The sequence below is a fragment of the Dendrobates tinctorius genome, unplaced genomic scaffold, assembly GCF_039654945.1.
Source record: "Dendrobates tinctorius isolate UK_male_01 unplaced genomic scaffold, ASM3965494v1 ptg000007l, whole genome shotgun sequence".
NCBI lineage: Eukaryota > Metazoa > Chordata > Amphibia > Anura > Dendrobatidae > Dendrobates > Dendrobates tinctorius.
Genome location: NW_027361675.1, coordinates 28,316,897 through 28,388,985, shown reverse-complemented (window position 1 = coordinate 28,388,985; position 72,089 = coordinate 28,316,897). Strand labels below are relative to the sequence as shown.

The window sequence follows — 72,089 nt, the reverse complement described above, 5'->3', positions numbered from 1 at the left end:
TTTCCGCATGGTGTGCACAGCCACATGCGGAAAGTAAGCGGAACAATGCATTCCTATGGGTGCGGGATCGCCGCGATTCCGCAAATTAATGAGCATGCTGCGGTTTTTACCGCGAAGCGATTCCACCGCGGTAAAAACCGCAGCATTAGTACAGCATTGCGGAATCCCATAGGAATGCATGGGATGCTTATTTTTCGCGTTTTCGCGGCAAAATCGCGCGGTTAAAACCGCCGCGGAAACGCGAAAAAAACGCCACGTGTGAACTCAGCCTAAAAGAATTCAAGAACAAAAAATGTGGTAGTCAGTAATGGTTACTTTTTTAACCCCTTCATGACCAAGCCTATTTTGACCTTAATGACCAGGCCATTTTTTGCAATTCTGACCAGTGTCCCTTTATGAGGTAATAACTCTAGAACGCTTCAACGGATCCTAGCGATTCTGAGACTGTTTTTGCGACATATTGGGCTTCATGTTAGTGGTAAATTTAGGTCGATAATTTTTGTGTTTATTTATGAAAAAAATGGAAAATTGGAGAAAATGTTGAAAATTTCGCAATTTTCACATTTTTAATTTTTATTCTGTTAAACCGGAGAGTTATGTGACACAAAATAGTTAATAAATAACATTTCCCTCATGTCTACTTTACATCAGCACAATTTTGGAAACAAAATTTTTTTGTTAGGAAGTTATAAGGGTTAAAAGTTGACCAGCGATTTCTCATTTTTACATCAAAATTTACAAAACCATTTTTTTTTAGGGACCACCTCACATTTGAAGTCACTTTGAGGGGTCTATATGGCAGAAAATACCCAAAAGTGACACCATTCTAAAAAATGCACCCCTCAAACTACTCAAAACTACATTCAAGAAGATTATTAACCCTTCAGGTGCTTCATAGGAACTAAAGCAACATGGAAGGAAAAAATGGACATTTTAATTTTTCCAACCAAAATTTTCTTTTAGCATCAATTTTTTCATTTTCACATGGGTAACAGGATAAAATGGATCCTAAAATTTGTTGGACAATTTCTCCTGAAGTACACCGATACCTAATACAGTTGTGGCCAAAAGTATTGACAACCCTTCAATTCTGTCAGATAATACTCAGTTTCTTCGTGAAAATGATTGCAAACACAAATTCTTTGGTATTATTATCTTCATTTAATTTGTCTTAAATGAGAAAACACAAAAGAGAATGAAGTAAAAAGCAAAACATTGATCATTTCACACAAAACTCCAAAAATGGGCCAGATAAAAGTATTGGCACCCTCAGCCTAATATTTGGTTGCACAACCTTTAGCCAAAATAACTACGACCAACTGCTTCCGGTAACCATCAATGAGTTTCTTACAATGCTCTGCTGGAATTTTAGACCATTCTTCTTTGGCAAACTGCTCCAGGTCCCTGATATTTGAAGGGTGCCTTCTCCAAACTGCCATTTTTAGATCTCTCCACAGGTGTTCTATGGGATTCAGGTCTGGACTCATTGCTGGCCACCTTAGAAGTCTCCAGTGCTTTCTCTCAAACCATTTTCTAGTGCTTTTTGAAGTGTGTTTTGGGTCATTGTCCTGCTGGAAGACCCATGACCTCTGAGGGAGACAAAGCTTTCTCACACTGGGCCCTACATTATGCTGCAAAATTTGTTGGTAGTCTTCTGACTTCATAATGCCATGCACACGGTCAAGCAGTCCAGTGCCAGAGGCAGTAAAGCAACCCCAAAACATCAAGGAACCTCCACCATGTTTGACTGTAGGGACCATGTTCTTTTCTTTGAATGCCTCTTTTTTCTCCTGTAAACTCTATGTTGATGCCTTTGCCCAAAAAGCTCTACTTTTGTCTTGTCTGACCAGAGAACATTCTTCCAAAACGTTTTAGGCTTTTTCAGGTAAGTTTTGGCAAACTCCAACCTGGCTTTTTTATGTCTCGGGGTAAGAAGTGGGGTCTTCCTGGGTCTCCTACCATGCAGTCCCTTTTCATTCAGATGCCAACGGATAGAACGGGTTGACACTGTTGTACCCTCGGACTGCAGGGCAGCTTGAACTTGTTTGGATGTTAGTCGAGGTTCTTTATCCAACATCCGCACAATCTTGCGTTGAAATCTCTTGTCAATTTTCCTTTTCCGTCCACATCTAGGGAGGTTAGCCACAGTGCCATGGGCTTTAAACTTCTTGATGACACTGCGCACGGTAGACACAGGAACATTCAGGTCTTTGGAGATGGACTTGAGATTGCTCATGCTTCCTCACAATTTGGTTTCTCAAGTCCTCAGACAGTTATTTGGACTTCTTTCTTTTCTCCATGCTCAATGTGGTACACACAAGGACACAGGACAGAGGTTGAGTCAACTTTAATCCATGTCAACTTGCTGCAAGTGTGATTTAGTTATTGCCAACACCTGTTAGGTGCCACAGGTAAGTTACAGGTGCTGTTAATTACACAAATTAGAGAAGCATCACATGATTTTTCGAACAGTGCCAATACTTTTGTCCACCCTCTTTTTTATGTTTGGTGTGGAATTATATCCAATTTGACTTTAGGACAATTCTTTTTGTGTTTTTTCATTTAAGACAAATTAAATAAAGATAATAATACCAAAGAATTTGTGTTTGCAATCATTTTCAGGAAGAAACTGAGTATTATCTGACAGAATTGCAGGGATGTCAATACTTTTGGCCACAATTGTATGTGGTTATAAACCACTTTTTGGGCGCACGGCAGGGCTCAGAAGGGAAGGAGCGCCATTTGACTTTTTGAAGAAAATATGCTGGAATATTTAGCGGTGGCCATGTCATGTTTGGAGAGTCCCTATGTGCCTAAACATTAGAGCGTCCCCACAAGTGACCCCATTTTGGAAACTAGAACCTCCAAGGAACTTGGATGCATAGATGCATAGTGAGCACTTTGAACCCCCAGGTGCTTCACAGAAGTGTATAACGCAGAGTCGTGAAAACAAAAATAATTTTTTTTCCTCAAAAAATGATTTTTTTAGCCCACTATTTTTTATTTTCACAATGGTAACAGGAGAAATTGGACCCCACAAGTTGTTGTCCAGTTTGTCCTGAGTACACTGATACCCCATATGTGGGGGGGAACCACTGTTTGGGCACACGGCGGGGCTCGGGCGTCATGTTGCATTTGCAGTGCCTCTGATGTGCCTAAACAGTGGAAACCCCCCACAAGTGACCCCATTTTGGAAACTAGACCACCCAAGGAACTTATCTAGATGTGTGGTGAGCACTTTGAACCCCCAAGTGCTTCACAGAAGTTTATAACGCAGAGCAGTGAAAATAAAAAATATTTTTTTCCCTCAAAAATGATTTTTTTAGCCCGCAATTTTTTATTTTCACAAGGGTAACAGGAGAAATTCGACCCCAGAAGTTGTTGTACAGTTTGTCCTGAGTACACTGGTACCCCATATGTGGGGGGGAACCACTGTTCAGGAACACGTCGGGGCTCGGAAGGGAAGTAGTGACGTTTTGAAATGTCGACTTTGATGGAATGGTCTGCGGGCGTCATGTACGTTTGCAGAGCCACTGATGTGCCTAAACAGTTCAAACTCCCCACAAGTGACTCCATTCTGGAAACTAGACCACCCAAGGAACTGATCTAGATGTGTGGTGAGCACTTTGAACCCCCAAGTGCTTCACAGAAGTTTATAACGCAGAGCTGTGAAAATAAAAAATCATTTTTTTCCCTCAAAAAATTATTTTTAGCCCACAATTTTTTATTTTCACAAGAGTAACAGGATAAATTGGACCCCAAAAGTTGTTGTCCAGTTTGTCCTGAGAACGCTGGTACCCCATATGTGGGGGGAACCACTGTTCGGGCACACGTTGGGGCTCGGAAGGGAAGTAGTGAAGTTTTGAAATACCGACTTGATGGAATGGTCTGCGGGCATCATGTTACGTTTGCAGAGCCTCTGATGTGCCTAAACAGTGGAAACCCCCCCACAAGTGACCCCATTTTGGAAACTAGACCACCCAAGGAACTTATCTAGATGTGTGGTGAGCACTTTGAACCCCCAAGTGCTTCACAGAAGTTTATAACGCAGAGCAGTGAAAATAAAAAATATTTTTTTCCCTCAAAAATGATTTTTTAGCCCGCAATTTTTAATCTTCCCAAGGATAACAGGAGAAATTAGACCCCCAAAGTTGTTGTGCAATTTTTCCTCAGTACGCTGATACCCCACATGTGGGAGTAAACCACTGTTTGGGCACACGTCGGGGCTCGGAATGGAGGGAGCGCTATTTGACTTTTTGAACGCAAAATTGGCAGGAATAAATCGTGGTGCCATGTTGCGTTCAGACACCCCGTGATGTGCCTAAACAGTCTAAACCACTCAATTCTATCTCCAACTCTAACCCCAACACACCCCTAACCCTAACCCAACCCTAATCATAACCCTAACCACAACCGTAACCCCAACACACCCCAAACCCTAATCCCAACTCTAACCCTAACCACAAGCCTAACTCTAATCCCAACCCCAACCCACCCCTAACCCTAATCTTAACCCTAATTCCAACCCTAACCCTAATTGTAACCCTAACCCTAATTCTAACCCTAATTCCAACCCTAACCCTAACCCTATTTCTAACAATAACCCTAACTCTAACCCTAACCCTATCTTTAACCCTAACCCTAATTCCAACCCTAACCCTAATTCCAACCCTAATGAAAAAATAAAAATATTTTTATTTTATTATGTGTGCCTACCTATGGGGGTGATAAACGGGGGGGTGTATTTACTTTTTTTCATTTTGATCATTGTGAGAGTTTGTCACAGTGATCAAAATGAAAAATGAATGGGCAGCCGGCAAATTCATGGGCGCTGCCATCTTGGAAAATGGCAGGTGCATGCGCATTTTCCAAGATGGCGGTTCCCATGTTCCAGGGCAGCGGCACCCCGGGAGCCACAGCAGGACACTGGAGGTACCGGGGGGATCGGAAGGTGGGGGGAGCGGAGGGAAGGGGAGGGGGAGCAGATGATGACGGCGGCGACCGATCGCTGCCGTCCGTCGGTGGCGGGGGTCGATCGCCCCCACCAGTTGGTGTGGGGGGGGTAAGGTCTCGGGGTCCCGCCATGTCTGATGCTATTGCAGCATCGGCCATGGCTGGATTGTAATATTTCACCAAATTTCTTTGGTGAAATATTACAAATTGCTTTGATTGGCTGTTTCACTTTTAACAGCCAATCAGAGCGATCGTAGGCACGTGGGGGCTAAGCCACACTCCCTGGGGTTAAATGTGAAGTGTCCTTTGTGTGCGGGTCAGGTGACCTTTCAGTCACCCCGTTCACCCGACCCGCAGGGGGACAATCAATTCATGACACCACATAGGCGTCACTGGTTGGATTGGCACCGACTTTCATGACGCCTATGTGGTGTCATTGGTCGGGAAGGGGTTAACCAAGCATAGGGGAAAATTATAGAATCACTCAATTCTGAGGGAAAAAATTATGGAATCATGAAAAACAAAAACAAAAAAACACTCCAACACATCACTAGTATTTTGTTGCACCACCTCTGGCTTTTATAACAGCTTGCAGTCTCTGAGGCATGGACTTAAAGGGAATCTGTCACCCCCTTTTTTGAGTATCAGCTGTCAGCACCGCCATCAGGGGGCTTATCTACAACATACTGTAATGCTGTAGATATGCCCCCAATGTAACCTGAAAGATAAGAAAAATGAGTTAGATTATACTGAGCCTGGCGTTCGGTCCGGTCCGATGGGTGTCGCCGTCCGGTCCAGCGCCTCCCATCTTCTAATGGTGACGTCCTCTTCTTTGCTGCCTGTCGTGGCTCCTGCGCAGGCGCACTGCTCTGCGCCCTCCCGGTGCCTGCACACTGCAGTATTCTGCTCTGCCCTCAACAGGGCAGAGCAGTGCACCTGCGCAGGAGTCACAACAGGCAGCAAAGAAGAGGACGTCACCGTTAGAAGATGGGAGGCGCCGGACCGCAGCACCCATCTGACCAAGACTGGACTGCCCCCCCCCCCGGTGAGTATAATATAACTCGTTTTTCTTATCTTTCAGGTTACTTCGGGGACTTATCTACAGCATTCCAGAATGCTGTAGATAAGCCCCTGATGGCAGTACCGGCAGCTGATACTCGAAAAATGGGGTGACAGATTACCTTTAATGAGTGTCAAACAGTATTCTTTATCAATCTGGCTCCAACATTCTCAGATTGCTGTTGCCAGATCAGCTTTGCAGGTTGGAGCCTTGTCATGGACCATTTTCTTCAAATTCCACCAAAGATTTTCATTTGGATTGAGATCTGGACTATTTGCAGGCCATGACATTGACCTTATGTGTCTTTTTTCAAGGAATGTTTTCACAGTTTTTGCTCTATGGCAGGATGCATTATCTTCTTGAAAAATGATTTCATCATCCCCAAACATCCTTTCAATTCATGGGATAAGAAAAGTGTCCAAAATATCAACATAAACTTGTGCATTTATTGAAGATGTAATGACAGCCATCTCCCCAGTGTCTTTACCTGACATGCAGCCCCATATCATCAATGACTGTGGAAATTTGCATGTTCTCGTCAGGCAGTTCATCTTTATAAATCTCATTGAAACAGCACCAAACAAAAGTTCCAGCATCATCACATTGCCCAATGCAGATTCGCGATTCATCACTGAATATGACTTTCATCCACAGTCCACGATTGCTTTTCCTTATCCCATTGTAACCTTGGTTTTTTCTGTTTAGGTGTAATAATGGCTTTCGTTTAGCTTTTCTGTATGTAAATCCCATTTCCTTTAGGCGGTTTCTTACAGTTCGGTCACAGACGTTGTCTCCCGTTTCCTCCCATTTGTTTTGTTGTGCATTTCCTCTTTTGGAGACATATTGCTTCAAGTTTCTGGTCTTGACGCGTTGATGTCTTCCTTGGTCTACCAGTATGTTTGCCTTTAACAACCTTCCCATGTTGTTTGTATTTGGTCCAGATTTTAGACACAGCTGACTGTGAACAACCAACATCTTTTGCAACATTGTGTGATGATTTACCCTCTTTTAAGAGTTTGATAATCCTCTCCTTTGTTTCAATTGACATCTCTCCTGCTGGAGCCATGATTCATGTCAGCCCACTTGGTGCAACAGCTCTCCAAGGTGTGATCACTCCTTTTTAGATGCAGACTGACGAGCAGATCTAATTTGATTCAGGTGTTAGTTTTGGGAATGAAAATTTACAGGGTGATTCCATATTTTTTCCCTCAGAATTGAGTCACTCCATAATTTTCCCCCTATGCTTGGTTAAAAAAAGTAACCATTACTGACTTGATTTCTTTTAGTGTTTCTTAAAGCCAGAAAATTGCCATTTGAAATGACTTTAGTTTTGTGCCATGTCTGTGATCTGCTTTTTTCTACAAAATTAAACAACTGAATGAACATCCTCCAAGGCCGGTGATTACATAATTTTTGCCAGGGGTTGTTGGCGGCTTAAAAAAATAAATAAAACCAATTCTTCACCTGCTGTTGATTTGTTCATTCTGCCTCTCAAAGACCGCAGTAAGTGTCGGCTCACATATATCCTGCACACTGCGCTGAGCACTTACACTGGTGTTTCCATGTATATCTCTGAAATACGTGATTCAGACGGAAACCTTGGCCTTTATTTAGGCAGATGACGTCACTGTGTACGCCATAGCACCTGTGATCTGACAGTGACCATCTTTTTAGGCGAGCATGAAAGAGCGGCTGACCACAGTTTTGTGCACTTCTAAAAAGGACAATGCTGAAGAAAGGCCAGACTGAGTCCGAGTGTAACTCTGCTGCCTTGTTATACTGAATGGATCCTTTAGGGGTATCATCTGTCACGTCACTCGGAGGTTTAGATGCAAACCTGTTGTGAATTCTCTTTCTGGGCTTTCTCTGGTGATTACTGAAGGTAGTGGAGCTGGTCAGATTGACAGAGGTGTTGCAAGTTCTCTTTATGGGCTCCCTCTGGTGGTTACTGGAGGTAGTGGAGCTGGTCAGATTGCCAGAGGCTTGCCATCTGATGATGACGAGTGGAGATCTGGGGTTTCTGACTGGAGTATTTAAGACAGCTGACTTCCTTCAATCCCTGCTGGTGATTTTCTTCCTGTGCCTTCAGAGGTCTGATGTCTCCTGCTCTGTTCCTGCATGGTTCAGCTAAGTGGTTCATTTGCTAATCTTTTTGCATCTGATCTGGTTTTGTCTATCTCTGCTTTGTGCGGACCAGCTTGCTCCTGCTGGGGCTGTGCTGGATCACCGTCCATGTTACTGCTTGTGTCAGTTTGTTCTGTCCCCTGTTATATTGGTCTCTTTTTGCTTTGCCTTCAGTATCTACCAGAATGCTGATATAGTGGGGGCGAAGTCGTGTGACTTCAGTGTTTTTTGTGCATCAGACACGTTGGATTATTCAGGGTTTTTGCGTGATTGCAGACAGTGTCTTTCCTTTCCTGTCCTGTCTAGTCAGTTTGGGCCCCATCATTTGCTCAGTCTATTTTTTGCCTGTGTTTGTGTTTTCATCTTGTCTCACCGACAATATATGTTTGGGGGCTGTTTATTCCTTTGGGGTCTGCTCCGGGGCAGTTTAGATTTCACCTTTCTTGCTTTAGGCTGAGTTAGCTCTCCGGCTGTGCCGAGGTGTCTAGGGCATCGTAGGTACGCTCCACGGCTACTGCTAGTTGTATGGATAGGATCAGGGGTTTGCAATCTGCTTAGTTACCAACCTCTCTGGTTTTCTGGTGGCTTAGCCAGTTCCTGCCATCCTCCTCGGTGACCCATTCATAACAGAATCACCAGCCTTACTGTAGACTCTAGGGTACTCTAAAGAAGGAAAGAATTAAAAAATAAAAAGTGTCAGAATTTTTTTTTTGTATATTTTTTCCTCTTTTTTTCTCGAGCCGTAGGAGGTTTTTTTTTTTTTTTTGTTTAAATGGCGAGAAAGCAATTGTCAGATCATGTTAAACAGCTCACTCCTGAAGTGCTGTTAGGGCTGGCGGAACGCACCAAATAATAAAGATAGTAATAAGGTGTGTTCACAGCCCGGGGTCCACCGTGCAGGGGTGGTAACCTGCTGCTCAGTAATGGCAGATGCTGTATGGCGGTATACTATAAAAACACACGCGGGTTATCGTCACCCGGTGTGTACAGGGGCGGACTCTGTTGCTTCACAAAGCCACACTACCGCTGAACATAAACGTCGGAGCCTGTTTGTGCTCACAGAGCTCGGCTAAAAGAGCGCACAATGTACGGCCACAGAACACTACCCCAAGGACACGGGGTTAGAGTCCCTCTAGGCCCACTGAGCGTGCGGCGTCGCTGCCACGAGCGCAGCAAAAGATGCTGGCAGTGGAGTGTGGAGCAATGTCTGACTCAAACCCTGAGCTACCTACACCTAAGCCTGGGCGCTAGCAGGCTAGGCTGCACAACACATGCGTGCCAAGGGTAGGGGTTTCATAATGAGTCAGTCACCAGACACATTAATACATGCATACATCTCTCACCCCTTATAGTCTGTAAATACAGTCTATCCTAGCGCATGGGCGAGCGGCCATGCGAACCTTTTATAGCCATGGGCGTCTGGGATCTTCCTGGCTTCTCGGATGGGCCAATCCGAACACGAGCAAGACCTGAGCACGTGACCCTCGATCTCCAATGGGAGATCACTCCACGGGCATGCTCCGTGGCCCGACATGAGGACTTAGTCCCTAGAGAATCTCACTGCTGAGCAGCCTGCATTGTCATAGCTGTGCCAGAGGTGGCAGCAGCAAGCAAACCCACGGAGTTGACCTGGGCAGAGCGCCGAGACCGACGAATCTGCTGAGCAGCCCCCACTGCGGCCGAAGAAGAATGGGAGACCGCTGGGTGCAAGGCTCTGGATTCCTGCTGTGCAGTGTCAGGAACCCGACGCCTAACATTACCCCCCCCTCCTAGGGCCCCCTCCCCTCTGAGCCTCGCTATGCTCAAATGCCGCAATGAGGAGCGGAGCGTGGATGTTCTCCACTGGCTCCCAGGTCCGAGCCTCTGGACCATAACTCTTCCAATCCACCAAATAAAACTTTTTGCCCCGCATCACCTTGCATCCCACGATGGCATTGACCTCAAACTCATCCGAAGACAAGTCTGATGTCCCGGCAGATGACTCGAAGAACCGGGACAAGTGAACAGGCTTATGGAGGGACACATGAAACGTGTCAGAAATAGCCAAGTGTGATGGAAGGGCCAGACGGTAGACCACAGAGCTGATCTGCTCGAGGACTTTGAAGGGGCCAATGTAGCGCGGTGCAAACTTAGCGGACTCTACCCGCAGCCTGATGTTTCAGGCGGAGAGCCACATCAAGTCGCCAGGGGCAAAAGTCGGAGCAGGGCGCCGGTGTGCGTCAGCGGAGGTCCTCGTTCTCTCCTTGGAAGCCCGGATAGCATTCTGGGTGCGATCCCAAATGTTGCGTGCCTCCACCGCCCAGTCTGCCACCCTGGAGTCGGTGGATGACACGGGCATGGGCACAGGGACACACGGATGCTGGCCGTAATTTAGGAGGAATAGGGTCTGACCGGTGGAGTCGGCCACAGCATTGTTCAAAGCGAACTCTGCCCACGGCAGCAAGGATGCTCAGTCGTCCTGCCTGGCCGAGACAAAATGTCGAAGATATGTGATCAGGGTCCGGTTGGCTCTCTCTACCAACCCGTTCGTCTCAGGATGATAGGCCAAGGAGAGATTCAGCTCAATGCAGAGCAGAGAACAAAGCTCTCTCCAAAACCGGGAGGCAAACTGACAATCTTGTCCGGCATGCCATGCAGGCGGAAAACGTGCTTAATGAACACTGCCAGGCCCCGCGCAGAAGGTAACCAGGAGAAAGGTACCAGGTGCACCATCTTAGAGAAATGGTCGGTGACAACCCAAATGACCGTACTGCCACTGGAATTGGGTAGCCCCACCACAAAGTCCATACCGACCATCTCCCAGGGCCTGTCCTCTACCGGCAGAGGATAAAGAAGAACAGCGGGCCGCTGCCGAAAGGACCTATTCTGGGCGCAAGAGACACACGCCTGAATATAGTCCCTGACGTCACGGGCCATATGCGGCCACCAGTACGTCCTCACCAGAAACTCAGAGGTCCGTTTTGTCCCGAAATGTCCACCCACCCTGGACGAATGAGCCCAAGAGAGGACCTCCGGTCTCAGACGGGCAGGGACAAATGTCTTGCCCGGAGGTACTGACTCAAGGGCAACCGGAGCCACAGTCCTCAGGCTCTCGGATGGGACGATCAGCCGAGGCTCCTCCTCCTCTTCCTCCGATGACACCACGGAGCGGGAGAGAGCATCGGCCCGGACGTTCTTCTCCCCGGAGAGAAAATGGAGGGTGAACTGGAACCGGGAAAAGAACAAAGACCATCTGGCCTGGTGAGAATTTAGCCGCTGGGCTGTTTGCAAATACACCAAGTTTTTGTGGTTGGTGAACACCTGGAAAGGGTGGCGAGCCCCCTCCAGGAGGTGTCTCCACTCCGAGAAGGCCATCTTCATCGCTAGCAACTCCCTGTCCCCGATGGCATGATTCCTCTCCGCCGGTGTGAAGGTCTTGGAGAAAAAGAAGCATGGGTGCTTCCGACCTTGCGTGTCCTTCTGAAACAGGACTGCTCCAGCACCAACGGAAGAGGGATTCACTTCCAGAATGAAGGGCTTAGCTACATCGGGGCGATGTAGAATGGGAGTGCTAGCGAAATGGGACTTAATGGAGGAGAAGGCCTTGGAGACCGGTTCCGACCATAACTTGGGATTTGCACCCTTCTTGGTGAGGGCTACCAAGGGTGCTACCAAAGTCAAGAAGTGGGGGATGAATTGGCGATAGTAATTTATGAACCCCATAAAGCGCTGCACTGCTTTGAGAGACTGAGGTTCCTGCCAATCCATCACCGCCTGTAGCTTGGCAGGATCCATGGCCAATCCCCGGGTGGAGATGATATAGCCCAGGAAAGGCAAGGACTCCTGCTCAAACACACACTTCTCCAACTTGGCATAGAGGGAGTTTGCCCGCAAGCGATCGAAAACTTTGCAAACATCTCTCCGATGGGAGTCAATATCTGGAGAGTAGATGAGAATATCATCCAGATAGACTACAACCAAGGTGGTAAGCATATCCCGGAAGATATCATTCACAAAGTCTTGGAAGACGGCCGGGGCATTACAGAGGCCGAAGGGCATCACTAGGTATTCATAGTGTCCATCCCTGGTGTTAAATGCCGTCTTCCATTCGTCCCCATCACGGATGCGAATCAGGCTGTAAGCCCCCCGCAGATCAAGTTTGGAAAACACCCTCGCTCCCCGTAGTCTATCAAACAGCTCTGATATCAGGGTCAGAGGATACTTATTCTTAACGGTGATGGCGTTAAGACCCCTGTTATCAATGCAAGGACGTAGTTCCCCACTCTTCTTCTGGACGAAGAAGAATCCCGCCCCCGCTGGTGACACTGACTTCCTAATGAATCCTCTTGCCAGATTCTCCCTGATGTATTGAGACATGGCCTCTGTCTCCGGGAGAGATAGGGGATAGACTCGACCCTGGGGAGGCTCAGCACCAGGCAAGAGGTCAATAGGACAGTCATAGGAGCGATGCGGTGGAAGGGTCTCCGCCGCCTTTTTGGAGAACACGTCCGCATACTGTCAATAGTGTTTGGGGAGCGAGGAGAGATCTGCAGGAACCTCGGTGGAGGCAACCTGAACGCACTCCCTCAGACATCTACCCTCACATGATTTATCCCACCCAATAATCCTCCCTGAGGACCACTCTATATGGGGGGAGTGGTACCGCAACCAGGGGACACCTAGAAGTACCTGGTCAATACCCTCGGGCATGACGAGGAGGATATCATCTCCAGATGAGATGGAGCCACTGAGAGTAACAAGGGGGCGGTCTGGTGGGTTATCTGTGAGGGTAGAGTGGCGCCGTTCACCACTCTGACGGTGACTGGTGTAGACATCATAATGACGGTGACTGGTGTAGACATCATAACCAAGAGTATAGCGTGCCGTTGAGCGAAGGCTGACGACATAAAATTGCCCTCTGCCCCGGAATCCACGCAAACCTCCACCGCAAGAGTGGAAGAATCAAACTCAAGTGTCCCCTTAAAGGACAGCTTGGAGGAGAACGCCGCTGATTCTAGTGCACCGCCTACTACGGCCACTAGGCGCGAGCGTTCTCCCAGCTGCTGTGGGCACCGGTTGACAAAGTGATCGGACTGTCGGCAAACATGACAGCTCACAGGAGCTCGAGCGAACCGGGACCTGGATCCCTCACAGGAAGATTCCAGAGGTTTAGCAAAACTAGGTGCCAACCTAAACCTCTGCCTACACTGGGCCCGCTCCAACCTTTGCTCGGCGAAGCGAAGATCAATACGGGTGGAGACAGTGATAAGCTCCTCCAGTGTAGCGGGAATCTCCCTGGTGCCCAGAGCGTCCTTCACATGGCCAGCCAAACCTCTCCAGAATGCCGGAATGAGGACCTTATTTGGCCACTCTAACTCTGAGGCCAATGTCCGGAACTGGATGGCAAAGTGGCTAACCATGAACGAGCCCTGTGACAATGCCAGCAGCCGGAGCGCGGTGTCATGGGTGACTCGTGGTCCCAGGAAGACCTGCTTCAAGAACAGCGAGACACTCTGCACCACATGATCACCACGCTCCCACAGCGGTGTGGCCCACTCCAGAGCCCTGCCCGACAAGAGGGAAATAATAAATCCCACTTTAGCCCACTCAGAGTGGAATCGTGCGGCTAGCAGCTCCAGCTGTATAGAGCACTGGCTTACGAAACCCCTACAAGAAGCACTATCACCCAAGAACTTCTCGGGTAGCGGGAGGCGGGACAAAGTCGGGGCAGGGATGGCTGTGGTCACACGGGAGACAGCCTCTGTGGCTGCCTGAACAGCAACTGCAGTAACATCCGCAGCTGAGGCTGAACACTCGAGAGCCGCCAACCTGCCCTGCAGCTGCCAGATGTACTGCAGAAGTCGCTGTTCATCCGCCATTACTAGCCAGACCCTGGCGCTAGGTTAATGTTAGGGCTGGCGGAACCCACCAAAAATAAAGATGGTAAAAAGGTGCGTTCGCAGCCCGGGGTCCACCGTGCAGGGGTGGTAACCTGCTGCTCAGTAATGGCGGATGCTATATGGCTGTATACTATACAGGCGGACTCTGTTGCTTCACAGAGCCGCACTACCGCTGAACATAAACGCCGGAGCCTGTTTGTGCTCACAGAGCTCGGCTAAAAGAGCGCACTGTGTACGGCCATGGAACGCTACCCCAAGGACATGGGGTTAGAGTCCCTCTAGGCCCACTGAGCGTGCGGCGTCGCTGCCACAAGCGCCGCTAAAGACACTGGTAGTGGAGTGTGGAGCAATGTCTGACTCAAACCCTGAGCTACCTACACCTAAGCCAGGGCGCTAGCAGGCTAGGCTGCACAACACATGCGTACCAAGGGTAGGGGGTTTCATAATGAGTCAGTCACCAGATACATTCATACGTGCATACATCTCTCACACCTTATAGTCTGTAAATACAGTGTATCCTAGCGCATGGGCGAGCGGCCATGCGAACCTTTTATAGCTATGGGCGTCGGGGACCTTCCTGGCTTCTCGGATGGGCCAATCCGAACACGAGCAGGACCTGAGCACATGACCCTCGATCTCCAATGGGAGACCACTCCACGGGCATGCTCAGTGGCCCGACATGAGGACTTAGTCCCTGGAGAATCTCGCTGCTGAGCAGCCTGCATTGTCATAGCTGTGCCAGAGGTGGCAGCAGCAAGCAAACCCATGGAGTTGACCTGGGCAGAGCACCGGGACCGATGAACCTGCTGAGCAGGCCCCACTGCGGCTGAAGAATGGGAGACCGCTGGGTGCAAGGCTCTGGATTCCTGCTGTGCAGTGGCAGGAACCCGATGCCTAACAAGTGCCGGGAATTTGTGCCTATCTCGCTCAATCATCTGCTGTTGAACCAAAAATCCCTACTCCTGATGTGTTTTCTGGGAATCGGTTTGAATTTTAAGAATGATTGTAAACTATTTTTTGCTTTGAAACCTAACTCATTGGGGAGCTCTGTGCAGCAGGTTAAAATTGTCATCTCCTTACTGCACGGCGATCCCCAGAATTAGGCCTTTTCTCTGATACCCGGAGATTCTATTCTGGCTAATGTGGATGCGTTTTTTCAAGCCCTGGGGTTGTTGTATGATGAACCTAATGCTATTGATCAAGCTGAGAAAACCTTATTGGCATTGAACTAGGGTCAGGATTCTGCAGTTATATTGTCAAAAATTTCGAAAGTGGGCGGTCCTTACTAAGTGGAATGACGATACCCTAGCAGCTGTCTTTCGGAAGAGTTTGGCAGAAAACGTAAAAGATGATATGGTGGGATTTCCTGTCCCCTCTGGTCTTGACAACTCTATGTCATTGGCAATTCAAATCGACGTTTACGTGAATGTAAAATTACACGAGAGACGTTGCCGCCTTTCGAACGAACTTCTGAACCCATGCAATGTGATAGGGTTTTGTCTAGGGCGCAACGTCAGGAGTTTAGAAGGCGTAATAAGCTGTGTTTTTTCTGTGGGGACGCCTCTCATACTATTTCTGTCTGCCCTAAACGAGAAAAGAGTTTTGCTCACGCATTTGCGGTGGGCAGTGTACAGCCTAAGTTCTTTATGGCGATTACCTTGATCTGCTCCTTGTCTACATTTTCCGCTAAGGCTTTTGTTGATTCAGGAGCAGCTTTGAATCTGATGGATTTGGACTTTGCCAAACGTTGTGGTTTTCCCATGATACCCCTGCGGACTCCTATCCCTTTGAGGGGTATTGATGCTACTCCTTTGGCAGAGAATAAACCCTAGTTTTGGACCTAGGTGATAATGTGGGTCGCCGCGGACCACAAAGAGAATTGTAAATTTTTGGTGTTGCACAATTTGCATGATACTATTGTTCTGGGTTTTCCTTGGTTGCAAACTCATAATCGTGTTTTGGACTGGAAATCTGTGTCTGTGGTGAGTTGGGGTTGTCAATGTGTTCTATTTTGAACCTATGATTTTTGTATGTCACATGTGTGACGAATTTTAATGGTTTTAACTTTTTATGTGCTTGTCTTGTGAGTCTTAATAAAGATTGTTAATTTTTGATACTAAATTCCTGCTTCAGGTGATCCCCTTTTTTGGCCCATTTCTTTTCTTCCTTCTTCTAAGTGTTGCATAGTTGTATGGGTCGGGTATTGATCCCTTGTCAGTGGTGCCCCCGTGTGTTTTTCTTGATCTGGTTTTGTCTATCTCTGCCTTGTGCAGGTCAGCTTGCTCCTGCTGGGGCTGTGCTGGATCACTGTCCATATGTTACTGCTTGTGTCAGTTTGTTCTGTCCCGTTATATTGGCCTCTTTTTGCTTTGCTTTCAGTATATACCAGAGTGCTGATATAGTGGGGGGCGAAGTCGTGTGACTTCAGTGTTTTTTGTTCATCAGACGTGTTGGATTTTTCTGGGTTTTTGCGTGATTGCAGACAGTGTCTTTCCTTTCCTGTCTAGTCAGTTTGGGCCCCATCATTTGCTCAGTCTATTTTTCTGCCTGTGTTTGTGTCTTCATCATGTCTCACTGACAATATATGTTTTGGGGCTATCTATTCCTTTGGGGTCTGCTCCGGGGCAGTTTAGATTTCACCTTTCTTTCTTTAGGCTGAGTTAGCTCTCCGGCTGTGCCAAGGAATCTAGGGCATCGTAGGTACGCTCCACGGCTACTGCTAGTTGTATGGATAGGATCAGGGGTCTGCAATCTGCTTAGTTACCAACCTCTCTGGTTTTCTGGTGGCTTAGCCGGTTCCTGCCATCCTCCTTGGTGACCCATTCATAACACAAACCCCAAAGTAAGTGCTCAGTGTAGAGCGCCAGATAAATGTAATCCTAATAGTTCCCAATATAAGCTTTAACTCAATCCACAAAAAAAGCAAACTTCCATTCAGGTCTGTCATCTGTTAACAGAAATATAGCAGGCTTCCACATTACTGGTAGCACAAAGGCTCTGAAAAAGCAAATTGGTTCCTCGCCCCTCAAGAGAAATTTAGCAAATTCTGTGCTCCCAAGTCCAAATGCCCCCCTCCCTTCTAAGCCCCAGTGTGCCAAAAACACATTTAACGCCCACATATTTGTCATTGCTGTAGTGATGAGAGCCCACCTAATTTACAGGTGCCTGTCTCCAGAAGCATGAGCTGGGTATAATGTACTGGTCACGTCAACATATTGGTCACTATAATGGCAGTTTGCAATTTTCACTCAGTAACATCTACTGCTGCTTGCTTCTGGAAAACACCCATGGAGTCAAAATCATCATTAATCATCACTACAACTGTAGATAAATTCCCAAAGGGTATAATTTCCAAAATGGGGTCACTTGGGGGGGGGGGTCTGCTTTTCAAGCACTTAGGGGCTCTGTATATGGAGTCCGCAAACTATTCTATGAAAAATTGTGCTCCAGGAGGCAAATAGCGCTCCTTTCCTCTCTCAGTATGGCTAAGCAGTGCAATACAGCCATATACAGTGCCTTGCGAAAGTATTCGGCCCCCTGGAACTTTTCACCCTTTTCCCACATATGCGTCAAACATAAAGATACCAAATGTAAATTTTTGGTGCAATCAACAAGTGGAACACAATTGTGAAGTTGAACGAAATTTATTGGTTGTTTTAACTTTTTGTGGAAATTCAAAAACTGAAAAGTGGGGCGTGCAATATTATTCGGCCCCTTTAACTTAATACTTTGTTGTACTTCCTTTTGCTGCAATTACAGCTGCAAGTCGCTTGGGGAATGTATATTAATTTTGTACATCGAGAGACTGAAATTCTTGCCCATTCTTCCTTGGCAAACAACTCGAGCTCAGTGAGGTTTGATGGAGCTCGTTTGTGAACAGCAGTTTTCAGCTCTTTCCACAGATTCTCGATTGGATTCAGGTCTGGACTTTGACTTGGCCATTCTAACACCTGGATACGTTTATTTGTGAACCATTCCATTGTAGATTTTGCTTTATGTTTGGGATCATTGTCTTGTTGGAAGACAAATCTCCGTCCCAGTCTCAGGTCTTCCAGCAAATTCTACTTTCAAGAAGTCAAATGGCGCTCCTTCCGTTCCAAGCCCTGATGTACACCCAAACAAGGATTTCCCCCCACATATCAGGTACCGGCCTGCTCACAAGAAATTGCACAACAAATTGCATGGCCCATTTTCTCCTGTTACCATTGTGAATATAAAATGTGTGAAAAAAAAGTTAAATGTTAATTTTTTCCTTCCACATTCCATTAATTCCTGTGAAGCACCTGAAAGGTTAATTAACTTCTTGAATGTGGTTTTGAGCCCATTGAGGGGTGCAGTTTTTAGAATGATGTCACTTTTGGGTATTGTCTGTCATACAGGCCCCACAAAGTAACTTCAAATGTGATGTGGTTCCTAAAAAAAAAATGGTTTTGTAAATTTTGTTGTAAAAATGAGAAATCGCTGGTCAACTTTTAACCCTTATAACTTCCTAATATAAAAAAAATTATGCTTCAAAAATTGTGCTGATGTAAAGTAGACATGTGGGAAATGTTATTTATTAACTATTTCTGTGACATGACTGATTTAAAGGGAATCTGTCACCCATTTTTAGTGCTATGTAAAGATATCACCCAATTGTGCGTCCCATAAGGATACTATTAGGACTTTTGATTCCCCCCGACCCCGCACCTTTGATGCATAAATACCGTTTTCATCTTGGTGGAGATGTATGGAAATCGCAGCGGTCCGGTCCGATGGGCAGGGCTTAATCGCCTTCTCCCCTCTCGGCTTTCTGGACGTAATCTTCATCTGTGAATATCACAGATGCGGTAGTTTTCAGCGCTTGTGCATTGAAAAGGCCTCCGGCGCTTGCGCAGAATGCTTAGCCCAACTGTGGGCAAAGCATAGAATCGGTACTGCACATGCCATGCACCGGTATTTTTCAGCGCGGTCTATGCCCCGGATGCGTGTCCTGCACGTGAAGACTTCCGGGGCATAGACTGCGCTGAAAAATACTGGCGCTTGCGCAGTACAGATTATATGCTTTGCCCGGAAACTACGGCATCTGTGATATTCACAGATGAAGATTATGTTCAGCAAGCCGAGGGGGGGGGGGGGGGAGAAGGCGATTAACCCATCGGACCAGACCGCGGCGATTGGGACACAATTGGGAGATATCTTTACATGATATCACTAAAAATGGGTGACAGATTCCCTTTAAGGGCATAAAAATTCAAACGCAAGTCATATCCAAGAAATGTTACCACTAACATGAAGTACAATATGTCACAAAAACAACCTCAGAATCAGTGGGATCCATTGAAGCGTTCCAAAGTGACAGTGGTCAGGAAAGTTAAAACAGGCTTCAGTGGTTATTCTATCTTTTTAGAGGTATGAGCTGTTTTTAAATCTCTGCATAAGCATACCTTTAAAGAGACACAATGGCCTACATTCACCAAGCAGTTCAGGCCACTTAGAGTATATAATTACTGTATAAAGTGTGACAAATATGTACTTGTTTGTGACTGTTCTTGTCACTTATGTTTGTAAAGTTTGGGTGCAAGTTTAAAACTGATAGTTGCCAGTGTGGATTTAATTTTTTTGACGGGCCAAATGTGGCAAATTTATAAAAAGCATGCCACATAATTTTACATTGCTTGGTATATACATTGCAAGTCTGTTGAGTGATGACTACAGTTGCCCATTTTCAGACCGGCCAATAGGATGAAGCATAAATAAGTTGTAGTGGCCATTCCTTTCTGCTTGCTTCAGGTATGGCACCCTCTTCTTAATTGCCTTACTGAAGAATAAGGTCACCTAAGAAGGGAAATTGCTCTTCTACATCATGAGGTGGGTACAATTCCGCAGGAGACTGGCTCAGTGTGCGCTGCTGGTTTGAATTTGCTCCTGGCATGTACTCAACAATTCATTAGTGTGCTCATTTACTTAGGTTAGTAATGCTTCTACTAGAGCCAGAAAGTAGCAAGGCAGAAATGTTTATTATATTAGACAAATACAGAGCATAGTACCAGGGAATATAAATCTTGTGTAATGCACCCTGTTAAAAAAAAAATAAGAGTTCTAAAGTTGAGCAGAGTCTAAAGAAATAAGTGAAAAATACTGGTGATACAAGTTACATTTATTGATATCGGCCACGATTCATAAAGACCAGCAATACTCACGCCGGTCTTGACGAGTGTCAGGGGGTGGTATGAGAGGATCCTGATTCATTAAGAGGGCGCACATTTCAATGAATAAAGTGAGGCTCAAAGTGGTGCGTGCCTCACCACTAAATCATTCTTCAGTCGCTGCTGCAGAAAGATTTTTCGGCGTAGTGAACATAACACTCCAGTCCCAGCTCCACCACTTTTATAATAAACCCAAGAGTCTCAAATTTTAGCACAGCCAGGAGTTGCACCAAAATTTTTCGACTTTTCAAAGCTTTTTATACCAGAATTTTGGCATAAAAATTTTGATAAATTAGGCTATTCATATTTTCTCCATCATTAGGGTTTATAAATGTGTTCTCCCTATTGTACAACTTGTTAAAGAGTAGAGTAATAGTATGTGCAGCATTATACATAGAAAACTATATCTAAAAAATGCATGAAAATTGTGAACAACTTGTTTAAAGAATGGGGCTTAGCTTAAAAGGGCATGGCCAACAAATTTCACTATAATTTATGCTAGAAATTAGGAAAATCTAACAGAAATCCACTCCAACACAGTGTGGAAGTATTTTGTTTATTAGATTTCTCTAAAAGCTTACTTGCTCAGTCCTAATCATGTAATAGATACAGGTGCACAATCCTTTACTGCTTGGATAACTGAACAGTAAGAGTAGCAGAATTGCTGCTTAAAGGGAAGGTGCCACCATAGAATCAGAGAGTTGGAAGGGACCTCCTGGGCCATCTGGTCCAACCCCCTGCTCAAAGCAGGATTCGCTAAATCATCCCAGTCAGATGTCTGTCCAGCCTCTGTTTGAAGACTTCCATTGAAGGAGAACTCACAACTTCTCTTGGCAGCCTGTTCCACTCATTGATCACTCTAACTGTCAAAAAGTTTTTTCTAATATCTAATCTGTGTCTCCTCCCATTCAGTTTCATCCCATTGCTTCTAGTCTTTCCTTGTGCAAATGAGAATAAAGATGATCCTTCTACAGTGTGACAGCCCTTGAGATATTTGTAGACAATTATTAAGTCTCCTCTCAGTCTTCTCTTTTGCAAACTAAACATTCCCAAATCCTGCAACCTTTCCTCATAAGACAGGGTTTGCAGACCGGTCACCATTCTGGTCGCTCTTTTCTGAACTTGCTCCAGTTTGTTGATGTCTTTTTTAAAATGTGGTGCCCAAAACTGGACACAATATTCCAGATGAGGTCTGACCAAAGAGGAGTAGAGGGCAATAATGACTTCACGTGATCTAGACTGTATGCTTCTGTTAATACATCCTAGAATTGCATTTGCCTTTTTTGCTGCTGCATCACACTGTTGACTCATATTCAGTCTGTGATCTATTAGTATACCCAAGTCTTTTTCACATGTGCTGTTGCTTAGCCCTATTCCTCCCATTCTGTATATGCTTTTTTCATTTTTATTGCCCAGATGTAGTACTTTGCATTTTTTCCTGTTAAAAACCATTCTGTTAGTTGCTGCCCACTGCTCCAGTTTATTTATATCTTTTTGAATCCTCTCTCTCTCTTCTCTAGTATTAGCTATCCCACCTAGCTTTGTGTCATCAGCAAATGTAATCAGTGTACCCTCAATTCCTTCATCTAAATCATTGATAAAGATGTTGAATAATACAGGGCCCAGGACAGAGCCCTGTGGTACCCCACTTGAGACATTCTTCCAACTGGATGTGCAGCCATTTACGACCACTCTTTGGGTCCGATCACTAAGCCAGTTATGAATCCACCTAACAGTTGCCTTGTCCATTCCATACTTAGTCATTTTTTCAATAAGGATTGTATGAGATACTTTGTCAAATGCTTTGCTGAAGTCAAGATATACTATATCTACAGCATTTCCTTGATCCACCCAATCAGTGATTCCATCATAGGAAATTAAGTTAGTCTGACATGACTTATTAGTTACAAACCCATGCTGACTCTGTTTAACCCCTTCACGACCCATGACGCCTACGTAGGCGTCATGAAAAGCAGTGCCCAAACGACCTATGACGCCTACGTAGGCGTCATGCTATAAATAGCCCCCCTGCGGGTTGGGTGACCGGGGTCACTGAAAGGTCACCCGACCCGCACACAAAGGACCCTTCAGAGTTAACACCTGGGGGTGTGGCTTAGCCCCCACGTGCCTACGATCGCTCTGATTGGCTGTTAAAAGTGAAACTGCCAATCAGAGCGATTGTAATATTTCACCAATGAAAATTGGTGAAATATTACAATCCAGCCATGGCCGATGCTGAAATAGCATCGGACATGGCTGGACACCGAGACCCGACCCCCCCCCCGCACCGATCGGCTGCCGCCACCGTCTGACGGCACCGATCGGCAGCCGCCGTCATGATCTGCCCCTCCGCCTTCCCTCCGCCCCCCCAGCCCTCCGATCGCCCCTCCGATCACCCACTCTCACACTCCTTTGTGCCTCCGACCTCCCACTATCCGTCCCGGTGTCCTGCCGTCCAGCGTCATGGGCGCCGCCATCTTGCAAGATGGCGGGCGCATGCGCAGTGCGCCGAATCGAATCTGCAACGCTGCAGATCCATTCATTTATTTTGATCACTATGATAAACTTTCATAGTGATCAAAATAAATAAAAAGTAAATCACCGCCCCCCTTATCACCCCCATAGGTAGGGACAAATAATAAAATATATATTTTTTTTTTTCCATTAGGGTTAGGTCCAGGGCTAGGGTTAGGGTTGAACTTAGGGTTAGGGTTGAACTTAGGGTTAGGGTTGGGATTTCGTTAGGGGTGTGTTGGGATTAGGGTTATGATTAGGGTTAGGGGTGTGTTGGGGTTAGGGTTGGAGATAGAATTGAGGGGTTTCCACTGTTTAGGCACATCAGGGGCTCTCCAAACGCGACATGGAGCCACCATTTATTCCAGCCAATTTTGCGTTCAAAAAGTCAAACGGTGCTCCCTCCATTTCGAGCCCCGACGTGTGCCCAAACAGTGGTGTACCCCCACTTATGGGGTATCAGGGTACTCAGGAAAAATTGCACAACATCTTTGGGGGTCTAATTTCTCCTGTTACCCTTGGGAAAATAAAAAAAAGGGGGCTAAAATAATTATTTTTGTGGAAAAAAAAGATTTTTTATTTCCACGGTTCTGCGTGATAAACTTCTGTGAAGCACTTGGGGGTTCAACGTGCTCACCACACATCTAGATAAGTTCCTTGGGGGGTCTAGTTTCCAAAATGGGGTCACTTGTGGGGGGTTTCCACTGTTTAGGTACATCAGGGGCTCTGCAAATGTAACACGACGCCCACAGACCATTCCATCAAGTCGGCATTTCAAAACGTCACTACTTACATTCCGAGCCCCAACGTGTCCCCGAACAGTGGTCCCCCCCATATATGGGGTATCAACGTACTCCGGACAAACTGGACAACAACTTTTGGGGTCCAATTTATCCTGTTACCCTTGTGAAAATAAAAAATAGTGGGCTAAAAATCACTTTTTGAGGAAAACATTTTTTTTTATTTTCACAGCTCTGCGTTATAAACTTCTGTGAAGCACTTGGGGGTTCAAAGTGCTGACCTCACATCTAGATTAGTTCCTTAGGTGATATAGTTTCCAAAATGGGGTCACTTGTGGGGGGTTTCCACTGTTTAGGTACATCAGGGGCTCTGCAAATGTAGCATGACGCCCACAGACCATTCCATCAAGTCGGCATTTCAAAACGTCACTACTTACATTCCGAGCCCCAACGTGTCCCCGAACAGTGGTCCCCCCCCATATATGGGGTATCAACGTACTCCGGACAAACTGGACAACAACTTTTGGGGTCCAATTTATCCTGTTACCCTTGTGAAAATAAAAAATAGTGGGCTAAAAATCACTTTTTGAGGAAAAATTTTTTTTTTATTTTCACAGCTCTGCGTTATAAACTTCTGTGAAGCACTTGGGGGTTCAAAGTGCTCACCACACATCTATATTAGTTTCTTGGGTGATCTAGTTTCCAAAATGGGGTCATTTGTGGGGGGTTTCCACTGTTTAGGTACATCAGGGGCTCTGCAAACATAACATGACGCCCACAGACCATTCCATCAAGTCGGCATTTCAAAACGTCACTACTTCCCTTCTGAGCCCCAACGTGTGCCCAAACAGTGGTCCCCCCCACATATGTGGTACCAGCGTACTCAGGACAAGCTGGACAACAACTTTTGGGATCCAATTTATCCTGTTACCTTTGTGAAAATAAAAAATAGCAGGCTAAAAATTTATTTTTCGAGGGAAAAAAAATATTTTTATTTTAACGGCTCTGCATTATAAACTTCTGCGTAGCACCTGGGGGTTCAAAGTGCTCACTATGCATCTAGATAAGTTCCTTAGGGGGTCTAATTTCCAAAATGGGGTCATTTGTGGGGGAGCTCCAAAGTTTACGCACACAGGGGCTCTGCAAACACAACATGGTGTCCGCTAACGATTGGAGCTAATTTTCCATTCAAAAAGTCAAATGACGCTCCTTCCCTTCTGAGCCATGCCGTGCGCTCAAACAGTGGTTTTCCCCCACATATGGGGTACCAGTGTACTCAGGACAAACTGGACAACAACTTTTGGGGTCCAATTTATCCTGTTACCCTTGGGAAAATAAAAAATAGCGGGCTAAAAAATCATTTTTGAGGAAAAAAAATTATTTTTTTATTTTCACTGCTCTGCGTTATAAACTTCTGTGAAGCACTTGGGGGTTCAAAGTGCTCACCACACATCTAGATAAGTTCCTTCGGGGGGTCTAGTTTCCAAAATGGGGTCACTTGTGGGGGAGCTCCAATGTTTAGGCACACAGGGGCTCTCCAAATGCGACATGGTGTCCGCTAACGATTGGAGCTAATTTTCCAATCAAAAAGTCACAAGGCGCTCCTTCCCTTCCGGGCCTTGCGGTGCGCCCAAACAGTGGTTTATGACCACATATGAGATATTGATGTACTCAGGAGAAATTGCCCAACAAATTTTAGGATCCATTTTATCCTGTTGCCCATGTGAAAATGAAAAAACTGAGGCCAAATAAAATTTTTTTGAAATAAAAAAGTACTTTTTTTTTTACAGATCAATTTGTGAAGCACCTGGGGGTTCAAAGTGCATACTATGCATCTAGATAAGTTCCTTGGAGGGTCTAGTTTCCAAAATGGGCTCACTTGTGGAGGAGCTCCAATGTTTAGGCACACAGGTACTCTTAAAACAAGACATGGCAACCGCTAAACATTCAAGCATATTTTACATTCAAAAAGTAAAATGGCGCTCCTTGCCTTCTGAGCCCTGCCGTGCGCCCAAACAGTGGTTTATGACCACATATGAGGTATCAGTGTACTCAGGAGAAATTGCCCAACAAATTTTAGGATACATTTTATCCTGCTACCCATGTGAAAATGAAAAAACTGATGCTAAAATAAAATTTTGGTTGGAAAAATTAAAATGTCCATTTTTTCATTCCATGTTGCTTTAGTTCCTGTGAAGCACCTGAAGGGTTAATAATCTTCTTGAATGTAGTTTTGAGTAGCTTGAGGGGTGCAGTTTTTAGAATGGTGACACTTTTGGGTATTTTCTGCCATTTAGACCCCTCAAAGTGACTTCAAATGTGAGGTGGTCCCTAAAAAAAATGGTTTTGTAAATTTTGTTGTAAAAAATGAGAAATTGCTGGTCAACTTTTAACCCTTATAACTTCCTAACGAAAAAAAATGTTGTTTCCAAAATTGTGCTGATGTAAAGTAGACATGTGGGAAATGTTATTTATTAACTATTTTGTGTCACATAACTCTCTGGTTTAACAGAATAAAAATTCAAAATTTGAAAATTGCAAAATTTTCAAAATTTTCGCCAAATTTCCATTTTTTTCACAAATAAACGCAAAAATTATCGACCTAAATTTACCACTATCATGAAGCCCAATATTTCACGAAAAAACAATCTCGGAATCGCTAGGATACGTTGAAGCGTTCCTGAGTTATTACCTCATAAAGGGACACTGGTCAGAATTGCAAAAAATGGCCAGGTCATTAAGGTCAAAATAGGCTGGGTCATGAAGGGGTTAATCACTTCATTCTTATCTAGGTACTGACATACATGTTGTTTAATAATTTGTTCAAAGATCTTTCCTGGTATAGAAGTCAGGCTCACCGGCCTATAGTTGCCTGGGTCCACCTTCTTCCCCTTTTTGAAGATAGGAACAACATTTGCTCTTCTCCAGTCTTATGGGACTTCTCCTGTTCTCCAAGAATTTTCAAAGATTATGGAGAGGGGTTCAAAAATTTCTTCTGCTATCTCCTTCAGTACTCTGGGGTGTAATTTATCTGGACCTGGAGACTTGAATTCATTTAGGTTAGCTAAGTGTTTCCTCACTATCTTTCTGTTTATAGATATCCTGGATTCTTCTATTCCCTTAATAGGACAGTGAAGAACAGTTGAGGTTACATTTCCTTTCTGAGAGAAAACAGATGCAAAATAGGAATTTAAAAGTTCGGCCTTCTCAACATTCTGTCTTACCATTTCATCATTTTCATCCTGTAAAACTCCTATAGCATCTTTGACTTTTCTTTTACTTTTGACATATCCCCAAAATCCTTTATGATTGCTTTTGACATCTCTTGCAAGCCTCAATTCATTGTCAGCTTTAGATAATCTGATTTGTGCCCTGCAGGTTCTGCAGACAGCATTATATTCTTCTTTAGATATGCCTCCCTCTTTCCATTTTATAAACATTTCTTTCTTCCTTTTTAGCATGTGCTTAAGTTCTGTGTTCATCCATCCTGGTTTCCTTAAAATGCTTCCTATTCTTCCCTCTTTTCGGAATTGTTAACAATTGTGCTTTGAGAATTTCATTTTTCAAGATTTCCCATCCTTCCTGGACATTTTTCTTGTAGTTTTTTTTTGTGTAAAATTAAGCTTAAAATAGTAATTAAAATGTATTAATGCAATGTTTGCAAACATATCTATATGAAAAAAAAAAAAAAAAATATATATATATATATATTTACCACTAGAGGGAGCATTTTCCGTTTTAGACCTCAAGCAGCTATAGTAAGAATTACCAGCTTTACTGTTAGCTGGAAAATTGGGGCAGTAACTGTTGACATCACCATTTCCCTCCCCTTTTGGGTGTTCTAGTATCCCTGTGGCAGAATGAAGAGTAACATCACAGGGTTTCTCTCTCTCCCATCAGTCTTCATATGTCTCTCTAACCCAGATTACATGATTCTTTCTCCCCCCTCCACAATGTCTGGCCATTCACTGCAGATCTGCAGCTCTTTAACTTATTTTACTGAGGGATGAATCACAGCTCCTGCTGACAGCTCATAATGCTGTTCCTCATTGATGTTTTTGCAGTCTCTGATACTCTGCCTGTGCTTTTCTCCTGCATTTTACTTCTGTCAATCTAGGATCTGTTCTGCTGGAAACAGTACTGCTTATGTTAGCAGATGTGAGGGCTCCATGAAAATGGCAGCAGAACACTCCCACTACTGTGAATTGTGCAGCCTACAGTGACAGTTCCATTACAATAGATAGGAGATAACAGACGGGCTCAATCCTATGACCATGGGTGCCGCATTATGACACTGAAAGCGTCGTGCTGCTACTGTGAAATCAAGATGTCAGCCCCCAGTGCCTTCTTTAAACTCCTATAACACACGAAATATGTTTCAAATGCAATCAAAACTTGGTTATAACAGCATGTTAAGCTACATTACATTGATTTATTAACGATCTACAAACGCAGTACTTTCCCTTTAAAAGTTTTGCACCTATTCATCAATCTGCCCTCGCAAACCCATAACAAATCATGCAGATCTTCATGCAGATACATGGATGCTCAAGCTGCCATCAGTCCTGCACCTGTGTGTCCATCTCATGAATTTTAAGACAGTATATTGCATAATTGTCTGGGTTTTTTTTTTTTTAAAACACAAGAGGTTGTTTAGGTTTTTTTAGCTATTTTTTGTTTTGTGCTTTTCCGTTATTTAAGGAGATCAAACATTGGGTCCAGATATTAACTGAAACGCTACAGTGAAATATAGAACACGCTATATATAGACTTCTGGTTGTGGCAATTATGGTTTCAAAAGCTTACAACTGGAGAAAAGCACACCTTTTACTACTAAAAAGAAATATGAATAGTTTTATATTAAAATCCATAGTACAATTTAATTTCCCCAATGAAGAAAAGTTAATACACACAAATATAGATACAAAAGGTAAAGGATCATAGGGTAGGGGACTGGAGATAGAGTCCTTTGTGACAGTGATGTAAAGGGTAATATTCTGCGACTCATTAGTTTTGTATAAAATTCCAAAAGGTAGTACTCCCCAAATAGGAGTAATGGTCTACAGTGTCACATAGAGGTGTAGAAAATAATGGATCCTACACACATGATCTCTATAACACTATTCCTATGATCCCATCACCTCCTAACCACGAAAGATGGCACCCCAAGGTACGATGTGGCGCCCTCGCTCTGTTGGCTCCCCACTCCCCTTAAAACCCCATTGTATAGCAAGTACAATGCAGTCAGGAGAACGTTACCTGCCAAACAATTATAACAGCTGTAAAGTTTGAAGGATGAGGAATAATACTATGAGAAAATTCTCACGATGCAAGCGGTGACGTCAGTAAGGTGTCCAGGGTTTATTGGCTATGAACTCCGGTGACTTTACGCATGTCAGCGCTAGACACTGCGGGAGTGTTCTCACGCTGTTGTCTCAGTGTGTTCCGGCTGGCTTGCTGAGCAGTCGCATCACGCTTGATGTCAGCTGACACTACAAAGCTTAGGAAAAAAATTTTAGCGTGCACTCAGTCTTAAGTAATCACTATGAGGTGCTAGTGTAACAGACCAAAAGGTCAAAGTACAGATTAATTAAAGTTCACTGCACACTACTGTGGATTATCTTTCAAAATAGTTTACATTTTATTGTGTGAACAATCATAAGGGAGCATAACAGAATTATGCAGTGGATGCTTCGCTGATATCAACCTCAATACCATTACCCCACTTGCCACTGCACCAGGGAAAGTGGGAAGAGCGGAGGCCAAGCGTCAGAATTGGTGTATCTAATGCATGCACCATTTCTGCGGAAAGTGAGGGCTGATGTTCTTTGTGTGGGTGGGGGCCAATATCCATGGCCCCTTTCCAGGCTATTAGAGACCAGCTCTCAGCTGTCTGCTTTCCTTCAGCTGGTTCATAAAAATTAGGGGGAACCCCACGCCATTTCTTTTAATAAATTTTGAAATAATTACTATTACAAAAAAAGTACACACGTAAAGTACTGATATCTCTCAATTACATCTTACTATTCATCTATATCTGTATAAAACGTTGTTTTATTAGTTAGAAATCTAGCTTTAAATGACAGAATTACTGTATGTAAAAGCTGATGTTAAAAGTGTATTGCATACGCATGTCACATGGATGCTACTTGCAAAAAAAAAAAAAAAAAAAATCGCATGACACTCACCCTACTTTTCTGGATCAGTATCCGATCAAATTTGTAAACGCTATTATGACTCCAACCTTAGAGGACTCAGAACCAGTTATCAGAGATGGTTTATCAGAGATGGTTCCCGCTTCTTAGTTTATCAATGGGTGCCTGTGAACCTGTCATCAACATGTGTATGTGGGAATGCAAACATAATGTAAAGACAGTAAATGCAAGCTAAAGTCTGACAGGCAACAACTTTTTTTAGGATTTTCCTTAGAGATCTCAAAAAAAGGACAAAAAAGCTAGAAAACAAAAATATTTATTTTTAAGAAATCAATAATTTACAAAAATGTTTCTTATGAAAGTGTAAAGTCTTCTGGTAACATTTATTGGTCTTCGGCTTATCAGTGTTTAGCATGTAAGGTTACAAATCATTCAAGGTCATACGTATTCACCGCAGTCCGAGATGATTATTTTCTGTTTTGGTTTTCCATCCTTGCTCCCTTGAGCCTTCAATAAAGATAAAAGTTATAAGTGTACATGTCTTAAAAGATGCAGTATATTGACCTAAAGTAGACTGGAGATTTTAGGCTGTGTGCACACGTCCGGAATTCCTGCATATTTTATGCGTTTTTGCCGCAAAAACTAAACGCTGTGAAAACGCTTAAAATACGCAAGCCACTGTATTCAATGGCATTCCAAACATGCTGTGCTAATGCTGCGATTTTGCCACGGAAAAATACGCAGCATGCTCATTCTTTGTGCGGAATCGCGGGAATTCCGCACACAAAGGAATGCATTGTTCCACTTACTTTCCACATGTGGCTATGCCCACCATGCGCAAAGTAAGCGGATTATGTGCGGATGGTACCCAGGGTCTGGAGGAGAGGGGACTGTCCTCCAGACCCTGGGTACCATATCCCTGTTAAAAAAAAGAATTAAAATATAAAAATCGTGTTTTTCTCACCTTCCGGCGTCCCCCGCAGCGTTCTCAGGCCTCAGCGATGCTCCCGGCAAGTCCCGTTCCCAGTGATGCCTTGCGACAATGACCTCTGCTGACGTCGCGGTTTTGCGAGACCGCTACATCATCAAAGGTCATTGTCGCAAGGCATCTCTGGGAACATGACTTGCCGGGAGCATCGCGAGGATCGGGAACCCTGCGTGGGACGCCGGAAGGTGAGAAAAATCACGATTTTTTTAAAATTATTTTTAACTTTATATCTTTTTACTACTAATGCTGCATAGGCAGCCTCAATAGTAAAAAGTTGGTCACACTCGTCAAACACTATGTTTGACGAGTGTGACCCTCCTGTCAGTTTTCCAAGCGATGCTGCAGATCGCTTGGAAAACACCAGTATTCTGCAAGCTAATTACACTTGCAAAATGCTAGTTAAAACGCAGGAAATACGCGGGAATTCCGCATGCGGAATTCTAGTGTATTTCCCACGGCAGGGGAAATTTCCGCGGGAATTCCGCAACGTGTGCACATAGTCTTAAATAAGAATACCGTAGATCAGTTTCTGACTTGGTTTGAAAGTCTTAGTTCATTGGCCAATGCAGGATTGCTTGGATTTTAATGCATCAAAATTTCTCAGAATAGATTGTTTTAATAGGAAAAAATAAAAACGGTTTTCTTTAACTGGGTTTCACAACAAGCAACAGAGGAAAAAAAAAATTAAACGTGCAGTTACTGACCTCCATCTGGCGTACAACATCCAATCCCTCCATAACCTCTCCAAATACAACATGCTTCCCATCAAGCCAGTCAGTCTTGTCACAGGTGATGAAGAACTGTGATCCATTTGTATTTTGACCAGAATTTGCCATAGACAGTAAACCTGTACATAGACAGAACCTTATGACTGAAAACTTGGCAAAGAAATTAGACATTCTACAGTAAAAAATAAATAATATGATGGCCTATAAGCTTTCAGTTCCACCTACGCAAAGTTTTAGCAAACTGAACAGATGCCATATGTCATGATGCCCTTGGGTATGCAACATATCTTAAATGGGTATTTGCAAAATAGAAAGACATTTAAGGCATTTCCATTCATACAGTGGGGAAAAAGTATTTAGTCCGCCACCAAATGAGTCAAAATGAGAAAACAAATCCAGAAAAATCACCTTGTCTGATTTGGCAAGATTTATTTTGCAAATTATGGTGGAAAGTAACTATTTGGTCACCTAAAAACATGCAAGATTTGTGGCTCTCACAGATCTGTAACTTATTCTTTATGAGGCTCCTCTATCCTCCACTCATTACCTGTAGTAATGGCATCTGTTTGAACTCGTTATCCGTATGAAAGAGACCTGTCTACAACCTCAAACAGTCACACTCCAAACTCCACTATGGTGAAGACCAAAAAGCTGTCGAAGGACACCAGAAACAAAATTGTAGCCCTGCACCAGGCTGGGAACACGGAATCTGCAATAGGCAAGCAGCTTGGTGTGATGAAATCAACTGTGGGAGCAATGATAAGAAAACTGAAGACATACAAGCCCACTGATAATCTCCCTTGACCTGGGGCTCCATGCAAGATCTCACTCATCCCGTGGGGTCAAAATGATCACAAGAACGGTGAGCAAAAATCCCAGAACCACACGGGGGGACTTAGTGAATGACCTGCATACAGCTGGGACCATCGTAACAAAGCCTGCCATCAGTAACACACTACGCTGCCAGAAACTCAAATCCTGCAGTGCCAGACGTGTCCCCCTGCTTAAGCCAGTACATGTCCTGGCCCGTCTGAAGTTTGCTAGAAAGCATTTGTATTATCCAGAAGAGTATTGGGAGAATGTCATATGGTCTGATGAAACCAAAGAAGAACTCTTTGGTAGAAAAACTTGTGTCTGGAGGAGACAGAATGCTGAGTTAGTTACATCCAAAGAACGCCATACATACTGTGAAGCATGGGGGTGGCCACATCATGCTTTGGGGCTGTTTCTCTGCAAAAGGACCAGGACAACTGATCAGTGTGCATGAAAGAATGAATGGGGCCATGTATCGTGAAATTTTGAGTGCAAATCTCCTTCCATCAGCAAGGGCATTGAAGATAAACGTGGATGGGTCTTTCAGCATGATAATGATCCAAAGCACACCGCCAGGGCAACGAAGAAGTGGCTTCGTAAGAAGCATATGAAGGTCCTGGAGTGGCCTAGTCAGTCTCCAGATCTCAACCCCTTAGAAAACCTTTGGAGGGATTTGAAAATCCGTGTTGCCCAGTGACAAGCCCAAAATATCACTGCTCTAGAGGAGATCTGCATGGAGGAATGGACCAACGTACCACCAATAGTGTGTGCCAACCTTATGAAGACTTACAGAAAATGTTTGACCTCATTGCCAACAAAGGATACAGTATATAACAAAATATTGAGATGAACTTTTGTTAATGACCAAATACTTATTTTCCACCATAATTTGAAAAATAAATCTTGCTAAATCAGACAAGGTGATTTTCTGAATGCTTTCTCATTTTGACTTTCATAGTTGTGGTCTACCCATGATGTCAGTTACAGGCCTCTCTCTTCTTTTTAAGTGGGAGAACTTGTACAATTGGTGGCTGACTAAAAACTTTTTTTCCCCCCACTGTATGCTGTAAAGGTATGTGCACACGATCAGGAATGGCTCAGTATTTGCTCAGGATTTGACGCAGGGGAAACCTGCACCAAATCTGCATCTCAGGTAACTGGCAGGTCACTTGCGTTTTTGATGCGTTTTTTCATTCCATGCAGTTTTGTCACTTGAAATAAAGCTAATTGAAAGATGGCTTCTGGGAAGGGAAAAAAAGTGATTTTCGGTTTGCAGATATATTGGGGGTATTTGAACACTGTAAGTAAACGCTACAGGTTGGAGGCTGCGTGCATCTGCAGCGTCCAGATGTTACAGCATAGTGGATGGGATTTCAAGAAATCCCATGCCCACTGTGCGTGCACCGGTGCCCGCGGCTCACCCAGAGACGGACACGCGGTGCGTCTTGCCAGACCACAGCATGTCTATTTATGTGTAAATTACCCATACACTTTCATTAGATGCGGTAAAACCACATTATCTTCCTAATCACATGTGTATTAAGTGCGGGAACACCGCTTACTACACTTGTGTACTAATTTAAATAATGGTAAATCTTGTGACAGCCGGAAGTACATGACACAAGAAGTGGAGGAAAGCACAGAGAGAGGTCCCCTCGTTTTTTTAATAAATAAATTTAAAAAAAAAAAAAATATAGCGTGGGGTCCTCCTATATTTGTTAATCAGCCAGCGTAAAGCAGTCTACTGCAGCAGTCATGCAGTAAAGCAGGCTGCAGCAGTCTGCTTACCATGGATGGTTAGCAATAGTGGGATCCCCCCCAAAAAAAAATCATGGGGTCCCCCAATTTTTGTTAACCAGCCAAGGAAAAAGCAGAGCGCTGCGGACTGGTATTCTCAGGCTGGGGAGGCCCATGGATTTTGGCCCTCACCAGCCTAAAAATAGCAACTCGCAGCCGCCCCACAACTGGCACATCCAAAGATACGCCAATTGTGGAACTTTATCCGGCTCTTCCCACTTGCCCTGTAGAAGTGGCAAGTAGGGCTCATATTTGTGGGATTGATGTCACCTTTGTATTGTCAGGTGACATCAAGCCCACTGCGTAGTAATGGAGAAGGGTCTAGGAGATACCTATCCATTACTAATCCTATAGTTACATAGCAAAATAAAGACACAGAATAAAGTCTTTTAATTGAAATAATGACACAGACTCCTTTAATAGATCTTAATTAAAACCATACTTACCGCATCGCCTATTCCACTGACGCCCTTGTCTCCTGAAAGAAAATTAAAACAGCAACAATATCCTTACTTGTGGGGCGTGGCTATGTAGCCGAGGGAGAAGGACGCACACAGAGAGCTCCTGAAAATCCTGCTTCCATCCTGCGTTTGTGGCCTCATAATTGCAACATACCTGTCAGCATTTGTGACATCTGGATGCCGGGGACCCTGCTGGGAGACGTGAAGTAGTTCTGGTGAGCTGAAAGCCGGGGGAACCGGAGCGGGTGGGAGGGCCTGCACGAGGCGGCGGCCATCTTAAGACGCGCACTCTATCAGTAAGAGCTGCGGCGTCCAGCTTCCACTGCCACAGTGCTACCGGACGGTGACGCACATCCTGAGGACACAAGGGACTCGCGATGAGTGCCCTGAAAAATTGGGCCCTGCGTTCCTCCCTTTCATTAATAGATTTACTGTACCGCTGGCGCCACTTTTGTGGGGACTTCTGTACCCCCCACTGCTGCTGTCTCTGCGGGGCCTGTAGTCTCTATCCCCCCCTGGCTGTGACAAACCTTGCTGCTGCAGCACCAGACACTGCCCTTCCTGATCCATGTGACCCCCCCTACATAGGAGCTGCTTCTGAGATATATCTCTTTTTACAAGCTCTGCTGTGCATATAATTGGGGGAAAGTCCCCAGAGCCTGCACATCTGGTTGTCCTGTTGCGCTGCACTGTCACTGATTACGAGTCGATCTAAAGGATCAGCAGCAGCAGAAAAATTAAAAGAATATGCCAGACCCGACCCCTCTGAAAGTGTACGGGTTCCCAAAAATAATCCTTCACAAGCTCAGCGAAAAAGCCATCCCCCTAGGGGCGAAGAGGAGAAAGCGCAGGAAGAACTGACCAAGCCATCTTCTTAACCAGGGCTGTGGAGTCTGTAAGCCAAACCTGCGACTCCGACTCCTCAATTTCCCTTACGCCGACTCCGACTCCACGACTCCGACTCCCACACATATTGCTTATATTTAAGTGAAAAATTTATTGTAGTACAATGTGAACCTCAGACATTTAATCATTTTTATGATCCAATAATCAAGATATTTAGATAGAACAGAATATATATTGGTGTACTACCCGGTTTTCATTCTTTTTGGTACAGATACGATATGGATAGACAGATATGGATAAATGGATAGATAGCAAAAGCAGATTAGAAATCTGCTCTATTGAAAACATTATCTATGAGCTCAAAAACCTTTCAGGTGATGCAGTTTTTTTAAAAAGATGATCAGCTTTTGCAGCTGAAAAACGTATCCTCAAAAAACACAGGAAAAACGCTGTGTGTGAATGTAGCCTTAGATCAGGAATATAACAGCCATTTATAGGACATTTCATAACTTTCCCAAACTCCTATGAAAAAATATTCAGCACATCCTGCATTGAATTACTGTACCCAATTTATTATATATTTTAGGAGTCGGAGTCGGTCCATTTTATACCGACTCCACCAAAATGAGCTCCGACTCCGACTCCACAGCCCTGTTCTTAACTAGGACTTCTCTGACGGAGAAGACAGAGGACGTGTACACTGAGGTGGGGCGACTCCGACAGGACATGCAAGCTATGCGGGGACGCATTACGGAAGTGGAGACGAGAGTCTCCCAGGTAGAATACACCATCGCACCTATGGAGGCCAAGTTGAAAAAGGTGGCAGGCTCTATGAATGCCTGGAAGCAAAAAGCGGACAATCTGGAGAACAGGATGCGTCGAAATAACAACCGTGTCACTGGACTTCCGGAGTGTTCAGAGGGTCAACATCCTGATTAATTTCTGGAAGGCTGGCTTAAGGCCTCTCTGGGGGATGAATTTTCTCCAGTATTCGCCGTCGAAAGAGCACATAGGGTTCCTACAAAACCCCTTCCTCTGGGAGCCCCACCTAGACCCTTCTTGGCACGTCTCCTCAACTGTAAAGACAGACACCATTCTGCATCTCGGACGGCAAAAAAGCCATATCAAATTTGATAATGCGTGATTTCCATTTTCCTGGATTTTTCCATGGAACTTCAGAAGCAGCGGGCACAATTCATCGAAATTAAGAGGCGGCTCAGAGAGAAGAGCATCTTGTATTCCATGATCTACCCAGCCTGGCTCCGGGTTGTACACGGGGGCTCATCTATGTTTTTTACGGATCCAGCTTTTTTTATATATCGGTTGAGATGTATGTAAACTGCCACGGTCCGGTCCAATGGGCGGGGCTTATTCAACTGCTCCCCCCCTCCCTGTCTTGCTCTACACAAGAAGAAATGCGTAGAGCAAGACAGGGAGGGGGGGGGGAGCAGTTGAATAAGCCCCGCCCAGCGGACCGGACAGCAGCAGTTTACATACATCTGAACCGATTGAATTCCCTTTAAAAAAGAGGGGAAGGACCCATTAGACTGTGGATCTTAATCGCCCCATATCATTAGTGAATGTGGACTATAAGATTTTTATGAAAATTTTGGCTACCAGGTTGAATTCGATTATATTAGAACTTATGCATCCTGATCAAACTGGCTTCATGCCTGGTAAAAGCACTTCTATTAATATTAGACGAGTCCAGTCGGTGGTCCTATATAGCTCCCTGGTACCAGATAATAAATGGCCATTGGCATCGTTGGATGCAGCCAAGGCTTTCGACTCCCTTGAGTGACCCTTCCTATGTGCATGTTTACAGTTAATATGGGTTTGGCGACAGGTTTCTAAAATGGGTTAGTACATTATATATGAAACCTAAGGCTCGTGTCATTGTATATAGTTCTATATCGGAGTCCTTCTCACTGCATAGAGGAACCCATCAGGGTTGTCCCATTTCTCCAGCCCTTTTTGCCCTGGCGATCGAGGCATTGGCTATTCGTATAAGATCTTCCCCTAATATTGAAGGTATAGAAATAGCGGGTCGAGTAGACACCAAATGCTTATTCGCTGATGACATGGTGATTTTTATGGGTAGCGCGGACGATACATTGGCACGGGTAATAGCCACTATCAATGAATTCAGTAAACATAAGTCCCCAATGCACTCTGCATAACAAACAACACTTATTATATTTCCCTACAGCACGGTCCATTTTTATTATGCTCACCTACAGCATAGCTGATCTTGAACCACAAGCATCTCTTCTTGCGATCACTGTCCTCATTCCCTGCTTTGTGTGGATGACGCATCTTACGTTCTCTGTTCTTCGGAGGAGGCATAGTATTGTAGTGCACATGAGCTGGCCCTCTATGGCCTTTCCCCGCACATTTCTGTACTTTGCTCTGCCCTCAGCAGGGCAGGGAGATGCACACCTGCAAAGGAGCATGATGGTGGACACTGTGTGGATAATGTAGGACGTGTCATCCACAAGAAGCAGGGAAGGAGGACGGCAATCGCAAGAAGAGAAGGGGAGTGCGATGGGGACCTTTTACAAATGTGGTGATAGCAAACGTTTCCTTTTTTAGTTTTAAAAGCTTCTCCGACACCTTTACTTTCCTTGGGAGATTTTAACCTGTGATTGTCTGATTATACCATAGCTGCAAAACCACAGTATTGAAGTATATAGTGTAAATTGCGGTCTCCAATGACACTGAGCCTGTGACTGAACTTCACATGAGTATAACAATGGCAGTGAAAGGAGCCTTCTGCAGACCCTGGTTGCCATGGTAAGCCATGTCTTTATTTAAATGCTGCAGTCAAACTGACAGCAGCATCTAAATGGTTAAGAACAGCAATCGTAGCTTACCTTCAGTCATGACTGTTAAGACACAGATGCTGGCTATATAATAGCCGACATTTAATGTGTGTGGATGGACCGCTTCATACAGGTTGATCTCAGCGCTGATAGACATGCTTGTCATTTTTGTGCTAAAGGGTTATATTAAACCCCTTAACGACCAATGATTGATCTATCCGTCATTGGACGCCTCCCCCTGTTTGGTTTGAGTTCCAGCGATGATCCCGAACATTTTCTGGCACATGACAGCTCATCTGATCAGCTGACATGTGCCTCTATTAGCCGCGGGAGGAATCGCAATCGTCCTGCAGCTGGTAACCTGTTAAATGCCACTGTCAAACGCTGACAGTGGCATTTAGCATGCATTTCCAGCAATCATGCTGGAAATCCGCCCATCGGTGACCCCCCATCACGCGATCATGGATCACCGATGGGTTGGCATGACAACCAGAGGTCTCCTGGTCACTATTACTGCTGGTTTGCTATGCAAGTGAGGTATTCTGCTACATGCAGGCGATCTGATCATCGCCTGCATGCAGAAGAGCCCATCGGGTTATGGCAGCCTCTAGTCTCCCATGGAAACTATTGAAGCATGCCAAAAGTGGGAAAAAAAAGGTTTTTTTGAAGAAATATTAAAAAAAAAAAAAAAATACATAAAGTTCAAATCACCCCCCTTTCAAAAAAAAAAAAAAAAAAAAAAGAACATACCGTGTATACCAGGGGTCCCCAACCGCCGGTTCGCGGCCCAGCACCGGGCCGCTGCAGTGCCCTTGCCGGTCCGCGGACACAAGGGGAGCCAGGGGCGGTCAGTGGCATAGCGGGGGATGGGGCGGCGCGCAGCAATTCTTAGCGGCGGCCAGGGAGCGATCCAAGCAGCTCCGCTGCCTGCAAGAGGGAATAGCAGGAGCGGAGCTGCAAGGACCCGTCCAGCTTCCTGCCCGCCACCCGCGCTTCCTGTCTCTGACTGACACAGAGAGGAGCGCGGCCGCTGCTGTGTCAGAGCGAGGAAGCGCGGGCGGCGGGCAGGTGAGAGGAGAGAGGTGGTGTCTGTGTGTGTATGTATAATGTGTGTGTGTGCGTGTGTGTTGTGTGTGTGTATATGTGTGTGCGTGTGCGTGCGTGCGTGCGTTGGTCTGTGTTTGTGTAGCCTGGCCCTGGAGGAGATGGGGACATGAGGAGAAGGCCATGAGGGGAGTGATGGAGAGACGGCAGTGATGGGGAGAGGGGAGTGATGGGGTGAAGGCAATGATGGGGAGACAGAAGTGATGGGGTGAAGGCAATGATGAAGAGATGGCAGTGATGGGGAGAAGGCAGTGATGGGGAGAAGGCAGTGATGGGGTGAAGGCAGTGATGGGGTGAAGGCAGTGATGGGGTGAAGGCAATGATGGGGAGAGGGGAGTGATGGGGTGAAGGCAATGATGGGGAGACAGCAGTGATGGGGTGAAGGCAATGATGGGGAGAAGGGAGTGATGGGGTGAAGGCAATGATGGGGAGAAGGGAGTGATGGGGTGAAGGCAATGATGGGGAGAAGGGAGTGATGGGGTGAAGGCAATGATGGGGAGAAGGGAGTGATGGGGTGAAGGCAATGATGGGGAGAAGGGGTGATGGAGCACTTATTCAAAACCTATGGTGAGTTGAGTCACATTATAAATGTTATTTAATTATAAGTATGCACTGCTACACTACAACCGTGTCCATAGCCCCGCCCCCTTATGACCAAAGCCCCACCCCTTCCACACCTCCATCCCCGCCCTGCCGGGCCATGGAAGAATGGTCTTGCTTGAAACCGGTCCCTGGTGCAAAAAAGGTTGGGGACCACTGGTGTATACGACGACCCGAGTATAAGCCGAAGCCCCTAATTTTGCCACAAAAAACTGGGAAAACTTATTGACACGCGTATAAGCTTAGGGTGGAAAATGCAGCAGCTACTGGTAAGTTTCAAAAATAAAAATAGATACCAATAAAAGTAAAATTAATTGAGACATCGGTAGGTTAAATGTTTTTGAATATCCATATTGAATCCGGAGCCCCATATAATGCTTCATACAGTTCATGATTGCCTCACAAGATGTTCCACACAAAATACACCCTATATAATGCTGCACAAAGGTTAATAATGGCCCCATAAGATACTCCATAGAATAATATGCCCCATAAGATGCTTCATAGAATACTATGCCCCATATGCTGCTCTATAAAGGTTATGGCCCCATAAAATGCTCCATAGATTATGCCCCATAAGTTGCTCCATAGATTATGTCCCCATAAGGTGCTCCATAGATTATGCCCCATAAGGTGCTCCATAGATTATTCCCCCATAAGATGCTCAATAGATTATGCCCCATATGCTGCCCCCATAAGATGCTCCATAGATTATGCCCCATATGCTGCCGCTGCAAATAAAAAAAAAAAAAAATGACACTCACCTCTTGTCCTGGGGGCCAGGTGTCGGGTCCTGAGCAGGCGGGGACACCGGTGCGCTATGGGGGCCGGGTGCCGGTGTCGCCACTGGCTCAGGACCCGGCACCTGAGATATTCACCTGTCCCCGTTCCATCGCTGTACGCCGCTGTCTGCTGGGTCCTGTGTCAGTGACGTTCAGGCAGAGAGAGTGCACTAACCACGTCATGGCGCCCTCTGCTGCCTGAACATCACAGAGAGGACCTGGCAGAAAGCGGCGAGCAGTGATGGACTGGAGACAGGTAAATACTGCATATACTTACCCCCTCCTAGCACAGTCTCTGCAGCCCTGCTTCTCCCAGGGTCACCCTTCCTTCAGCGGTCATATTCATGACTTTAATGAGCAGTACCACGTGACCGCTGAAGGGAGGGAGACCATGGGAGAAGCGAGAGGGGGGGGGGGGGGGGAAGGGCTTCAGAGACACACAAGGGGGGGTAAGTATGATCTGACACCCCTGCTCCCCCTCCCCTGCTGACCCCCTGGCGTATATGACTCACGTATAAGCCGAGAGGGGAACATTTAGCTCCAAAAAATGGGCTGAAAATCTCGGCTTAAGCGCAAGTATATACGGTACATATATTTGTTGTCGCAGCGTTCAGAATCGCCAAACAATAAAAGGAAAGGATTAACCTGATTGCTAAACGGCGTAGCGAGAAAAAAAAAAATCAAAACGCCAGAATTATGTTTTTTTTGGTCACCCCAACACTGCATCAAAAGATCGTATATGCATCAACAGGGTATCTTTAAAAATGTCAGCTCGGCGCGCAAAAAATAAGCCCTCGCTCCAACCCATGATCATGAAAAATGGAGACGCTACGGGTATCGGAATTTTTTTTTTTTTTTTTTGTGTGTGTAAACAAAGTTTGGAATTTTGTTTTCACCACTTACATAAAAAACCTAGACATGTTTTGTGTCTACTTATTTTACTAATTTATATAGCGCCACTTATTTCACAGTACTTTACAGACATTATTGGCACTGTCCCCGATGGGGGCTCATAATCTAGATTCCCTCTCAGTATGTCTTTGGAATGTGGGAGGAAACCGGAGAACCCGGAGGAAACCCACGCAAACAAGGGGAGAACATACAAACTCCTTGCAGATGTTGTCCTTGGTGGGATTTGAACCCAGGACCTCAGCGCTGCAAGGCTGCAGTGCTAACCACTGAGCCAATAACCTTTGAACTCGTAGTAACCTGGAGAATCATAATGTCAGGTCAGTTTTAGTATTTAGTGAACCTAGTAAAAAGCAAAACAAAAAACAGCTGTGGGATTGCACTTGGAATTTTTTTCCCGTTTTCCAGTGCATATATTAAAACCAATGGTGTCATTCAAACGTACAACTTGTCCCGCAAAAAACAAGACCTCATATGGTCATATTGATGGAAAAATATAAAAGTTATTGCTCTGGGAAGAAGGGGAGCAAAAAACAAAAACACAAAACCAAAAATACCTCATGAAGGGGTTAAAGCGGTTCAGTCTTGGACTGAAGATTTAGAGCACATCTTTGTTAGTTTAAATGTGTTGTCCAGGATTAGAAAAACATGGCGGCTTTCTTCCCCAAAAAAGATTCATAGCAGTCTACACGCACTCTGTAGTATTAGAGCTCAAATTTGCAGCGTTGCAATACCACACATAGCCTGTAGTCAGGTGTGGTGCAGTGTTTTTTATTTTTGTTACGAAAACTGCTGTTTTTTCTACCCCTGGATGACCCCTTTAATCGGTCATAAGCAGCTTACCTACCTGGAGCTGTGTGCTTCAGAATGAAATTCTCATCATCGAATTTCCGCCCATAGATGGATTTTCCTCCTGTGCCATTATGATTGGTGAAGTCACCCCCCTGACACATGAACTGTGGGATAACTCTATGGAAACTGCTTCCTTTGAAGCCAAAACCCTTCTCATGTGTGCAAAGACAGCGGAAGTTTTCTGTATGGCACAAATAAAAAATAAGGGCAAAGTTTATATTAATAATAAATAAGTACTGATACAAATAGCCATTTTTTGGACTTGCACCATTACTTATCTACTACTATATTTTTGAATTAAATGGGTTTTCTAACGTAATGTTAAAAGGAATCTGTTAGCAGGTTTTTGCTATGTAATCTGAGAGCACCATGATGCAGGGGCAGAGACCGATTCCAGCGGCGTGTCACTTACGGTGTTGTATTTTGCTGTTTCAATAACATTAGTGTTTTATCAGCAGGAGATTATCGCTACTAGACAAGCCACCCTCCTAGTCCATTCATGCCTCCAGCACTGATTGGCAGCTGTCAATATACAATGTAGACAGAACACTGCCAATCAATGGTGTGGGTGGGTTACACGCAGCACAACATCTGAGCTCTGCTCGATCAGCTGCAGAGAAACCGGTGATTCTACCATAACTTCATAACTGCTGCACCCAGTAAAGTAATACATTTGCTGGAACCAGGGTCTTAGTCCCTACATCATGCTGTTGTCAGACTACATGGCCAAACCTGCTGACAGATTCCATTTAATAAATCTTAATCATTGCTTAATGAAAAAAAAAAAAGGTTAGCAAAAGAAGGAATGTATCATCAGATACTGATCTATTTAAATCATAGGTCTGTGTTAAAATATATATTTTTACAAATAATTTGGCTTTTTTGTAGCATCACAATTAGTATTTAAGAAAAATTCAAATTGTTCACACTTGCCATTGAGGCTACCTTAGACTCATACTTCCTCTGTTCTGTACAGAAGACTTCACATGTCTCATTAACAGCAGAGGCAGGATTACAATGACAAGTAACAGTTATTAATGACAGAGCGAAAGAGAGAAAGCAAGAGAGTGCTGGCAGTGCTGTAAACATTCAGCACCACATGGTCGCTGCCGATCAACCAAAAGACGACCGAAGTCATGGTGTTTCAAAAAAGGAACCAGAACAAAACCCCCACTCCCTCCCTCACATTAAATGGCTCCACGCTGGAGACGACCAGCATCTATATGTACCTTGGTCTGGAGCTAAGCCAAACCAAGAGACTCAAGCAAGCAGCAGAGACCCTGAAAAGAAAAAGCTTGCAGGACCATCTATGCCATCAGAAGACAACTGTACCACCTAAAACCACCGGTGATAATTTGACTTAATATATTTGACAGCTTCATCACTCCTATACTGCGGAAGGATTACATCACCCCAAAGACAGGCTGATCCTAAGTCTGTACAGACTGAGTGCCCACAGCCTAGAGGTGGAACAGGGTGGCACCGACAGACATAAAAGCCACAGGAGAATAGACTATGCCAGCGAGGTGGACTTCCTGCTGCACGGCAACAAATACTCAGCAGTGAGGGCCTCCCAATTTCCAGAGACTCAACTCACACCCCGGACTTGCCATCCATAGACGAGGAGAGGAAACTCCCCCCAGTAGGATGCGAAGAGGAATCAAAGGTGGAGATGGACGCCCAATATGTTACCACATGTCTTAAGCTGAGAGGAACTTAAGACCCCTGATTGGACTATTACTGTCCAAACGGTGTCCCCCCAACATCCACAGAACCTCGATCCCCTCCCCAGTCACACTTATTTTTTCTTGCTTTGGCAACACCAATTGTATTTTTGTCCTGCCAATAAAGCGTGGGTGACACACAGCATGGGCGAGAGAAAAAGACTTCAGAGTGAAAGTAAATGGAAGGAAGATACCTATTTCCAACTGAGCCGAGGAATGAGACAGTGCTACAGCCTCAGTCCAATGCTCTTTGACATTTACATCAATGAGCTGGCGGTGCCTCTGGAGTCTTCCTCAGCACCAGGAGTTAAGGTCCCGTTACACATAATGATGTCCCAGCGATCCTACCAACGATCCGACATGGATGGGATCGCTGGGACATCGTTAGACAGCCCCTCCAGCGATCAGGACCAGCGAGCAAGCTGGTTTCTAATGTAAACATCGGGTATCCAGGATCGGCGGCTCTTGGATACCCGCTGTTCACCTTGGAAACCGGCGTACACACTGGTTTCCAAGGTAAACATCCGGTATCTAAGAGCCGCGTGGCTTCCGGATACCCACTGTTTACCTTGGAAACCGACGTGTACGCCGGTTTCCAAGGTAAACAGCGGGTATCCAAGAGCCGCGGCTCCTGGATACCCAATGTTTACATTAGAAACCAGCGTCGCTGATCTCTTGCTGCCACAAGCAGCGATGCGTGCTGGCCAGCGGGAGACCAACGATCAAAAAATGGCCCAGGCCGATCGAGGACGATCAGCGATACCCGGCGGGGAGGGGGCGGTCGCCGATCCCCGTCACACACAGCAATCTCGCTGGCGAGATCGCTGTGGCGTCACAAAATCAGCAGTCTCGCTAGCGAGATCGCTGTGTGTGACGGGGCCTTTACCCTCCATGACACCAAGGTGAAATTTATGTTGTATGCTGAGGACCTTGTGCTGTTATCACCAATTGAGAAAGGCCTCCAAGATAATCTGGAAGCCCTATAGACTTTTGCACTATATTGGCACTACCAATCAACTGTAAGAAAACTAATATCATTGTGTTCCAGAAATAAATAAAAAACAGCTGCCTCCCCACCCAAAATAGACAACTGTACACTTAGGGAAACCAACAATCAAGGAGCTTTAAGCAAGCCATAGAGTTATAATAATAATAATAATAATAATAATAATAATAATAATAATAATAATCTTTATTTACATAGGGAGCGCCTAACACTGTGCAAGTTGTAGATGGACCCAATTTCTTGAGGTAGAGCATTCCAGAGGATCGTCTTGGAGTCGGGAGGTATGGATTAGTGTTAAGGTTAGTCGAAAGTCATTTGTAGAGCGCAGTGATCGGTTAGCCCGAGAGACGGAAATGAGGGAGGACATGTAAGCGGGTGCCACACTGTGGAGCTCTTTGTGGGTGAGAACAAGTACTTTGAATTGGATCCTGTAGTGAATGGGCAGCCAGTGTAATGACTGGCGAAGAGCGGACACGTCTGAATACCGATTAGCTAGATGGACGACCCTGGCTGCTGCAATAAGGATAGACTGGAGAGGGGAAAGTCGAGTAACGGGGAGGCCAATTAATAGAGTTTTGCAGTAGTCCAGGCGGAAGTGGATCAAGGAGACAGAGGGTTTTTGGTGTTTCCATAGTGAGAAAAGGGCGGATTCTAGAGATGTTCTTTAGGTGTAAGGGATGTAAAGGAGAGATTGGTGTAAAACATAACAACCAGACAGCACACCTGCTGCAAGGGTGTAATTATGGTGCCACCCACGAAGAGGGAAATGTCACATTTAGGGAGGTTAGTAGACGGCTGGAGCAGAAGTAGTTTAGTTTTGGAGAAGTTGAGTTTCAGATAAAAGCAGACGTGATGTTGGAGACTGCGGACAGACAGTCACTGGTGTTCTGTAGTACAGCGGGGGTAATGTCAGGGGATGACGTGTATAGTTGTGTGTCATCAGCATAAAGATGGTACTGAAAGCCAAATCTGCTGATTGTCTGTCCTATTGGGGCCGGGTAGAGAGAGAAGAGAAGGGGGCCAAGGACTGAGCCCTGAGGTCCCCCAACAGCGAGAGGAAGAGGAGATGAAGTGGAGCCAGCGAAAAAAACACTGAAGAAGCAGTCAGAAAGATAGGAAGAAAACCAGGAGAGAGCAGTGTCCTTAATGCTTAGTGACTGTAGCCTAGAGAGTAGGAGACCGTGGTCAACAGTGTCGAAAGCTGCAGAAAGGCCGAGAAGAATGAGCTGAGAGTGGTCACCGTTACATTTTGCTGTCAGAAGGTCATTAGTCACTTTGATGAGTGCAGTTTCTGTTGCGTGTAGGGGGCAGAAGCTGTACTGTGAAGGGTCTAGGAGTGAATGAGTGAAGAGTTAACGCGTAAGGTGGAAGTAGATAAGGCGCTCCAAGAGTTTAGACATGAAGGGGAGATTGGAGACTGGTCTGTAGTTATTTGTGCAGGATGGGTTGAGAGCAGGTTTCTTTAATAATGGAGTAATGATAGAGTGTTTAGTGATAGAGTTGCTGACAGACAAGGCGTGCAAAGCCTTCTGTGCCATCAGAAGATGTCTGTACCATATCAAGACACCTGTATCCGGCAGGATAAAAATATTTGATACCATCATTGCTCCAATCCTTCCATACAGTATAGCAGCTAAGTCTGGGGCCCAGTCTCATACTCAAGGTGGTTGTTGTGGGACACTGGGCACTGAAAACCCCTACTCCAAGTCTATCGGAGCACATGAAATAGCACCTGCTGAGCAGATTCCCACTACACCTTGCAATTAAAAACAAGGTGCCATCATTCAAGGCTCATCTACAAAGCAGTAGTCCCAGTTACTATCATAAAGCTTGGCTACACCAGAAATCCCCAGGAGAACAAAGCCTCCCCAAACACAAATCACCCAGACCCAGCCTTACCAACCCATCAACCTGCATGGCCTCACAAAAGGCAAAATTCGGAAGATGGTACACAAAGGCAAAGAGGAATATCTCAGCTTCTGCAGGAACGATAAGAACAAATCACAGAAACTGAATGTATACCAGAACCTACAGAGGTAATACAAACTGGTCCCATATCTAGAGAAACTAGCAAACCGCAAAGAGCAACAGATTCTGAGCTGGTACAGACTGAGCACCCACAGCCCACTGATCTAATCCGGGCAGCCCAACAGAACTACAAGGCCAGAGAGAACAGGTTGCCAGCAGTGCCCCCAGGAAGCCTACAGTGAGGGACACTAACTTGAGGAGACACACTGATCTCCTCCCAGACTTCACCTCCATGGAGGAAGAAGAAACTGCCTATACTACTGTGGGAAAGAGGAAAGTGCAGTGGCCCTATCCCCATCCCCTTTATTTTACCACTTGCTTTGGCAATGCTAACATGTGCCTTGTCCTCCAAATAAAGGCAAATTCAGCGAGAGAAGAAAGAGAGAGCGAGAGAAGGAAAGGAAGAGCGAGAGAAAAAGAATGATAGACCCTTCTTTTACAGAGTACTGTATACTTATACAAATGACATTTCTGGCAAATATTTATTTCTAACCATAGCTACCAATACTATGTTTTTCATCTAATTTACATATCCCATTATCTGTAACCTGATAACCAATAAATAATTCATGGACACTCACCTACTGTCATGGGAACAACATCTGCTCGTAACAAAAAGCGAATACGTCCGGCGGGCTTGTTCCCAATCTTGATATCCATGTAGACCTGGGGGTTAGCTCGTATTTTCTTAGGAGGAGGTTCTCCCTGTATGCATCAAAAGGAATAAAAAGATAAGTTGTCTAAAAGTAAATAAGAACATTTGTTCCGTTATTCTCAGTCTAGCATTAACCCTTAACGGCTGCCGATATGATAAAAATGGTGGCAAGGAGCCTTATTCCCTCATAAGAATAGGTTTATAGCGCTGCCTTGTGGACGAAATTCCAGGGGGGTGGCCGCAATACATGACAGTTAACACCCTGTGGTATCAGCCCCGTACGATTTTGGAGCCGATCGGGGCAGATTAACACCATAAATACCGCTGTCAATAGCGACCGCGGTATCCAAGTGGTTAAAAGACCCTCTTATGGTAGATTGCGACCATGGGGAGCCCAATCACCGATGCCGATCGTTTCCATGGTATTCTGAGGTCATCTGATGACCCCAAGGTACGGCGGCCTGCTAGTCTGTGAGACCTGCTTCTAGCATGATATGTCAGTGACTCACTAAAAACGCAGCCTTTGTGATAAAACAAAGATAAGCAAAAAAAAAAAAATTTATAAAAAGTACTTTTACTGTCTGATAGACATAAAAAAAAAAAAATCTGGTATCGCTGCAAAATCACCAACCCGAAGAATAAAGCCATTTGATCACATATACCATCTTGTGCTGTTGTCTATTTGTGCATTGTGCCTCTCAAAAATCGGAATAAGGCTCGGCTCATTTATTCTGAGCTCTCCGCTGAGCGCTTACGTCGAGGGTTTCCGTGTAAACCCCCAAAACCATGATTCACACAAAACCCTCCACAGAACTACACACTTCTAAGGAAAATGTAGTCGCTAGTCACTTCGGGCTCCATCTGGTTTGTGATCCAGCAGTGTCCCATCATTTTAGGTGTCTTTTTAGTGCACAAGTATGAACGACCACAGATCAGTGCACGTCTAAAAGACCACCGGAGTAGATGCCAAATGGACTCAAGTGTCTCATGTTGGGTGGTTCTGTTGGGGTTTTGTCTGAGTCGCATTTTTGTGGGATTTACACAGAAACCCCAAGGTAAGTGCTCAGCATAGAATACAAGAATGTGATCCAGCCTTATTCTGGAAGTGATCGATAAATATAATGTAACCCAAAATGTCACCAATAAAAACCCTAATTTATACCGAACAAAACCATACCCCATTCTGGTCCATCATCTGTCATTGGAACTATAGGAGCTTCCCTCATTACTGCTAGAACAAAGACTCTGGAAAAGCGAATTGGCTCGCGCCCCCCTCAAATAAAATCCAGTGAATTCTGTTCTCCCAAATACAGATACGCCCTCCTTCTGAGCCCTAGTGTGCCTAAACCACAGTAAGCGGACACAGGTTAGGCATTATTGTAATGGAGAGAAGGCACTTAATTTACTGGTGTGCCTCGCCAGAAGCACAAGCTGGGCACAATGTATGGGGACACAATGCATGGGCACAAAACTGGCAGATTTGCAATTAGTCAGAAAAAAATCCTGGCATGGATGTTACAAAAATAGTCTCTGCAGCCGTAGATGAAGTCATTGAGAGGTACAATTTCTACAATAGGGACACTTTTGGTGTTTTCTGCTGTTCTGGTGCCGCCTTTTTGGAAGAATTATGGGGTTTGGGTTTTTTTTTCAAAAGTTTGGGGCTAAAACAACATTTTAGAGAAAAAAAAAAAACAATTTTCATATTTACATTTTAAAAAGTTTTTTCGTGAAGCACCTACAGGTTTCAACAAGCTCAACAACCCCCTATATGAATTCATTGATGAGTCCAGTTTTCAAAATGTAGTCACTTATGGGGGTTTCTGCTGTTTTGTTACCTCAGGAGCTCTGTAAATGAGACATAGTGTCTATAATCTATTCCATTCCAAACAGCAAATCTCACTTCTTCCCTTCCGAGCCCTGCAGTGTGTCCAAACAGAAATGTTTGACTACATGTGGGGTATTGCCAATCTGAGAAGTGGGTAACAAACTTTGCAGTCCACTTTTTCATGCTACCTCTTGCAAAAGTGAAAAATTCGGGGCTAAAGTAAAATTTTCATGAATAAAAAACAAAAAAAAAAAAAACATTTTCAATATAAAGACATAATGTTATCAAATTATGTGCAGTACCTGTGAATTAAAAATGCTCACTATATCCCTGGATAAATTCCTTGAGGGGTGCGGTTTCCAAAATGGGGTCAATTGTGTGGGTTTTCTGCTGTTTGCATGCGTTAGGGATCCTGCACGTGCCCACAATCTATTTCAACCAAATTTGTGTTCCTAACTTCAAATGGTGCACTTTACCCTTCCGATGCTCCACACATGTAGTGAAGTAGTTATGGTTAAAATTGGCTAAGTCAGTCACTAAGGGATTAAATTTCACCCTAAAAAAAACTGGCTGGAGATAAGCATGCCAGAGCCAATGAAGGTGCTAGCTAGAGTACAATGCAACTAATTCTTTAAGAGGCGCAGGCAACTTCATGAATTAGGCACAACTGATAATTGTCGTACGCTTCCATCAAAAATGTACACTAGTGAGGAACTGGAGTACATTTCAGGAGAGACAGTGTAACCAGTCATGAATCTGACAGGTAGGCATAGTCACAACCGGTCCCACCCACGCTACGCCCACATTGGTGTAGCTGGCAGAGGCTAGTGTGTAAACTCCAAAAGGTCACAATATTTTTGGAAAAAGCATGAAAAGTATTGAAAAATTATTAAGGTGTTTTAAACCAGAATTCTGTTGTAAGCACATGAATATATTAGCCCTTAATATAACCGATCTCTATACTTTCCCATTGAGCAATGATTAGATTACCTCTTGTGCTGCAGGTTTCGGAGCATCTGTCCCTTCAGCCTGTTCAGTCTCATCCAGTGTTTTACCAGAAAATTTTTTGAGCCAGTCGTCATCAGACCAAACTATGATTTATAAAATAATTAAAAAAAAAATTAGATTTAGCAAAAAAGTATAAAACAATTGTACTGTATACATTAATTGAACTCACCTGCCTTTGAAGAGCCTTCCTTTAGCCTCATAGGTTTCGCAAGATTTACACGTATGGTTCGACCAAAAAGTTCAGATTCATTCTAGATATTACATGTCAAGTGTTAATTATGGGTTTGAAGGTGAAGCATTAACAAAATATACTGCAGATTACAATAGTGGCCTTGTCAGCAGCCTTAAGTTAGGATTACACTTAATTTTTATGACCTTTCCCATCTTCTTTCAAAAATCATAGGAATAAGTTGGGTCTCTTGAAAATTTCTAGAGATTCTGAGAGGTAAAAGCAACTTTATTCTTCCAAACTAATATGCAAAAAATTACTTGTTAACGTTTCGATTACTCCATGGAAAAATGTCAAACTACAAAATGTCTTAGTGATGACTAAAGGGAATTTTACTTTGGTCGACAATCAGCCACATGCGAGCTTGTAAAAAAAAAAATAAATCTTTTTTCTAATCAATGGCCAGGGTAAATTTGACCACGATCATCCATTTGCTTGTCTATCCACTGATCACCTTTTATACGGCCTAAATAATTATAGCTATCAGCAGCACATCTCCCTGTGTCATTCTGCGCACATTCGCACAAATCAGCCCATATAACAGGAACCCTGCAGCCTTTCAATAATGATTATAATGCTAGATCACACAAAGTAAATAGCACCATCTAGAGGCTGTAGGGAAATATGCCGCCGTAATCCAGACCGATTTTAGCATTATGGGAAAATTAGTCAAGCCTGATACTTTATAAAATTAATACAGACATATTATTCATCGTATCATGCTACAGCACCGCCGCCTACCTGATAAATGTTAATTTTTTTTTCAAACAATATTCTATACAATATTCTATTTAAAATAAGGAGCAGGTCAGTATGGGATCAGGGACCTGTCATAAGCCATCAGCATGATTACCTAATCAGAGCATCACATAAAGACCCCCCTCCTACAGGCCGCCCTGGACCACCAGAATCTCACTATCTGAAAACTACAAAAAGATTAAACAACCACAAGATGGATTTCATCAACCAGGTAACATTTTAAACAGGATAACAGTGCCAACCTGACACTCTCTGTAGATTACTGTGCACAATCCTGCTGACAGGTTCACTTTAAATTAATACTATAGCTTTCTTTCTAATCTCAATGGCCTGTGGATGTAGACAGATGTGGGGGTGATCTCTTAAGGTGAGATCTCAGTGATTGCCTGTCCCTGACCTGATAAATATGAGCCAAGAGCATGCATAGAGGCATTACATCGGAGAAAGAAGTCAGATATATACTCCTCTCTCAGTCAGAGCTTGCACACAACTGAAATTTATTACTAGAACAAAGATCATGTAACAGACAAGAAAAGGGCGTCGCACAACTCCTGAACAGCAATGGTGTCAGTCTGTGATTGGTCCACTCCATATATAGTCTTTGTGTATCCACTTCATATTCCAAGGGTTCTTTCCAGGGTGTCGCTCCAGGATGCAGAGCCTTCTTACCACACTACATCTGAACTAGCTTATGTAAGGTTAATAATTGACTTCATTAGCCATTCTCTCCTTCACACAGGGTGGCATTAATCCGCTCTTTTGACTTCTCTTCCCAATCTCCATTATGTTCTTGATGAATTGTCTACATTAGCCATGGCAAGTCAAATGCCTTTTCGGGTTAACCATTACAGAACGCTATAGGCCCCTTTACATTTAGCGATGCACCAGCGATCCCGACTAGCGATATGACCCGGTCAGGATCGCTGGTGCATCGCTAAGTGGTCGCTAGTGAGCTTCCACACAGGAAGATCTCACAGCGATGCAGCAGCGATACAGCGGACGATACTTACCTTTCACACACAGCGATCCTGACGTACTCCGTCCGCGTCCACGCGTCGCTCGTCGGCGCCAGCAGGAAGCGCCCGACGAGAAATGGAGCTGCGCGATCAGCGACAGACAGCGGGGAGCCGGTCGGAGGTATCACACATAGCGATATCGCTGCTGCGTCACCAAATCGGTGATGCTTTAGTAATATGGTTAGCGATATCGCTATGAGTAAAACCCCTTTATGTTAGCTCATGGTTGTCTAACAGCTGCAAAACATGCGGGCACAAAGACTCGAACATGTCACTCGAGCACCCGTAATACTCGGTGCACACCCCAGCCCACTAGGCAAAAATCGAGAAATGAGCACTTTCGCTCCTCACTAGTTATCAACATTATGGTATCTCACACAGTTTAAAATGTATTTAGGTATGAATTAGAACTGCTTGACATATGCCATACAGCACATTTCCGCAAGAGACAAAAGAAGTCCATATCATACCATGTTATCAATAGCTGCAGCTGCATCCTAAAAAAAGAAAAAAAGAAAAAAAAAAAAAAAAAAAAATAGATCGATAAGGTTAGAATTACATTCAAAAGTTCATACATTTATCACAGTGCTTTGGAAGAAAAACAAGAAAAAAGAAAGAAGTTCAACTAACCTCTGGAAGCTCAAACTCAACGAAAGCAAATCCTCTGTGCTTTTCTGTAAAGAAAACACAATAGCAAATAGTAAAAATAAAAAAATCCAGCAAATGAGCACTCACAAAACACAACTAAAGAGGCAGGGAGTATATTACAAACGGTCAGCATTCTGCAACCTAGGTATACACACAGAATAGGAAAAAATTCCGGACAACCCCTAACTCCTAATTGACAAACCTGAAACTACATTCTGCTTCAAAAGGGCTCCGTCAGGTTTCCTTTATCTCCACAGGGCATCTGCTATGTCTCTAATTTTCAATCAAGAGAAGCATGATGAACATCAGTCGGTACATGAACACACTTCAGCAGAGCGAATGTGAGCAATCACGTGACGAACTCTGGAATCAGCCAGTAGAGTGAAATCCCAATAGAGCGCATTTTACACACCTTTAGGACTCAGCATGTCAGTGTCAACTTCCAGAAGTACCAACATGGGGACACCCGTCAGTCTAGATGAGCAAAGCAGGGAGAAGCCGCATGGGACCGGACTCTGGAGCTAGTCATCATAGCCGCTGAACAGATATTAAATGTATGTTTTATCAGAAAAGCGGCATCAGAATAAAGCAAACATGACTGCAGTAATAGAGCCAATGTCTGATTCAGGCAGCTTGGAGGTCGTGCAGTAGGATTCAGCGGTCAGGTTCCTTATGTGGCAAAATAACATTGGAAGCTCAGCATCATATATTACATACTGCCATCTTCAGATCACTATGTAATGGCTCGATGTGGAAATAAAAGCCATTCTATCAATGTAATGAAATCATAACAGCCAAGATGTATTATGAGGTTGTGGAGCGGCCGAGTGGCGTATTATGAGGTTGTGGAGCGGCCGAGTGGCGTATTATGAGGTTGTGGAGCGGCCGAGTGGCGTATTATGAGGTTGTGGAGCGGCCGAGTGGCGTATTATGAGGTTGTGGAGCGGCCGAGTGGCGTATTATGAGGTTGTGGAGCGGCCGAGTGGCGTATTATGAGGTTGTGGAGCGGCCGAGTGGCGTATTATGAGGTTGTGGAGCGGCCGAGTGGCGTATTATGAGGTTGTGGAGCGGCCGAGTGGCGTATTATGAGGTTGTGGAGCGGCCGAGTGGCGTATTATGAGGTTGTGCAGCAGCTGAGTGGCGTATTATGAGGTTGTGCAGCAGCTGAGTGGCATATTATGCTGCCCTGCACTATATATTTTCACTCTTGTGGGGGGCATGTGACAGTTCTATCACCACTGTGCAAGTGATTTGATGTAAAATTATTGCCCTGCAGATGAGAAAAACATACTTTTACTAGCTGCCAGGGACTGAACCGCGCTATTGATTAGTCATATAGGCTGAGGCTTGTCAGTCAGTGTCAGCGGGCGGAGAGAAGCCGGGGAGACCCACCTGTAAGACTAGTCAATAACGCGTCCTCGGAAGTGATTAAAAGTATGTTTTTCTCTGAAATGCTGCAGCGTTTCAGAGACAAACATCTATGGCTGGGATACTACAGCCAGTAGCTAAACATGCTGCCCACAGTTTGGGCACCACGTATAGCTGACCGGTTCCCTTTAAGTCTGATAGTTTAATAAAACTGCCAAGCAAGTTTGTTACCACTCTGCAATTCTGACACGAGTCTGATCTAAAGACCGTGTGTTGCAGGGAGGCAAATCCATAATACACTTATTTATATATATTTAAAACAAAACAAAAAAATAAAAGCAGAGCACATAAAGTTTAATCTTTTCACTGGACATTAGCTTCAGTGTAACTTCTTACGGCCACAACAAATTTGGGGATTAAGTTATTTTCTTCCATTTACTACTACAATGAAATTGTATTTCTCAGTCGACATAGCCACATGAGGACTTGTTTTTTTGCAAGACAAGTTGTAGTTCTGAATGACATCACTAATTTCACCATATATTGTACTGAAAAATTGGGGAAAAAATCCCAAGATTTCTAGCCATTTTAAACCTTTCTCCACCTTGCGCTGTTCCTTTTTTCCTCCCCTTCGAAGATCCACAAATTTTTATTTTTCTGTTATAGCTGTATGAGGATTTGTGTTTTTGTGAGACGAGTTGTACTTTTGAACGTCACCACTGATTTCACCATATAGCATACAGGAAACCGGGAAATAAATTAAAAGTGCCGTGAAATTGCAAATAAAAAACCCTGCAATTCCACAATTTGTGCTTTTTATTTACCATGTTCACCAAATGCACAATTGTCCTGCCATTATGATTCCCCAGGTCATTACAAGTTCACAGATACCAAACATGTCTAGGTTATTTTTATTTAAGTGATGAAAAAAATTCCAAAAATTTTAAAGAACAAAAAATTTGCTTATGTCTCCATTCTTTGGGATCGGGGCTAGGAGACGGTATATGTAGCAAAAATCACGATCTCCTATGAACACCGGACAGCATTCATAGGAGATTTACAGTGACAGGCACAAGGGTCTTCTTTAGACTCTCAGCTGTCATGACAACCTCACGATAAAGTGACGGGCAGAACGTGTAACGCGCTTCCGGATGGCGAGCGTTAAATGCCGCTGTCGGTGATTGATAGCAGCATTTAACTGGTTAACAGCTATGAAAGGATCTAGGCATCACCTGTGGCTGCTAGAGACACATGCGAGGAAAGATGTGGGCTCAGTGATGGAGCCCCGAATCAAAGGCAGGGACATAACCTTGGATGTACCTATACATCCAAGGTCATGAAGGTGTTAAAAAGAAATTCAGATTTTTTTTTATAAAAAAAAAAAAAAAAAAAAAATGATTTAGTTTGTGTCGCCATTTTATGAGACCAATATTTGTATTTTTCCGTCAGAGTTGTAGCAGGGCTTGTTCTTTTCATGTCAGGCCGCAGTATTTAGTGGGGTACATATATCATTTCATAGCTTTTTTTTTGCCACTAATTTAATGGGTTAAAATCTATATTTTGATAGAGTAGACTTTAACAAACAAAGCCAGACCAAATAAGCTTATTTTTATTTTAATTTTTGGGATGGGGAAAAAGCAGGGTGGTATAAACTTAATAGTTATCACAATTTTAACTTTTTATATTACATTTTTTTTAGTACCTATCGAGGATTACAATATATCATGACTGAATGATTGTAGTGCAATATTTCAGTATATAGTAAAAATCACTGTCACCCATAAAGTCCAGCTGTCATGGCAAACCATCAGTATATTGTGGAGGCCCAATTAGTGTCTAAATACAGTGGGTACGGAAAGTATTGAGACCCCTTTAAATTTTTCACTCTTTGTTTCATTAGCAAAAAGGCAGAGATGCTTACCCGTCCAGGCCTCCAGACAAATACACTATCAGGATGCAGTGGACCCATGTAGTTAAGATAGCGGCAACACAGGTGCAGAAATACCGATGGGCAGGTAAGCATCCCTGCCTTTTTGCTAGTATTTTTTGAATTTTGGAAGGATCTCTAAATCCCCTTTTTGCGCTATATTTGTTTAGTGTTAGGACTCGTAAGCATGGGGACCCTTGACGTGGATTGCGTGTTTTGGCCAAAATATTAACTAATACTTCACATATTTAGTGCGTGCTTTTTGCACTTTTTTAGGGGTGCAGTTGGGCCCACCTGGTCTTGTAAACTGTGGTGTCTGTTCACACAGGATGCATATGGATAGCGCTAGGCAGCCCGCTGTGCATTTCTATTTTATGAACAGCGCCACATACAAGTCTTTTTTGTGCAGTAATATACCAAGCAGCCACCCCCTCCATGTATTGGTAGGTTGTGAGTGGCTGCCCCATTGGTATTTCTGAACCTGTGTTGCCGCCATCTTAACTACATGGGTCCACTGCATCCTGATAGTGTATTTGTTTGGAGGCCTGGGCAGGTAAGCATCTCTGCCTTTTTGCTAGTATTTTTTGAATTTTTGGAGGATCTCTAAATCCCCTTTTTGTGCTATATTTGTTTCTCTTTGTTTCATTGCAGTCATTTGGTAAATTCAAAAAAGGTCATTTTTTTTTCTCATTAATGCACACTCTGCACCCATCTTGACGGAAAAAAAACAAATGTACAAATTTTTGCAAATTTATTTAAAAAGAAAAACTGAAATATCACATGGTCATAAGTATTCAGACTCTTTGCTCAGACACTCATATTTAAGTCACATGCTGTCCATTTCCTTGTGATCCCCTTGAGACAACATATTTATTAACGATCTGGTAGAAGGTTTGCACAGTAAAATATCGATATTTGCAGATGATACAAAACTATATAAAGCAGTCAATACAAGAGAAGATAGTATTCTGCTACAGATGGCTCTGGATAAGTTGGGAACTTGGGCCGAAAGGTGGCAGATGCAGTTTAACAATGATAAATGTAAGGTTATACACATGGGAAGAAGGAATCAATATCACCGTTACACACTGAACTGGAAACCACTGGGTAAATCTGACATGGAGGACTTGGGGATCCTAGTTAATGATAAACTTACCTGGAGCAGCCAGTGCCAGGCAGCGGCTGCCAAGGCAAACAGGATCATGGGGTGCATTAAAAGAGGTCTGGATACACATGATGAGAGCATTATACTGCCTCTGTTCAAATCTCTGGTTAGACCGCACATGGAGTACTGTGTACAGTTTTGGGCACCGGTGCTCAGGAAGGATATAATGGAACTAGAGCGGGTACAAAGGAGGGCAACAAAATTAATAAAGGGGATGGGGGAACTACAATACCCAGAGAGATTAGCAAAATTAGGATTATTTAGTCTAGAAAAAAAGACTGAAGGGCGATCTAATAACCATGTATAAGTATATAAGGGGACAATACAAATATCTCTCCGAGGATCTGTTTATACAAAGGAAGGGGGCATTCTCTGCGTCTGGAGGAGAAAAGGTTTTTCCACCAACATAGAAGAGGATTATTTACTGTTAGGGCAGTGAGAATCTGGAATTCCCTGCCTGAGGAAGTGGTGATGGCGAACTCAGTCGAATGGTTCAAGAGAGGCCTGGATGTCTTCCTGGAGCGTAACAATATTGTATCTTTACAGTTATTAGGTTCTTTAGTAGGACGTAGATCTGGGGATTTATTCTGACAGAATTATATAGGCTGAACTGGATGGACTAATGTCTTTTTTCGGCCTTACTATGTTACTATGGTTCTAATCCTTCATTGGAGTCCAGCTGTGTTTAAGTAAACTGATAGGACTTGATTTGTAAAGGCACACACCTGTCTATATCAGACCTCATATCTCACGGTGCATGTCAGACCAAATGAGAATCATGAGGTCAAAGGAACTGGCCAAGGAGCTCTGAGACAAAATTGTGGCAAAGCACACATCTGGCCAAGGTTACAAAAGAATTTCCGCAGTGCTCAAGGTTCCTAGGAGCACAGTGGCATCCATAATCCTTAAATGGAAGAAGTTTGGGACCACCAGTCTTCCTAGTTTGGCTGGCCAAACTGAGCAACCGTGGGAGAAAAGCCTTGGTGAGAAAGGTAAAGAAGAACTCCAAGATCACTGTGGCTGAGCTCCACAGATGCAGTAGGGAGATGGGAGAAAGTTCCACAAAGTCAACTATCACTGCAGCCCTCCACCAGTCAGGCCTTTATGGCAGAGTGGCCCAACGGAAGCCTCTCCTCAGTGCCAGACATATGAAAGCACGCATAGAGTTTGCTAAAAAGCACATGAAGGACTTCCAGACTATGAGAAATAAGATTCTCTGGTCTGATGAGACAAAGATAGACCTTTTTGGTGATAATTCTAAGCGGTGTGTGTGGAGAAAACCAGGTACTGCTCATAACCTGCCCAATACAATTCGAACAGTGAAACATGGTGGTGACAGCATCATGCTATGGGGTGTTTTTCAGCTGCAGGGACAGGATGCCTAGTTGCAATTGAAGGAAACATGAATGTGGCAAAGTACAGAGATATCCTGGATGAAAACCTCTTCCAGAGTGCTCTGGACCTCAGACTTGGCCGAAGGTTCACCTTCCAACAAGACAATGACCCTAATCACATAGCTAAAATAAAGGAGTGGCTTCAGAACAACTCTGTGACCATTCTTGACTGGCCCAGCCAGAGCCCTGACCGAAACCCAATTGAGCATCTCTGGAGAGACCCGAAAATGGCTGTTCACCATCCAACCTGACAGAACTGGAGAGGATCTGCAAGGAAGAATGGCCAAATCCCCAAATCCAGGTGTAAAAAAACTTGTTGCATCATTCCCGAGAAGACTCATCTCACGGCTGTAATAGCTCAAAAGGGTGCTTCTACTCAATACTGAGCAAAGGGTCTGAATAAGGGTCCATGTGATATTTTAGTTTTTCTTTTTTAATAAATTTGCAAAAGTTTCTACCAGGGCTGTGGAGTCGGTAAGCCACAGTTGCGACTCCGACTCCTGGATTTTATCAGGCTCCGACTCCAACTCCTTCATAAATGGCCAATTCATAACAACAAATTTACTGTTGTAAAATATTAAACATCGTGCTTATTCAGTTTCTCACCATCATATAAGTAATCAGACCACTTAGAGCAAAAACTACATTTATTAGAATACAATTAGAATATAGCAAATAACTTTTATAAACTTTTCTAAACTAAGTAAATATGCAATAAACACTTTTATGCAGTTAATAAGAAGAAATCTATAAATTTGTCCTCAGAAAAAGTATTGCCTCTGTCAGATCCTCCTTCATGGATGCCCTCAAATCTGATCTAATTATTTTGAGAGCAGAGAACAACCTCTCTACACTAACTTGTGTTGGTGGCAAAGCAGTAACCACTCGGGCAACATCTCTGACAATGTCAGGATACAGAGGAATCGCTTGTTGCACTGTTATTTTTGATGAACGGTCAAATTTCTCAATTTCTTTTAGTGCACATGAAAAATTCTGCTGAAATGTACTGGCTGTGTTCCTTGATGGGGATGACTCTTCTTCTATGAGGGAACGCTTTGCACGGTCCTTGTGATCCAAATATTTTTCGAAATTAAATTCTTCATCAGTTGATGATGAGGGTGAAGATGTGGCAGGACGACCAAATTCTTCTTGTTCCTCCTGACTGTTCTGCAACCCTTTCATCCTTACTGCTATTTCAAACAGAGCTTCTTTTCCTTTACTTAGCTGTTGATCATCTAGAAGAATCCGATGCATTGGGTCTACATAAACAGCTGCCAAAAGAATGTTATTTTGTAATAGTAGCTCCTCTCTCCGTTTCATTGATGTAGCAGTGCCACTTGCAATTAACCCTCCTCTTTGGGACAGGCGAAACATCAGGTTCTTCCACTCCTTTAAGAAAATACCTGGAGTTAAGTCCTCTGCTTGTAATTTTTTAGTCACTGTAAATGGGTGCTCTAGCAATTTTTCCAGCTCAGTCACCTGATTCCACTGACTTTCATTTAGCATCAGTTGAGGGTTAGCCATGTCTACAAGAAAGGTTTTCAGTTCAACCAAGCGCTGAATCATTAAGTAAGTACTGCCCCATCGTGTGGCTTGATCAATAATTGCCCCTTTTCCAGCACGTCTCTTCAAAATTGAGTCAACTTTAGGGGTTCTGGCAACAGTAGCCAATTTTCTCACCTTGCCAATCAGTGCAGCAGCATGTCCTTCTTGCAGACTGTCTCTTATAGCCAGCTGTAGCGTATGCACAACACAGCACATGTGATGAATGAAAGAACATATTGACACAGTTTCAACAAGATCATCTAAACTATCATGTTGCTGTTCATCTGAAGCAACTTCAGTTTGCTCCTCAGTTACAATACTGTGTTCCTCTATTTCAAACATTTCTGTGTCTGTGGACCCAGAATGTTCTTCTAGCTGCTGGTCACCATCATTACTCTCATTCATTAGCTTAATAGTACTTATCATATTTGAAGCATTGTCAGTTACGACAGAAAGAACTTGCTCTTTTTTTAAGTTCATAGTCTTGCAGAACCTTTTCCACCAAGACCTGGAGAAACTCACTGGTGTGATGAGCTTTGGTGTCTTTTACTGCCAATGTCTTGGTAACTATTTCATTTTTGTCACAAACAAATCGGACATTGATGGCAAAATAGTTCACTCTGTGACGTGTGCAGGCATCCATTTTAAGAAACAGAAAGCGTCCCCTGAGAGTTTTTTTAAGTTCTTCCTTTTGTTTAAAAGCTTCTTCGATTACTAATTTTCTAATACTCTCTCTCTCCAGAGAAACACCAAGCTTGCGGGCCATTTCCCCATTCAGACACATAAAAGCTGGTCGTGAAAATAATGAAATAGGCACACTATCCTTTACAACAAGCTCTATGATCTGTTTTTTAAATGTATCTATTGTCTTTGTCACTGACAAAATATCTTGCAACTGATGGCTGCAAAGTTCTCTGCTCCTTTGTTTGGCTGGAAGAGCTGGGCACTGGTTCATTGGTTTGGATGCAGTCTCTCTCATCCACTGCTTTCAGTACTTCTGGATGAAAGCGCTATAAATGTCTCTTTAGATTAGAAGCTCTGGTAGGAGCATTTTTATCTTTGCCTGAATATGCACTCATCTTGGCTTCACAGCATTTGTTTTCGTCTGGATCATTTGTCATGCACTGACAGACATAATGTTTTCTATCTTGAGTGATGGTGAAATGTTCAAATACAGCTGATTTAATGTGATGCTTCTTTGACATTCTCAGGTTTTTAATTCTGCATTCACAATCCAAATGACAATTGTTTTTCCTAAAAACAATTGTACAAAATTATTGCCATGTCGTACAACTGATATAGTGGTCAGTAATACTGTTATTAATCCTCATGTACTCACAGTTAACTGATGCAAAGTTTGTTGAAAGGATAATACTTCTTACAGTCTTCCTCTTCTGAGTAGCAGGCAGCTGTGAGATGCTTGGAAGACGCACACCTAGTATGATCTAGTCTAGAGGAGGAGCTTTACTACTAAGAATTTGCAACACATTTTCACTTTCAGTTTCATACATTGTAAGTAGGGGGGTTAGGGCAGCATGAGGTTAACCAAGTATAAGATTAGATAAGGGCAGTGGAGAACAGTGACACACAAGAAGTAAGAAATGTCTATCTCCAGCAGAACTGCTTATCACTGTTGTTCATAGTTTGATAGAACATATATATATTTGAGTAACATTTATAAAATTCATATGAAAGTTCAATTATGAAATATTAACACTTTTTTTAAAGCTGGAGTCGGTACATTTCTACCGACTCCAACCAAAACTAACTCCGACTCCACGACTCCGACTCCACAGCCCTGGTTTCTACATGTGTTTTTTTTCAGTCAAGATGGGGTGCAGAGTGTACAATAATGGGGAAAAAATGAACTTTTTTGAATTTACCAAATGGCTGCAATGAAACAGAGTGAAAAATTTAAAGGGGTCTGAATGCTTTCAGTACCCACTGTATATGCCTGTGCTAGGATCACACCACTTAAAGGGGTTGTCCAGGACCTTTTTCTATGTCCCTAAAAACTAACAAGTAGGTAGATGCTAACAGAGACAACTACCTGCTTGTTCACCCCGGCGAAGGATCAAAACAGTCATCGACCGCTCCTGCAGGCAATTCAGCTTCCCAACGTCTGGCTTCTCTGTCAATGGGTCATGATTGCTTAAGTCATGTCGATTGACAGCCAGCTTCCCGCAGTTAAGAAGCAGGGAGCCAGCTGTCTATCAGCATAATGTCAGCAGTCACACTCCGTAAACAGAGAAAATCTGACGAGAAGCGTCTGCTCTGTTGAGGCGATATCCGTGAAAGCCACAGATTAGCCAACAGCAGCAGTCTGTGACCACTGTGTACCAGCAGAGATCAATGTAGGGCCAAATAGGCAGGTACTTAGAAACTAATTGCCTGTTAGTACTTTGACCCATAGTGAAAAAATGTCCTGGATAACCCTTTTAAAGGTCACTCTCAGAGAATGAACGTGTCATTTAATTGATTAAACAGCAGTCAGAGTTGGTTCTGTTTGCTGTTAGAGGCAAGCGCTGCCTATAAAACCCAACTGTTATCTGCCCTCTGTGGAGTGGGCTCAGCCCCTGCTCAATAAATCCACACCATAATATAATAATAATAATAATAATAATAATAATATGTAGTGGACTGGGAAGAGTGTTAAAGAAATATTCCAGTTCCAGCAGTTAAACATTAATTGTATGAATTAACACGGGTCACAATCATTTGAAGTGCACATAAGTGTAGGACTAATAATTACAGTAAGTGTAAGAGCGCTGTGTCTTGTAACAAGCAGAACATTCAAGTCTCCAAGACACAGCTCTGATACACATACTGTAACCAGTTGTGCACTGGTGTGCCCATCAGATAAGTAGGGGAGAGTCAAGTCATATCATCCCCTTAAAAGGGTTGCCTGGTGCTGCTGACTTCCGCACCGAGACGCAAGTGGTGCTGACTAAAGGGAAACCACGTACCACAAAATCATGTACCCAAGACATTTGTTAAAAGAAAAATAAGAGTGATTAGCGCATTTAAAGGGAACCTGTCACCAGGAATAACGTTGTTAACCTGCAGATATGGGGTTAATCTGCAGGTTAACAGCATTATTATGCTGCCTGGCGCCTGCACGTAGCCGAATACAGGAGGGAGAAAATGATCTTTATTCTTCCCGTCAGCATTCGGTTTCAGTCATGGGGGGTGGTGCCAGTTCAGTCACCGCTCTGAGTACACACGCCCTACCTGACAGCCGGTCCCAATGTCAGTCAGGGTCGGGGGTGCGGCTACAGTGGCCGCTCTGTATACTCAGAGCGGAGACAGAACCGGCGCCGCCTCCTCCCATGACTGAAACTGAATGCTGGCAGGGAGAATAAAGATAATTTTCTCCCTGCTGTATTTGGCAATGTGCAGGTGCTGGACACCATCATAACACTGTTAACCTGCAGATTAACCACATATCTGCGGGTTAACAGCATTATTCTCGGTGACAGGTTCTCTTTAAGTTGGGTCAGCTAATATATACCAAGATGCCTTCATTATAAAAGAGCACATGCATGGTGTGACGCCATTAATATTGATTAAAATGATACATCGGGTGATGAAATCCGTCTTGTGGTTGTTTAATCTGCAAATGTAGTTTTCAGTTAATGAGATACTGGTGCTCCAGTCTGGCCTGTGTGCAGGTCTTTATGCGGCGCTCTGCTTACATAAGCCCATACAAATGCATATGGCAGGTCACTGACCCTTCAGTGACCTGCCCCCTATTTTACATACTGCATACCATATTGTGGGGGTTAACAAAAAAAAAAAAATCATCAAAATAGCACCGGCAGCGGCGCCTGCGCAGTGGGCATCTATCGCGTTCTGATAGATGCTACTGTGCAAGCACCATCACCATTATTGTTTTGGCTCCATAAAAGATGGCACTGGCAGTGCCTGCACAGTAGCATCTATTGGAAAGCGATAGATGCTACTCACAGGTGCCATTTTGAGGATCCAATTTTTTTTTTCTTCAGCAAAATGACACCGGTGCTTGTGCAGTAGCATCTATTGGAATGCGGTAGACGATACTGTGCAGGTGCCATTTTGATTAATGTTGTTTTTTTTCTCTCCACAATACTATATGACTAAATCATAAATGCATATTATCCACTGTGTCATGCTATAGCGCAGATGCTGCCGCCACTTTGATGAATTAATTTTTTTTTTAGCCACATAATTGTTGATGCAGTATGTAAAATAAGGGGCAGGTGACTGAGGAATCAGTGACCTGCCATAATTCATCAAGCTAATCATAGCCCCACATAAAGACCCCCCCAGTCGCATCCTGAAGCACGAGCAGATCAATAACTGAAAATAAAGATTAAACAACCACCACAATACAGATTTCATCAAAGTATCAGTGTAATCAGTATAACGGCGCCAACCTGACACTGCCTGTAGGTTAATGTGCACAATCCTACTGACAGGTTTCCTTTAAAGTTTACTCATAAAACCAGAAAACCTACTTGTCTAATCTTATTAGCTGGGTAAATGTGCAAAGTGCTTGTAAAACCAAGCAACTTTGCAGTTTGCCTCCTATTAATAAACCTATTCATTCTGGAGAATGGTGGGATTTTTAATTCTATGATTTACAGCTTGCTTCCAAGGTTAGCAGCCACCTCATGGGTGGTTAGCTTGATAGGCAGGAAGTATGTAATTGCCAGCCATAAGCGATACACCATGTAAGTGCTGCTCAGTGTCCATGTGGTCATCCTGCTTGCAGCAGACAGCTCACACTTTGGGCTCATGGCTCAGTCATGCCACTGGCCAAAACTGACAATCATCCTGAAAGTTCTGCCCCCAGAACCAGGAAGTCCCAAGTCAGGAGATCAGGGTGTTTCTGGAGAAAGGATCCAGAGACGTCCCGTGTAGAGGGATAGTCTCAGCACAGAAAGGATCTGAAGATGTCCCGTGTACAGGGACAGTCTCAGCGCTGAAAGGATCTGAAGATGTCCCGTGTACAGGGACAGTCTCAGCGCAGACAGGATCCTGAGACGTCCCATGTAGAGGTATAGTCTCAGCGCAGAAAGGATCCGGAAACGTCTCGTGTAGAGGGATAGTGCCAGCGCAGAAAGGATCCTGAGACATCTCATGTACAGGGATAGTTCCAGCACAGAAAGGATCCGGACATCCCGTGTAGAGGGATAGTGTCAACGTAGACAGGATCTGGAGACGTCCCGTGTAGAGGGATAGTGTCAGTGCAGAAAGGATCCGGAGACGCCCCATGTACAGGAATAGTCTCAGCGCAGACAGGATTCGGAGACATCCCGTGTAGAGGGACAGTGCCAGCGCAGAAAGGATCAGGAGACGTCCCGTGTAGAGGGACAGTGCCAGCGCAGAAAGGATCAGGAGACGTCCCGTGTAGAGGGATAGTCTCGGCGCAGAAAGGATCCGGAAATGTCTCGTGTAGAGGGATAGTGCCAGCGCAGAAAGGATCCTGAGACGTCTCGTGTAGAGGGATAGTGTCAACGCAGACAGGATCTGGAGACGTCCTGTGTAGAGGGATAGTGTCAGCGCAGAGAGGATCCGGTGACATCCCGTGTAGAGGGATAGTCTCAGCGCAGAGAGGATCCGGTGACATCCCGTGTAGAGGGATAGTCTCAGCGCAGAGAGGATCCGGTGACATCCCGTGTAGAGGGATAGTCTCAGCGCAGAGAGGATCCAGAGATGTCTCGTGTACAGGGATAGTGCCAGCGCAGAAAGGATCCTGAGATGTCTCATATACAGGGATAGTGCCAGCGCAGAAAGGATCCTGAGATGTCTCATGTACAGGGATAGTGCCAGCGCAGAATGGATCCTGAGACATCTCGTGTAGAGGGATAATTCCAGCGCAGAAAGGATCCGGATATCCCGTGTAGAGGGTAGTGTCAACGCAGACAGGATCTGGAGACATCCCGTGTAGAGGGATAGTGTCAACGCAGACAGGATCCTGAGATGTCCCGTGTAGAGGGATAGTGCCAGCGCTGAAAGGATCCGGAGACATCCCGTGTAGAGGGATAGTGTCAACGCAGACAGGATCTGGAGACGTCCCGTGTAGAGGGATAGTCTCAGGACAGAAAGGATCTTAAGATGTCCCGTGTACAGGGACAGTCTCAGCGCAGAAAGGATTCGGAGACGCCCCGTGTAGAGGGATAGTCTCAGCACAGAAAGGATCTTAAGATGTCCCGTGTACAGGAATAGTCTCAGCGCAGACAGGATCCTGAGACATCCTGTGTAGAGGGATAGTGCCAGCGCAGAAAGGATCCGGAGACGTCCTGTGTAGAGGGATAGTCTCAGAGAAGACAGGATCCTGAGACGTCCCGTGTAGAGGGATAGTCTCAGCGCAGAAAGGATCCGGAAATGTCTCGTGTAGAGGGATAGTGCCAGCGCAGAAAGGATCCTGAGACGTCTCGTGTAGAGGGATAGTGTCAACGCAGACAGGATCAGGAGACGTCCCGTGTAGAGGGATAGTATCAGCGCAGAAAGGATCCGGTGACGTCCTGTGTAGAAGGATAGTCTCAGCGCAGAAAGGATATTGAGACGTCCCGTGTAGAGGGATAGTGCCAGCGCATACAGGATCCGGAGATGTCCCGTGTAGAGGGATAGTCTCAGCGCAGAAAGGATATTGAGACGTCCCGTGTAGAGGGATAGTGCCAGCGCAGAAAGGATCCGGAGATGTCCCGTGTAGAGGGATAGTCTCAGCGCAGAAAGGATATGGAGACATCCCGTGTAGAGGGATAGTCTCAGCGCAGACAGGATCCTGAGACGTCCCGTGTAGAGAGATAGTCTCAGTGCAGAAAGGATCCAGAGATGTCTCGTGTACAGGGATAGTGCCAGCGCAGAAAGGATCCTGAGACGTCTCGTGTAGAGGGATAGTGTCAACTCAGACAGGATCTGGAGACGTCCCGTGTAGAGGGATAGTGTCAGCGCAGAATGGATCTGGTGACATCCCGTGTAGAGGGATAGTCTCAGCGCAGAAAAGATATTGAGACGTCCCGTGTAGAGGGATAGTGCCAGCACAGACAGGATCCAGAGATGTCTCGTGTACAGGGATAGTGCCAGCACAGACAGGATCCGGAGATGTCTCGTGTACAGGGATAGTGCCAGCGCAGAAAGGATCCTGAGACGTCCCGTGTAGAGGGATAGTCTCAGCGCAGAAAGGATCCGGAGATGTCTCGTGTACAGGGATAGTGCCAGCGCAGACAGGATCCGGAGATGTCTCGTGTACAGGGATAGTGCCAGCGCAGACAGGATCCGGAGATGTCTCGTGTACAGGGATAGTGCCAGCGCAGAAAGGATCCGGAGATGTCTCGTGTACAGGGATAGTGCCAGCGCAGAAAGGATCAGGAAATGTATCGTGTACAGGGATAGTGCCAGCGCAGAAAGGATCAGGAAATGTATCGTGTACAGGGATAGTGCCAGCGCAGAAAGGATCCGGAGATGTCTCGTGTACAGGGATAGTGCCAGCGCAGAAAGGATCAGGAAATGTATCGTGTACAGGGATAGTGCCAGCGCAGAAAGGATCCGGAAATGTATCGTGTACAGGGATAGTGCCAGCGCAGAAAGGATCCGGAAATGTATCGTGTACAGGGATAGTGCCAGCGCAGACAGGATCCGGAGATGTCTCCTGTACAGGGATAGTGCCAGCGCAGAAAGGATCCGGAAATGTATCGTGTACAGGGATAGTGCCAGCGCAGACAGGATCCGGAGATGTCCCGTGTACAGGGATAGTGCCAGCGCAGAAAGGATCCGGAAATGTATCGTGTACAGGGATAGTGCCAGCACAGACAGGATCCGGAGATGTCTCGTGTACAGGGATAGTGCCAGCACAGACAGGATCCGGAGATGTCTCGTGTACAGGGATAGTGCCAGCACAGACAGGATCCGGAGATGTCTCGTGTACAGGGATAGTGCCAGCACAGACAGGATCCGGAGATGTCTCGTGTACAGGGATAGTGCCAGCACAGACAGGATCCGGAGATGTCTCGTGTACAGGGATAGTGCCAGCGCAGACAGGATCCGGAGAGGTCTCGTGTACAGGGATAGTGCCAGCGCAGACAGGATCCGGAGAGGTCTCGTGTACAGGGATAGTGCCAGCGCAGAAAGGATCCGGAAATATATCGTGTACAGGGATAGTGCCAGCGCAGACAGGATCCGGAGATGTCTCCTGTACAGGGATAGTGCCAGCGCAGACAGGATCCGGAGATGTCTCCTGTACAGGGATAGTGCCAGCACAGACAGGATCCGGAGATGTCTCCTGTACAGGGATAGTGCCAGCACAGCCAGGATCCGGAGATGTCTCCTGTACAGGGATAGTGCCAGCGCAGACAGGATCCGGAGATGTCTCCTGTACAGGGATAGTGCCAGCACAGACAGGATCCGGAGATGTCTCCTGTACAGGGATAGTGCCAGCACAGACAGGATCCGGAGAGGTCTCCTGTACAGGGATAGTGCCAGCACAGACAGGATCCGGAGATGTCTCCTGTACAGGGATAGTGCCAGCACAGACAGGATCCGGAGATGTCTCCTGTACAGGGATAGTGCCAGCACAGACAGGATCCGGAGATGTCTCCTGTACAGGGATAGTGCCAGCACAGACAGGATCCGGAGATGTCTCCTGTACAGGGATAGTGCCAGCGCAGAAAGGATCCTGAGACGTCCCGTGTAGAGGGATAGTCTCAGCGCAGAAAGGATCCGGAGATGTCCCGTGTACAGGGATAGTGCCAGCGCAGACAGGATCCGGAGATGTCCCGTGTACAGGGATAGTGCCAGCGCAGACAGGATCCGGAGATGTCCCGTGTACAGGGATAGTGCCAGCGCAGACAGGATCCGGAGATGTCTCCTGTACAGGGATAGTGCCAGCGCAGAAAGGATCCTGAGACGTCCTGTGTAGAGGGATAGTGCCAGCGCAGACAGGATCCGGAGATGTCTCCTGTACAGGGATAGTGCCAGCACAGACAGGATCCGGAGATGTCTCCTGTACAGGGATAGTGCCAGCACAGACAGGATCCGGAGATGTCTCCTGTACAGGGATAGTGCCAGCACAGACAGGATCCGGAGATGTCTCCTGTACAGGGATAGTGCCAGCACAGACAGGATCCGGAGATGTCTCCTGTACAGGGATAGTGCCAGCACAGACAGGATCCGGAGATGTCTCCTGTACAGGGATAGTGCCAGCACAGACAGGATCCGGAGATGTCTCCTGTACAGGGATAGTGCCAGCACAGACAGGATCCGGAGATGTCTCCTGTACAGGGATAGTGCCAGCACAGACAGGATCCGGAGATGTCTCCTGTACAGGGATAGTGCCAGCGCAGAAAGGATCCTGAGACGTCCCGTGTAGAGGGATAGTCTCAGCGCAGAAAGGATCCGGAGATGTCCCGTGTACAGGGATAGTGCCAGCGCAGACAGGATCCGGAGATGTCCCGTGTACAGGGATAGTGCCAGCGCAGACAGGATCCGGAGATGTCCCGTGTACAGGGATAGTGCCAGCGCAGACAGGATCCGGAGATGTCCCGTGTACAGGGATAGTGCCAGCGCAGACAGGATCCGGAGATGTCTCCTGTACAGGGATAGTGCCAGCACAGACAGGATCCGGAGATGTCTCCTGTACAGGGATAGTGGCAGCACAGACAGGATCCGGAGATGTCTCCTGTACAGGGATAGTGGCAGCGCAGCTGAAAGCCGCACACGTACTTGCCGGAGGTGAGGAGCCCCTGCTCTAACCATGGCTGGGGGTCCAGGAGATAGGACCTGTGAATGCAATCATCTGGAGTGGGTGGGGGAAGGCCAGCATCATTGCTGAAAGCCAGCCCACCCCCCCGGATTGTCTCTAGCGCCCCCGCTGTAATACCCACCCGTTTCATAGTCCAGAGGTATCTGAATGTCTGTGACGTCTCCGAAAGGGATGAACGCTGCGTGCAGGATCTTCTCATCCACCTCCTCAGCCAGGCCGCCTGCAATACACAGGGAACAGCTGTAACGTCCACAGCTGGGAGAGACAACACTTCACTATGGCGCCGGTGTAACCGACAGGAACTTATTACTAACCCACGTACAACACCCGCTTGGTGGCCGCCATGTTGGATTAAAAACATTCACCTTTACCCTCACGTCATTAACGTCACGACGTACGACTAAACACTAGAGGGAAAAGCTTAACAAGTGCGTCGTCTGCTGTCACGGGCTCCTGGCTCAAGATTCCCGCAGTGCGCATGCGCCTTATCAGAAGCTTTCATCATATTCACTAGGAATAAACTATTTCCACTTCTTATTCTGTTTAGTTGTAAGGGCTCCCTGTGTAATAGCGGACTAGCCGCTACCACGGAGTCATGGAGCCCTCTATGGAGTTACTAGGCCTAGTTATACAATAGTAGTCAGCAATAATACTGGGCAGCATGAATTCCAGCATAGAATTAGAACTGAAATGTTCCATTTAAAGGGAACCTGTCACCAGTTTTGTGACATAGCAGCAAAAAAGATCACCTTATTCAGCGTCCGCGCTGCATTCCCTAATTCCTTATATAACCCCCTGACTCCCCTTGTATACTCCCGAAAACCTTTTTTGATTTCTCCCGCGCTGTACGGTAATCTTCTCAGTCTGGTCAGATGGGCGTAGTTTTTCGGGCCTCTGCATCCCTCCTCCTGACATGGATAACAATCCACATCGCCATACGACATCTCGCACCTGCTCAGATATATTGCGTTTTGCGCCTGCGCAGTATGCTTTGTCAAACTGCGGGCAAAGCTGAAAACCAGAAGTGCGCATGCTCTGGCAAACGTAGTTCCGGCATCATTCACAGGGCCGCATCATCCATGAACCAAGTTGAGAAGTGAGCTCAGGCGGCACTCAGGAGGGGGTGGCAGCGCGGCGCCGCCCCCTGCAGTCAGATAAGTGCTATGCAACAGCGGCACAGGGAGAATTAGAACTCCCAGTCCCAGCCATGGGAGTACTACCCACCGTGGGGCAGCTGCCCCCCCCCTAGAAGCAGGGGTGCACAGTGACAGAAGTAGGACTTTGAGAGCGGCCGGCCAGGCGGCCACACACAGCTGACGGGGCGGGCGGGACACTTCAGAGCAGGCTGAGACCCCTGGCGTTGCTATGGCACCCAGCAGCGCGCTGGAGTTCAGACAGGGTTCAGAGGCTGTCATGTACAGTGCGTGCTATGTAAACACACCTCTGAACGCTGTCTAAAGCCTCCAGGTGACTGTGTGAAGCGAGAGAGCTGAGAGCAGGACAGGGGACCTCCAGGCACCTAGAGAGAGACCCCCCCACACCTTCCCTGAGGACCATGTTCAACTGGAGCTCCTGGAGGAGATATTCTGGCAGAGCTGTGTGAGTACTACTACCTTGCTGCTGCTGCTGCTGCTGCTGCAGAACATCTTCCAAGGGTCACTATGGTTAGCTCCAAACTATGCATCTAGTGAATCTATGATATCCTGGGATTTGTAGTCCACAGGCACTTCTA

General features: G+C 45.0%; 1 protein-coding gene across 2 annotated transcripts; it reads right to left on the bottom strand.

Moving 5' to 3' along the window:
* Window positions 1-29,913: 29,913 nt before the first annotated feature.
* Window positions 29,914-71,363, bottom strand: PPIE (peptidylprolyl isomerase E). 2 transcript variants are annotated; one of them, XM_073572961.1, is made up of 10 exons: window positions 71,181-71,363; window positions 70,479-70,577; window positions 53,196-53,239; window positions 53,036-53,062; window positions 50,731-50,812; window positions 50,544-50,644; window positions 47,655-47,778; window positions 42,311-42,496; window positions 31,306-31,448; window positions 29,914-30,120 (listed from the first exon to the last, which is right to left on the bottom strand). In XM_073572961.1, the coding sequence occupies exons 1-10, from the start codon at window positions 71,299-71,301 to the stop codon at window positions 30,052-30,054; spliced, it is 996 nt and encodes a 331-aa protein (XP_073429062.1). In that variant the 5' UTR covers window positions 71,302-71,363; the 3' UTR covers window positions 29,914-30,051. The 2 variants fall into 2 exon arrangements, with proteins under 2 accessions (XP_073429062.1, XP_073429063.1); XM_073572962.1 differs by lacking the exon at window positions 71,181-71,363 and adding an exon at window positions 70,672-70,808.
* Window positions 71,364-72,089: the final 726 nt, after the last annotated feature.

Bases quoted from the DNA above. Each gene is read 5' to 3' on its own strand.
- PPIE (XM_073572961.1), bottom strand. From the start codon at position 71,301: ATGTCGTATGGCGATGTGGATTGTTATCCATGTCAGGAGGAGGGATGC. The intron at 70,578-71,180 runs GTTTTCGGGAGT...TGTGTATTGCAG, and splicing joins CGCGGGAGAAATCAAAAAAG to GCGGCCTGGCTGAGGAGGTG. The intron at 50,645-50,730 runs GTGAGTTCAATT...TATAAATCATAG, and splicing joins GGAAGGCTCTTCAAAGGCAG to TTTGGTCTGATGACGACTGG.